Below are 60948 nucleotides of genomic sequence, written 5' to 3' on the forward strand. Positions count from 1 at the left end.
AAATTTCCATTAAATGTATGAAAAACAAAGATACTTTTTCTCATCCAAGTGCCTGAACCCTTTCTAAGTCAAGTCAGGGAAAGACAGACAGAAACGTGGATCGTAGAGGGAAGCAAGAAAAACAGCCAAGGCATGATCTTTTCTCTCTGTGAGCATAGCTCAATCACTCAACAAATTTTTACTAAATTCAAACCTTGAGCCAGATAATGTGTTAGTAGTTGATGCATTTAGTGTATGAAAGAATGAATGTAAAGCTCTCAAGGTACTTGCCACAGAATTTGATGGGAATAATAATAATATTCATTTTGCCTTAACCATTTAAAAGACACTTAGTTCATTCAAGAACCCATAAAGCTTCTAGGAGCCACTCCCAGTGGCTCACGCCTGTAATCCTACCACTCTGGGCCTCTGAGGTGGGAGGATCGAGAGAGCTCAGGAGTTTGGGACCAGCCAGCTAGAGCAAGAGCAAGACCCCCATCTCTACAAAAAATAGAAAAATTAGCCAGGTGTGATGGCATATGCCTGTAGTCCCAGCTACTGGGGAGACTGAGGAAGGAAGATCACTTGAGCCCAGGACTTTGAGGTTGGTGCGAGCTATGATGATGCCACTGCACTCTAGCCCATGAGGCAATTTGATGTAAGTGCCAAATGAGGTATAGGGACAATTTTTTCCTAAGAGGGAGGAATGATGAGGGCTGGGGTGGCCAGGAAAGCTATAGGAGTAGTCCCAAGCACCCTCTCCTTAGGGGCTTGTGAAGCACTTCTTTATTTGCTAGCTCAGCCATTTATTCCACAAAGCACTCGGATACCCGGTTCCACAGCTGAAGTATGTCCTTAGGAGACTCAGTATCCTGTGTAGACCTTCTCAAACTCCCCCAGAGAGTTCTTTGCCTCAAACAGACAGATGAGAGCTGGTCGACATGACCCCTGCCATCAGCTGAGCCTCTTGGTGTCCCAAGCCACCATGTTCTGCCCAAACAAAGCAAACACATTGCTTAATCCCATGGCAGCCTGAGTTTCCAGAGAAGCAATCCTTCCTGGAAACTAGGCCATGCCCTAGGGACAGAACCCATATGTGGTGTGAGACAGAATGACACAATAGACTGAACCAAGTTCTTGTCTGGGTCACGTGGCCCAGGAAGCAGAAAAAGAGGGGGAATAGACAAAAGGACCAAGGACCCTGCTCAACCCTGCTGGGCTCCAACAGGAATTGCAAACACTAAAGATGAATGAGCTGCTCCCACCCATGTGTCACGGTTGCCAGCTACACTTAAGGGAGAAAGAACAAAATTACACTTGACCCAGTTAAGGAAATAATAACAGAAAATGGATCAGAGCCCCAAGAGGCTATAAGACTTACCTACATATAAGCAACAGCATTGGAAATCAAGGTGGGGTGTCAGTCTTAAGCCCACTTAAAACCCACCAGAGGCAATAAATCAGCAACCCTGGCCTTGCATTCTACCCCAATAATCCCCACATCTTTTCCTTAGGTGCTTTACAGAGCCATGGGTCTTGTAAAATAGGAATCTGGAGACAGGCTGGGACAATAACAGAAGCATGCCATTGGTGCCAGGCTTAGCTGGTGGTCCTAGAGGCAGATCTGACTCAGATACTAAGACCAATAATGGCAGTTTACACAAAAAGGTATGGGGAAAGCTATTCCAAGGAGAAAGCCAGAAAACCCAAGTCCCAAAGTTGAACCAGATATACATGGTCAAGATATCAGGGGCCTAAGCAGCTCCAAGCACAGTAATCAGGATCAGAGGGAGATGTCACTATGGCAACTTAGGAATATGCCCATTACAGCCCTGATGGCTTGGGCCTGGTGCAAATGTCAGGTGGTGTTCCCTGGCCCATCCTCATATGTGGAGGCTCTCAGACCACAGGCACCTTAAAAGTATGAACAGAATCTCTTATCTGGCCTCAATAATTATATTTTCTGAACCAAAACTTATGACACACTTTAATAAATACCTGTGTCTTCATGGACCATAAAACAGTATAATTGTAAGCATTTGTGTCCTAGAAAGTCCAAGACATGCAATCAACAAGGACCATTGCGATCAGACCACCAGATAGAGGTAGGGGTTGTATCAGTCCCAATTCTTAGATCACAAGCAACAAAAACTGAAGTTAGCAACTTAAGCAGAAATAGAATTCATCCATTTGTTTTTTAAGAGCAGTTGGCATATCAGGTAGCTCATGGAATCTCTAGGAGGGCTCTGGCTTGAAGGGCATGCAGCCAGAAACAATACTCAAAGTCATGCCCATAAAGACACCACAGTCACCTCCCCCATACAGACACTGGAGCTCCATTTGTGGGAACCACTGCTGTTCCTGCTTGTGGGATCTGGATATCACTGCCATCATTGCCCTGCCAGAGTGGGTTCTGCATGGCCCTTGACTTTCCATGTCACTCACTTTCAATTTTGAGTCAAATTGGCAGAACCAAGTTATATGTGAGTGCCCAAGCAGCAAATGAGACTGAGAGACGAGTGTCTGGCAATCTCAGCCTCAGTAGTAGGAGTCAGGCTCTGTCTCACACAGCGGGGAACTTCCCAAAATAAACAAAGGGCTCAGATACTGAGCATCAAGCAAATGGCATATTTTCCTTTCAAGAAATCTGTGGAAGGCAGTTCGTGAGGTGCATTCATCCTTATACCAGCTGCCATGACAGCTCTCTGGAACTGGGGAACAGAGACACCAACAGGGGTATAGATGTTCTTACATAAATTAGGACTTCCACATACAAATGCCTCTTTCCTCTTTAATCCAGAAATACTTCGTTCTGATGAAAGCTAACAATGCTTTGAATCTGGTTTCCAACATGCAGTATCCATCTGTGTTTGTTTCCCAGGGCTGCCGAAACAAAGCACCCACAAATTGGGTGGCTTAAAACAATTTTTAAAATGTAGTTATTCTCTCATAGTTCTGGAGGCCAGAAGGCCAAAATCAAGGTGTTGGCAGAGCTATGCTTCTTCTAAAGGCTCTAGGAAGAATGTACAGGAGCTGGAATCTTCTTCCAACTTCTGGTGACTCCTGGGGTTCCTTGTGCAAGTGTAACTCCAATCTCTGCCTGCCTCCGTCTTCACGTGGCTGCCTTCTCTGTCTCTCTGTCTGTGTCCTCTCCTCCAGACATTAGATTTAAGACCCACCCTAATTCATTATGATCTCTTATTTTTTATAATTTTTCTTTTTCCTTTTTTTTTTTTTTTTTTTTTGAGACAGAGTCTCGCTTTGTTGCCCAGGCTAGAGTGAGTGCCATGGCGTCAGCCTAGCTCACAGCAACCTCAAACTCCTGGCTCAAGCAATCCTCCTGCCTCAGCCTCCCAAGTAGCTGGGACTACGGGCATTCGCCACCATGCCCGGCTAATTTTTTGTATATATATTAGTTGGCCAATTAATTTCTTTCTATTGATAGTAGAGACGGGGTCTCGCTCTTGCTCAGGCTGGTTTTGAACTCCTGACCTTGAGCAATCCGCCCGCCTCGGCCTCCCAGAGAGCTAGGATTACAGGTATGAGCCACCGCGCCCGGCTCTTTTTCTTTTTTTTTTAAACAATATCTTACTCCATTGCCCTGGCTAGAGTGCAGTGACAGCATCATAGCTCACTGCAACTTCAAACATCTGGGCTCAAGCTATCCTCCTGCCTCAACCTCCTGAGTAGCTGGGAATACAGGCATGTGCCACCATGCCCAGATAATTTTTCTATTTTTTGCAGAGACAGGGCCTTGGTCTTTCTCAGGCTAATCTTGAATTCCTGAGCTCAAGTGATCCTCCCGTCTCAGCCTTCCAAAGTGCTAGGATTACAGGCATGAGCCACACTGTGCTCAGCTCCTTTTTTAAAATTTTGAAATTTTTATTATTACAGATATATAATCATATATATTTATTTTATGCTCTCATCTTGACCCTTAATTCATTATATCTGCAAAGACCTTGTTATCAAATAAGATCACATTCTAAGCTTCTTGGTGGATATGGGTTTTGGGAGGACACTATTCAACCTGCTACACCATATAACAAGGACTTCCCTAAGGCAGACTAAAAGAGCTTCATCTAGGATGTCAGACAGATGTTTCCAGGGCCATGAGAATGGAATATCAGCCAAGTATTATACTAAACCTCAGGCACCAGTGACCCAGGTCCTGCTCTCTGGTGGATTACACAGGAGAATGGCAAAAATGGTCCAAGGTAGGCATCGCATATTCACCAAACTAAGTGACAGAGAAAAAGAAGAGAGGACATCTTTCTGGGTTGGTATAAATAGATGAAAACTCACATAAATCTTTGAGTCTACATCTTTTGTTTTTTATTAATTATGAAATATTTCAAACCTACAATAAAGCACAGAAAGTAATATAACAAAGACCCATGTATTTACCACCCAGATTTACCATGAACAGCATGTTTAATGCTAGCATTCTGTCATATTTTCTTTAGGTAATTTATTTTTTTACAAAATTGAGTGGGTCTATGGAATGTCAGCAAGTTTTTAAGAAAATAAAACATTGAAATGACATTTTAAGTCCCCTTTTAGCTCTTCCCATTTCTCTCCAGGGGTAAACCTCTGAGGCACATATGTTTTTATACTTTTATTACATATTGACATACCCATAAACTAGAGAGTTGAGTCTTTAAATTTTACACGGTGATATCATAGGTTATGCATCACTCTGATTTTTTTCATGGAAACATTATGTGTTCAAGATTTATCTTTATGAAAAATTTATCTTGAACGTTATACGTTACGAATCCATATTGATTCCTGTAGTTCCATTTTATTCATTCTAGCCTTTGTAAATTTATTCCTCTATTTTCCTTTTGAAAGACATTTAGATTGTTTTCATTATTTTATTGTTAGAAATATAATCAAGGCTGGGCGCTGTGGCTCACGCCTGTAATCCTAGCTCTTGGGAGGCCGAGGCGGGCGGATTGCTCAAGGTCAGGAGTTCAAAACCAGCCTGAGCAAGAGTGAGACCCCGTCTCTACTATAAACAGAAAGAAATTAATTGGCCAACTGATATATATATATATAAAAATTAGCCGGGCATGGTGGCACATGCCTGTAGTCCCAGCTACTCGGGAGGCTGAGGCAGAAGGATCACTCGAGCCCAGGAGTTTGAGGTTGCTGTGAGCTAGGCTGACGCCACGGCACTCACTCTAGCCTGGACAACAAAGTGAGACTCTGTCTCAAAAAAAAAAAAAAAAAAAAAAAGAAATATAATCAGTAAACATCGTTTTACTTGTTTCTTTGAGCTTGCATTTGAGAGTCTCTCTAGGGTATATATATCAGGGCTTCTCCGCAGAGGCACTTTTTGCCACGACGTGGGGCTGAATAATTCTTTGCTGGGCAGGGGTAGGCAAGTGGAGGGGAATAGACATCCTATGGGCTGTAAGATGTTTAGCAGCATCCCAGCCTTTATCCATTAGATGCCTGTAGCGCCCACCCCAGTGAAGACAATCAAAAATGTCTTCAGAGTTCCCAAATGTTATCTAGAGCAGTGGTCCCTGACCTTTGTGGCACCAGGGACTGGTTTCATGAAAGACAATTTTCCACAGACAGGATTTGGGGGAGCGGTGGGAGGAGGGGTGGTGGAGCAGTGTAGCCCAGGGTTGGGGATCATAGCTCTAGAGAGCAAAATCACCACCAGTTAGGAGCTACTGGCATATATGCCTAGGAGAGAACTGATGAGTCACGAAGTGTTTGTCATGACCAGTTTATTAGATACTGCCAAACTGCTCTCCAAAGTTGTGGCACAAATGTACACTCACACCATCAGTACATGAGGGTCCCCATTTCCCCACATCCTTCCAATGCCAAATACTGCTTCAGACTTTAGAAATTTTGTCACATTGATGGGTGCAATTTGGTACTGATTTTAATTTTAATTAGCATGTCCCACCTTTGGTTTTCAAAGATAATAGCAATTACACTGATCTAGTTCTTCTCAGAAGTCAACCTGGCCTGGGGGGCAAATGCAGAGATTAGAAGGGTTACAGTAGCACTCTTCTTCCCCTTGTGGAAGGGGGAAGAGAGATGGCCTTTCTTACTAAGCACAGGAAGGCAGAGGCAACAGCACCCCTGATGTCCACCCAGGGTCCACCCCAGAGCAGCTGCTGCAGCTACAATGGCTGTGTTGGCATTTGTAAGCAGCAAGAGGGGGCAGGTGCAGGTGAGAAACATCAGGAACAGGTGCTACATGACTGTAGGTGAAGGGCAGCACCGAGGGTAAGTAGGAGAGGAGGCCCTTCTGAATGCACTGGCTTCTTCCCAAGCCCAGGACTCACATTAGGCCATGACTCCTGGGTGCTGAAGACAGCAGCAAGGATGGATCGTAAGACCCTGTGCTCTGCTAAGGACAAAAGGAAGAGGAAAGAGGCCAGCAGTTGTTCTGCACAGGGTGGGGCACATCACCAATTTATCCTTTCATTATAGGATAAAACTGGATAGGCGGGAAACCATCATTATAAACCCACAGTCAGTACTACACATCAGTGTTTCATGTGTTAGTTGAACTACCTGGTAATATTGTAAATTCTTTAATGGCAGGGATGGCATCATATGATTCCTCCAAATACTCCACCACAGTTAACACAGAGCTGGATTCATAAGTTTTTAACAACACCTGTGGGATCATATTCTTTTAGGCTCAATGAAAAGAGTGGTGTGAAATGAATTTAATAACCTATTACCCTTCCCCCACCCCCATACACCTTTTTTCAGAAAGTGTAAAGTGCTTTCAATTCCATGACCTCTTTTCTTTTCCGAAAATGTCTATACAGTAAGGAGACAGGTATGATTCACCCTATTTTACCAATAGGTTAATTGAAACCCCGAAGATTCACTTGACTTGTCCCCACAGGCACAGACTCTGAAACCCAGGGCTACTGGCTCCCCGTTGAACTACCTCCTTCTGCCATGGGATTCTTGCCCTCCCCCCATCTCCACTGTCAGGCACCACCGAAATGTCCCAGACACATCGTCACTTTTGTTCTTAACAATGTAAAACATCAACAAAAGCCCCCTTTTTACCTCAACCCAGCCCAGCAGGTGACAGAACTGGACAGCGGCCAAGTGAGCACTGACTGGCCAGTCTCCACATTCACTGAAGAAAGTCTATACCTCAGCATGTGGTATGTTTCCAGACAGGCAGAATACAGTAGGGGTGAGTGTTCAGGTGACAAGAAAGGACTTCAGGAGAGGGGTTTTGGGACAAATTTGCAAACACATCTTGGTGTTAAATGTGGGTGTATGGAGAGATCAGGCAGAGCACTCCAGGAGTCCATGACAAAACCAGAACGTTAAATCCTATTAAAATAGGGGAAGTTCCAGCCTGAGCAAGAGTTAGATCCTGTCTCTACTAAAAATAGAAAGAAATTAGCTGGACAACTAAAAATATATAGAAAAAATCATCCTGGCATGGTGGCGCACGCCTGTAGTCCCAGCTACTGCTCGGGAGGCTGAGGCAGGAGGATCGCTTGAGCCCGGGAGTGTGAGGTTGCTGTGAGCTAGGCTGACGCCATGGCACTCTAGCCTGGGAAACAGTGAGACTGTCTCAAATAAAATAAAAATAGGGGAAGTTATTGTAAATCCCAAGGTGCTGCTGCTCTAAAATTTTTGAGAGAAGGGAAATTGAAGAAAAGCCCTTGAGGAAAAGAGGAATCCTGTCCTGTCAAGAAATTTCTCCCTCTTTTTAGTTTTTTTTTTTTTCATGAGCTCAAAGCAGGACCCATCGTAGGGTCGGGGCTTTGAGACTATACTAAGTTTTATTCTGAGTCTTATATTACTTTATTAATAGGAATTTCAAATGTCCTTAGGATCTAGTGTTATCCTTAGCACCTAAACCAAGAATGGAGATCTCAGGTAAAATACTCATTTTCTCTCGTTTCATGAGAGAAAATACTCATTCCTCTGTTATTAATACCTAAAATAGTATCATCATTTATTAGGCAATTATGTGCCAGGCGTTTTGTCACAATAATGCTAGGAGTCGGGGCCATTATTATCTTTAGTACTTTTCATAGGAGGAAACTGAGGCTCAGAGAGGTCAAGAAACAGCTCAGAGTAACGCAGTAGGTGGCAGAGGCTGGAGTCAAATGCCGGTCACTGGTCTCTCAAGTCTAAATGTTGATGCTAAATTATTTGAGTCTACAGGTAGGGCTGTGGGGCGGGGGTTGAGGTGGGAGGACAAAGTTATTCAGGATACTTTATTTTGCAAAGTTACCTCAGAAAATGCACTCTCCCTTAGAAGGCATAAGGCTGGTGCCAACAGCTGCGGTAGATAGCTAATTTGGTTCTAGAAGCTGGCTGGCGCCGGGAGACCGGAGCTCAGGTAACTGCGGCCGCGGGAGGGCGCGCACCTGCACAGACACGCAAGAAGAAAACGAACAGGGCCGAGGAACAAACTTGGGGAAATACTTGACCAACCCTGAGGGCCTTTGGAGAGCGGATTGGACAGGGTTAGAGGTTCTGAAACCCAGAACCTCTAGATTGCTTAGGAATCTCTGGACGAGGCCCTGAGAAGTGAGGACGTGTCCACGGCGGCTTTGGGGACCTGAGACACCCGGGCAGCAGGTGGCAGGAGGGTACCCAGGCACAGCAGCAGCCCCGCCTCGGCCGCTCCCACTGCCGCGCCCTCTGTCTGAAAGGCCGCATTCTCCACAGCCACCCCGTGAGGGAGTGCCTCGGAAACCACCTAGTGCCCCCGCCCCCACTGCTCGCTTTCTCTTTTAATACTTCCCTGCCAAACCTGCAGGGTTTTGATTGGCCCGCTCTGCCCCCAGACCAGCCAATCAGCAATCTCTCTCTCTATCTATCTCTGTTCTCTCTAAACCAGCAGCGTCAAGCAGGGTTTTGATTGGTCCACTCCGCTCCCGGGACAGCCAATCAGCAGCTTGTTGCCAAGGTAGGGCTTCCCCAAAGGAGGCTGAGGCTGGGGAGCGGGGCGCTGTTGCCGAGCGAGGAGAGCAGACTTGGGAGCGCGCTTGGGAGCGCCTTATGGTCTCAGTCAGATGCTCCGTGGGGACTGAGGGACATAGGTGGGTGGCCGAGGGCTCCTCCCTCGCCCCATATCCAGACACCTGCCTGCCCTCGTATCCCCAGCAGGCCGTCTCTCCCTCTTCTCCACCTCACGCGTTTGAGGCAGAAAAACACCCGCCTCACACGTTTGAGGCGGACCCGACTCTGAAGTGAAGACAGCGCTGGCAGTGTGTGCCCCAAAAGTGAACAACTGACCTTGCGGGCTTGGAGGGGCTAAAAAGAGAGAGCAAAGGGCCCCAGGAAGCAGGAGGCTTAAACTGCAAACCTTCTAACCATTTACGTTGGCAATTCCATCTGTAAAACTGGCTAACGATAATGCCCAAACTGCACAAAGCAAGGGTCTGGACGAGAGCGTCTGGGGCTGTTGGCTCTTCTCGGTGAAGGAGAAAGAGGGGTGAAGGTGGGAAAAGGGGCTACCTGAACAGGGCTAGTGTTCTAGAAACAGTAAATATATATATATATTTCCAACCATAGTTTAATTACAGAGAAAGGGTGGAGGCAAATCTACACCCTCGAAAAATTCTCCTTTGGCCTCACACCCAATTCCCAAATCCCAATTCTCTCAGTTTTCATTTTGGAGCCTGTATAAACGCCTCCTGACCTTGTAACGGCAATAATAATATTTAATAACATTTACTGTGTGCTTCCTAAGAGCCTGGCACTCTTCTGAGCGCCTCACATTTATTAATCAATCCTCCTGTCAGTACCTTAGTGGGAACTAGTTTTATTCTATTCTCATTTTAAGGATGAGAAAACAGGCATTGAGAAGTTAAGTAAGGTGCCTGTTGTTACAGCGCTGGTGAACGGCAGACCTGGATTTGCGTTTTACCTCCCAGTGTGTTTCTGCCCGGGGACCCCTTCTGACCTCGCCCCACAAGATGTAGCCCTTCCTGCTACTCTGTCAAAGGAAAAAGCTAGAATCTTTGCCTTTTGAAGCAGTGTATGCCCCCCAAGAACAGGATCTTTAGTCATCTGCCTTCTCAAGACTCCCAAGGGACTCTCTGTATGGTGTCACCACATAAAATGAAACCAGATAAAATGGTGAATTTTATCACACACACAAAAATAATAATAATAGGAGAAAAACAGAGCCAGAGAAAATTCTCCTGCCTATCTGTCCGGTCCTAGCCACCTGAACCAGTCTGGAACATCCCTCAGTGCCAGAAAAGAGGTGAAATAGTAATACACCAAACTTCACAGTTTTATTTTGTGTTTCCAAAATGGATTGCACTTCGGGCAGACACCAACTTGGAAGCTGGGGAGTGGTGAGCAGGGGTTCGGGAAGGAGAGGCTGAGAACCGGGCCCCAGCTGGTGCAGGGAAAGGCTATCTGCAGGGCACTGTGAGGGCCAGGGGGACCCGCCCCGTTTCACTTCCCGTTCCCGTCCTCCGACTCTCAGAGCCCTTGCTTCCTCTGCTCAGCCCCTCCCTACCCCCTCACTCCCATCCTCACCCTCCCTGCAGCTCCCGGGGCACACCATCTGCCTGTCCTCCCCCTTCCCCAGGGACTCCGCTCCTCGTATTGAGACCTTTAAATAATTAAATGCCCCAAAGCCTCCCCCACACAGATCCCCAGCCCCTGGCCTGGGGTGTTATTCAAAGACCAGGAGCTGGGCTGGAGAGTTGCCAACCCCACCGCCTCTATTCAGCTCCTTTCTTTTCCTGCTCAGCTGCCAGGCGGAGGCTAATGGGGCCTTTTCTCCCGCTTTGGCCCCTCTGCCTGCCAGGCCTAGTCTGCAGGAAAAAAACAAAACAAAACAAACAAACAGAAAGAGAAGAGCTGTGAGACACTGGTGGGGGTGGGGAGGGAGCAGGACTCTAGAATGTCAGCTCTTCCAGGCTGGGGGTGGGGAGAGAGGAGGACACCAGATCCACCTTGCACTGGGAAAGGGATGAGGACGGAGGGTGGGGAGGACTGAGAAGCTTTGCCTGCTCCTCAGCCCAGCACGGAAGCTGGGCCACTCCCTCTAACCCTGAGGAGTCATGTGTCCGAGGGGGAGGAGAGGGGTTGTGAAATGGGGAAGGGAGGGGTCAATCACCTGAGAGGTTGGGGCTTGGGCCGCAGCCATCCGCATGCAAATTGACCTAGTGAGTCACTGAAAGTTTGCTGTAGACACAAAGAAGCGGCTTCTGTCACCGGGAGCCTCCCTCCACTGCCCTACAGCAGCCCTCCCCCCTCCAGCCAACCAAACAAAAAGCCCAAGCCCAGCAATGCGTGAAGGAGTGAATGGGTGAGACCCTCCCTGGTGACGTCCCACCAGACAGATGGCAACAGTTGCCCCACACCAGTTGCAAGCCTCCTTTCATCCTTCTCCCAGTCATAAAGGAGAAAGGCCTCCATCCCTCCAGAGCCCATCAGCTCCTCAGAGGCAGCGCAAAGATGGGATGGGGGAGGGGTGGGCTGCCAGGCATCAGGGAGGTGAGAGGGGAACTGATGCTGCGTGTTTGGCTGGAAAACAAAAAGTTTGTTGAAAGTGCTGGCGCAGGGGCCAGCCTGCCCATCTGTCCTCCTTTGGGGAAGCTCTGCCCCCACGCTGCTCCTCGGCTCCTGGCCAGCTCTATACAGAGCCAGGGCCCCTGGGAAGAGAGACCTCAGCTTGGGGCAGCAACACTAAGCCACAGTAGTTTGGGGCTTTGTGCTGTGAGGCTTTCATTAAGCAAAATCCCTTGACCTAGTGTTGTTTTGCCTCTTCAGAAATAGGGTCAAATGGAAAATCCAAGGCTTCTGGGACAGGCGGAGAGTAGTGGGATCTGGGTGCTCTGTGATTAAATAATAAAGTTTGCATTGTTCCAGAATGAGATTCTGTCAAAATCATCCACACGTGCTCCCAAACTTTAAGAAGCTAGGTGTCAGAAGACCCATCTTCAAATTCCAGCTCACTATCTGCTTGTCCTGTAATTCTGGGCAAGTCATCTGGGTTGTCTGAGTTCTAGTTTCCTCTCTGTAAACTGGGAGTCAAAACACCCAGCATCCCTGGGTCCTAGCATGGTGGAGAGTAAGCTGACGCTCCATCAATGCTCTGTAAACAAGAGAGGCTACAGAAATATAAGGCTTTACTTTCAACTTCCTCATGCCCATAACTCCCAGGAGGTGGATTGGGCATGGCAATTTAAACATTTTTCAAAGTACTTCACATCTATTATTTCATGAGGCAACCTGAGACTAGAAAGATCTAAGGCAGTGTAAAGATTTTTTTTAAAGAGTAGGGTGGAGGCTGAGCTAAGGTGTATTGCCTTCCCTGTCAGCCTCCTGAACTTCAGATTTTTGTCTCCCTTCTCCTTCTGCCTTCCAACATCAGTCCAGCCTGACTTGGGAGGATTATAGGGGAACTCTGGGTTAAAGTACTAAAAGACCTCGATAAATTCAAAATAGAAGGGAACCTTTTTCTATGCCTCAAAACAGTCAAAGTTGTGTCAAAGTTATGACTCTGAGGCCATAGGCATGCATTCTTGTGGGCTGAATTCACCTGTTGGTCTTTCTGCAGAAGGGCTGAGCTGGTGGTGCTGGGGTCAGTGTGGGGAGGGGGTCGGGAGCATGGGGGAGCAGAATGGCTGCTGAGGGAACACAGGGAATGGCAGGAAGTCCTCCTCCAAACTGGCTTCAGGCCCTGCTCTTCTGCCCACCCACCTGACTCCCTGTTGTTTGCATTGGACAAGGGGCCAAGAGGCCAGTGCTCAGAGGTAGCTTGGGTTCCTTCTCTTGGACATAAGATATAATAACAAAGATGTGTTAGCTGCAAAGGTATTTCTCAAAACATGTCTCTTTCCCAATCCTTGCTCAAGCTAACCTCATCCATCTCTGATCATTTCCATTTGAGCACTTACTTATATATATCATTCTGTGTAATTCCTTTACTTTGCATTTAATCTCATTTAATCCCATGTTTTAGGCATTTTCCTATATAATTAGCCTGTCATCTCTTGAACTGGCAACACCCTGAGGACCAATCCCTATTCTCTTTCCTTTGCCCTCCCCTTACCCTATGCCTCTCACAAGGACTCATCTCTGCAGGTAAGAGGGCTCTTACTGTAGGACACCCATTGCCTGCCTGCCAGACAGAAGGCTGAAAACTCAAAACCATAAAAATGCCTTTCAAGCTGCCACTTGCAGTTGGCCCTGTGCTAGACCCCAGATATAGCCCATGGACTTCAAGGCTAGCATTGATCCACATCAATCTCTCACATTCAAAAAGCACTATAATCTTAACAAGTGCTTTTGCATCCTGTTCCACCTCTTCTGGTATCTTTGAATCACATCCTAGGACACAATCAGTGCTCCATTTATTTTTTTCACTGGGAAGTGCCACAGGAGAAGCCTATTGGTCAAGCAGTAATTATGACGGGGAGATTATTTTCCTTTTGTGAAAACAAGAGAAGCCACTGGGGCCCAAGCCTCCACCCTGAGCAGGCCCGCAAGAAAGGAAGTGGGTCACAATGAATACAAGGAGTTCCTGTGTTTTGCACCAGGTCTGGGAAATCAACAGCTGAAATTCCTGATTCGGGTGAAGCAATTCCTCTGGCTGGTCAGTCTGTATAGGACTGGGATTTCTGCAACCGGAAGGAGGCAAAGGGCAAAGGAAAGAGAGACACTCCCCTGAGGAGTCTAGACTACCTGGTCTCCTCAGTCCTTTTTGTTTCAGTGTCATGCCCGGGTACTGTGTTAGATTCAGAGGCTGTGTGGATATTGAGCAACATCAGAGGTCTCTAAGACCTCATATTCAAGCTGAAATATGACATCAAAAGAAAAAAGGCACACATGCATACACCACCATATACATGAGGGAGGAAGCAACTACGCCATGCTGTAAGAGCCAAGCTACTTCTTGCTATTAGAACCAGTCACTTTTTAAAAAATCACTTAAGACTAGGACAAAGGGCAAAAATTTCACAGAGAGTAGGCGATCTGAGCTTGAGCATAAAGATGTGTAAGATTGGCCGGGCGTGGTGGCTCACGCCTGTAATCCTAGCACTTTGGGAGGCCAAGGCGGGCGGATTGCTCAAGGTCAGGAGTTCGAAACCAGCCTGAGCGAGACCCCGTCTCTACCAAAAATAGAAATAAATTAATTGACCAACTAAAAATATATATACAAAAAATGAGCCGGGCATGGTGGCGCATGCCTGTAGTCCCAGCTACTCGGGAGGCTGAGGCAGTAGGACCGCTGAGCCCTGGAGATTGAGGTTGCTGTGAGCCAGGCTGATGCCACGGCACTCACTCTAGCCTGGGCAACAAAGTGAGACTCTGTCTCAAAAAAAAAAAAAATGTGTAAGATTGGGATTCCAGACAGCTTATATTCTGTAGACTATCTGCAAAGTGAACCATAGCTTGACATAAAATTTCCTGGAATCCAGAGGACCAGAAGACCAAGGGTGACCAGGAAGAAATAGAAGATACCCTGGGTATAGTTTTGTCTTAATTTTTTTTCTTTCTCTCTATTTATTCAGCCAGTTCTGGATCTGTGCCTGACTGCCACTTACTAGCAGTGTGCCCATAGGTAATTTGCTTAACCTTCCCTGAGACTGTTTCTTCATCTGTAATCTAAGGGTAATATTTAATAATATCAACCCTATAGAGTTACTCTGAAGATTTAATGAGATGTACATGGTAAGTGCTCACTAATGCTATTTATTATTGCGTTATTCAATAGCACATCACAAACATAAAACAGAAAAGGATTAAAACAGTAACATTCCTATTCATTCATTTATAATATTATTGAGAACCTACTATGTGCAAAGTCATGTGCAAGCACTGCAGATACAATAGAGCACCAGAGCAGACAGGTTCTGGTTCCAGGGAGCCAACAGCCTAGCAGGGAGAGAGAAATGAAATAATCACACATATGAGTGCATCATTTCAACTGAAATGGAGAAACTGAGACCAAAAATACTGCCCTGCCTCCCTGGAAAGAGCAGCCAGGGAGAAACCCGTGACAATGTTTGTCTCTGCACCAAGCTGGCTGGGGCTGGGGAGTCTTGGTGGAGATGGGGAACGCATAGTTGTTTCAAGGAAGGAAATGGGGGAAATGGAAGCTTTGCCAAGATCTCCCCATCACTCTTAGCCTTTGCCTCAGGAGTCAATGGCATCCATTTCATGGCAGGTGGACAGTGCAGGGTGACCCAGCACCACCTGGGCTTCTCATGTAGGAGTAAAGTCCAGGGTGGCGAAGCCTTTGCCCTGAGGTCCTTGGGGTAACCCACACTTTGGACTCTCTCTGATCCCACCCTTTTTCCTCTGGGAAGAATTGGGGTTGGGACATCCTGCTTATGAAATGACCCCCTTCCAACCTGACCCAGCTGAAGCCCCTGCCCTGCTCTGTAGCCTTCTTCCTCCCTAGGTATAGTTTTGCCTTCATTTTTTTCCCCATTACTGTTTACATGCTCTCAGAAAGGCAGGTGTCAGGAGGCAGCTGCTGCTTGTGGTCGATTCTCCCCAGATACAGGAGCTCCAGCCTCCCCCACACCCGCTGCCATTGGCTAACAGGAAGCCAAAACAGACTCCCACTCCCCGCCCTCAGCCGCCCCAGCCTGCAAATAAAGAGAGTACAGGAAACACCTGGAGAGCAGGCAGCTGGCAAAGGACGGCTCTGCCCAGAGAAGAAAGGGTTTGTGGGGAGGAGTTAGGCTTGTGAGAAGCTGGGGGAGGGGGTCAGGCGCTTAATTGTGCTTCTCTTGGCACCCACCAGCTGCTGAGAACTGACAGCTGAGTTGATCAAATGCACCATCCCCTCCACCCCCACACTCAGTAAAAGGATCATCCTTTTACTCTAGCACCAGCTTTCCTAGGGCCAGGACAAGACCAGTCATACAGGAAAGACTCCTCAGAAGGCTTCTGCCTCCTCAGCCTCAGCCAGAGATTCTGAACCTCTTTGGACCGTAAAACTTTAAACTCGTGGTCCAGGCATGAGGACAGAATCCTTAAGCAATGCATCAGCCCACGTAATGTGAAAGTTCATTCCAAAGATAAGTCTCCATTAATTTCCGAACTTATTTATCTAGCTCTCCACCCATATCTGTCTATTCACTGCTTATTATCTCAAGTCGTTGTGGTTGAATGTGGAATAGATTTAACCAAGGCAATCAAATGAAGTCCTACCATTGGCATCCCCTCAAGAACACACCCACTAGTGTATAGACCATGTGCTGGGAACTGTGTATGTAGGCGGGCTCAGCTTACAGGACTCCTTCACCCCTTCTTAGGAAGCCCCCAAAGAGGGCACTTTCTCTGTTAGGTCCAGAGTGGGAGGATGGGGGCGCAGTGAGGAGGGGCACTTGCCCCACAGCTACCTAGAGGCATGGCACAGTTTGTTCGACCTGTATCTTTTCATTCAACAGTGTACTTAGGCCTGCTCCATGCCTGTGCAGTGGACAGGCACATGGGGGTTAAAAAAAGAAATAGAAAACAATGGTTCCTGCTATAGAGGCACAAGTGGCAACAGTTCGAGAAGGGACGTGGGCTTGCAGAGCCTCAAGACATCAACCCAAAGCAATACATGAAGACATGCTGACTGCTTTTGTTATAAAAATATGAACAGTAATAAACCATGCGTGTGCATGATTAAGGGGCTCTGAAGTAAGAAATATGTCATGAAAGTGTGAGCAGTTTTAAACCACAGGTATAAATGTTGAAAAGCCTTGAAATAAGAATGTGTATAAGGGACAAAGGAAGGCATTCTGAAGAGGCAGCAGAGGAAGGAAAAGGCATAGACACTGGAGACAGGAGCATCTAGGTTTTAAACCTGTTTCCACCCCTTTCCCCTTCCAGTTACTGGGGCTGTGCTTTCTGCATCTGTGACTGTGAGCTCATAGTATCTCCGCGTGCTTGTGAAGAGTACATGAGAAACACTGGGTATAAGGCATGAGGCAGAGAATCTGGTAATAGTGGGTGCTCAACACATAGTAGCTGCTCAGATCCTAAAAGAAAATGGTTTTGTGTCAAGTACATTGATAGAGTAGAGAAACTTTTGGGCAGAACAGCAAGGAAAGGCAAGCAGGAGAGAATTTGAAAAGGTGAGGGTTTCTGGCATGACTTGGCTGTTGCACAAGCAGTTTGGGGTTGGTAAGATAGGGAGAGCCTTGGATTCCCGTCATAGGGATTCAGAATGGCAAAGAAAAGCAACAGAAAGGGAATAATGGCATGATGAAAATGGAGTTTGTGGCTGTCCCCGGAGGCTGGCCTGGTCTTGGTGGTGGGATAGGGAGGGCAAGGAGGAGGCTGTTGTGGTATTTTGAGTGTGTTGGGGCAAGACCTGGACTTTGTGCTGGCAGGAAATGGAACAGTAGAATGAAAGAATTATTTCCGTTCCATTTGAAAACGGAATTGTAATAGCTAAGTTAGCACAAGTGACTCATTTTACAGATGAGAAAACTGAGGCTCAGAGCGGGGAAGGGACCAGTCCAAGATGTCAAAGATATCTATTACTAGTCATCGTCAGCCATGAAGCTAGGCCCCTATTTCCCATCCCCTAGGCCCAGTGCTGTTTCCATTACCGCGCAGCTGGCCTCCAAAGTAGACAGCGGGAAGGGGGATTTCTCTGGACTGGAGCAGTGTTCAGTGGCTGTGGGATCTATTCTCCCATTCTGGCTGCCTAGGTCAGAGCCCTTTCCTGGCCACATGTAGCCCAGCTTTCTTCTCTCCAGCTGATTACCTTCTGGGTAAACCCATTTAGGGAGTTAATTGATAACTAAAGCTCTCTTACATTATCATTCAAAGTGTGTCCACCCCCCTCTAAGTGACATTTACATTTCTTTGGCAGGTGCTTAAAGACTTAAGAACCTGCTAGATTCAAAGGACTGAGTTTTCTCAAGGTGTGACCACAGATTTCCAGTGACTCCCAGCTGTTTTGAGCTGGAACTCCTTAGCCAACCCTGAATGGGCTTGATTTTTTTCCTTCTACCCTGAAATCTAAATCTCTTTCATGTGCTTGCCTCCAGACTTGGCAACTTTGACATTCATACTTTCAACCAGTGGTCACTTACACCTACCAAGCACCAGACCCTGCCAGGGCAAGGTCTCTGGCGTGCCTTCTATCTGTAAATACAGGATTGTAAGAACTGAGTATCATTGTGGAACTCAAGTGGAGTCCACATGTTCCAGGCTGTGAAGGGGAGTTGCCCCTGAAAAATTGCCCGGAAAAGGTGGTCTGAATCTTGAAGACAAGAATTAAGCAGGCAAAAGGAGGTGTGACATTCCTTGAGCAAAGGCCCAGAGGCTGCTCTGCCAAGCACAGGTTAATGGGCACTAGCTGAGGGTGGGAAGAGCTACTTTTTGTTTAATTCTTGGGGGGAAGCAGAGGCCCCTGTGTGCCTTCAATCCTATAAGAAACATACCAGAATGCCCCTTCCTAGAGATTGTGGCCTGGGGACAGCCTGCCACTGATATCCCTACTGCAGAGCCTCACTCCTAGTATGGGAGTGGGGTTGGAAATTCCTACATCCCATTCCCAGGTGGCCCCAGTGCATCATAGGTCACAAATTGGGGGCACACGCAGATATATACTTTAAAAAACAGCATTTAGCACTTTTTTAAAAAAAAACTACTTTCCATCATTAGAGTTTAGGGAGATGTCAAATAAGAGTCTACATTTCAGACTGCTCTTGAAAAATCTCAATGTCTGGTACCACTGGTCTCCCATGATGACAGTAGACTAGAGTTAAGGAGGGGGGCCTTTTCAGATAAGGACTTGATCTCACTCCCCAAGTTTGCTGCAGCCTCTGTCCAATTAGCCTCACTCATTTACTGCCTAGTCCCGCCCTCGCTACCCTGGTGCCCATTGGACTTTAAATAGCCCTTCCCTGATGTTGCTAGTAAATAAAACAGTCCTCGCTCCAACCCACCAGCTATTACCTCCTCTTATCTGATGTGCTCCAGGCAGCCTGTGCGGTTTACTGGACAAGGGTTGAATCAAGGCCCCTTCTTGTTTACAGGAATGGGGTGGGGAGTGGCAGAGCCACTGGGAACAAAATGAGCTAGAGCTAGCAGCCCAGAGAATGAGGCTCCCATCAGGGGAAAGATCGGCTGAATATCCAGGACACACTCGTTTGTATATCCAGGACACACTCGTTTGTATATAATCGTTATCCATGGCCCTGGAAGCCTCTTAGATTGAGCTCAAAACTTTTTTCTTGCCAGCTTTGCAAAGAAGTGGAGAGAAAGCCACACAGCTTGGGCTTGTCCTTCTCAGTGTCCCCATTTATTTCTCTTCTGGGAAGGGAAAACACGTGGATGTGAGTCCACAGATGGGTACAAGGGAGGTAAGCAAAGTTGCTGTTGGGAACTCCTTTCCCTACTCAGTGTGTGTGTAAATGAGCACGTAGCCCAGGTTAGTGTTAATCTACAGGCAGACCAGTGGAGCCAGTGGGTCAAAACTGCCCCGTGGCCTGCTAAGGAGGTCAGATGCCTAACAATGATACTGTACACTTCCACAGGAATGACAGACATCAGACGTGAGCTCGTTCATTCAGCAACCATTCATTCAGCAGGCACTTAGAGAGTGCCTAGTATGGGCTGCATATGACTCTATGAAGGGCTTTTGGACTGCAGATTTTTAAACAAAGGATTGTGATCATCTTTGTTGGGGAGAGGCCACAGGCTGCTTTGGTGGTGTTGACTGCAGCCATTCTTGAGGGTACTAGTAGGTACTATTACTTTAATAATGGTTTTCTGCCACCAGTATGCCAGCGTGTACTTCATCTCAGGACCAATTCAGAGTCCTTGGAGAGGTTAACATCTGCTTGGAACAACAATTCTCATTTTACTCAGTATGTGCTAGACTATTCTAAGTAGTTTATGGATCTCATCTAATCTTCATAACATTTTGAAATAGGTTCTATTCTTTATCACATTTTGCAAATGAAGAAATTGAGGTCTGGTTGAAGTAACTAGCCCCAGGTTGCACAGCTGGTAAGTAGGTGGTAGAGCTGAGATTAGAACTCCCAGGTGGCCTGACTCCACACAGCCTGAGCTCCTAACCTCTTTGCCTACTGCCTCACTGTGCTTGGAAACTGAAATCTTATCAGGCAAGAGTCTGACCCAAGCAAGAGATTATTACTTACTCTACTTTCCAGTCCAAATTACCTTTCAGTTCAACTAATTGAAAATAATGAAATAATGCTGCTAATTTGCCCTCCAATGATTGCCAGGATAATGGGGATGATTTATAATTAAAAGCTGAAGAAAGGAACAGCAGTCATTTAATCCAGCCCCCTAATTTTGAAGCTGGGAAAAGCTGTGGGGCTTGTCCAAACTCACACAGCTAGTTAGGAAGGAGAACTAGGACCACAACCCATGCATTCTCCCTCCCAGGGCATAATTCTTTGTTGGAACAAGGATGTAGGTACTGGCCTGGAAGCCAGGACACTTGAGTCTTCACTATCTTTCCTTACCACAGACTGCTATAGGAGCAGATGTCAGACCCACAGAAGTGGATTTCTTCTTCCTGGGGCTTGTTTGTTGCAGCATCAAGGACTGCCCCACCCAAAACTCCTTATCAGGAGCCAGGATGGGCTCTTAATCTGCAGCTCACAGGGCCTGGTCAACACACTCTGGGGAGTTGCATTATCATCCAAAAACAGCTGACCAAGCACAGGTCTCCCAGGCTGGCAGTGTTTACCAAGTGGGGGAGCTAGAAGCAGAATGGACCAACCAATGCCTCCTGCCTCACCCATAGGAAAGCCACCAACTGCTAGTCTTTGAGCAATTCAAGGCCAGGCCTCTTATACTCCCAGCTGGCCAAAGAGTTCTCTCCACTTCTACTGAAAGTGGTCAGATCTAAAATAAGTAACACATTGCTTGATCACAGAATGCTCTCATGTAAATAGAGGGATTATTATTCACCTCCAAGATGTATCTGTCATCCTGTGGTTTCCTTGGCTTGTCCCCTCAGCTTCCAGACAACCTTCCCTGAATTTCAATCTTGCCACTTAACAATGAAATATCCTTCATAGTGGGGCCTTTTAGGAAAGAAGATAGATGCTTACTTTATACCAAATACCCAAAAGAGAACAGCACATCAGGATGGGCAAAAGTTCCTGAACCTCAGCCCTGTCCTTACATCTAAAAAAGTAGGTCCTTTTAAACAAGTTCCTGGGACATTTGTATTAGAAACTACAAATGAAAATGGGACTATTCCTTTAAATAACAGCCCCTTGACACAAGTGGATCTCAATAACCAAATTCCATTTATGATACGGATGACCTGACCCCATCCCTGGCTCTCCTGATCTCCTCAAGCAGTATGAGCACACCACACACCACCTTCCTGGGCTACTTCTGACTTAGCACACCTAGAACAAACTTCACTTTTGTTGATAAAAGTCATGGAGGTATGAAATGTGTATGTGTGTGTGAGCACATGTGTACGTGCCCCTGTGTATGAGTCAACTTGCTTAAAATTTAGTGTAAAGACAGCCCACCTATGGTCAAGAAAAAAATTAGTCTAGGTCAAAAATGTACTTGTGACCTCAGGGGGCACAGCTGAGCCTGTGTCAAAACTTCATGGAAAGAGCCTCAAAGTCAGGGATAATGTAGACAGTTCTTATTTTACATATAGCCAAAAGGAATTATGAATTCGTAGCAAACTTCCAACTCTCACACCAGTTTTTGCTGTCAGAAGTAACCACTCTTTAGCTACCTTGTGGCAATGGTATTCAGCTCTAGTACATAGATCCTGAGGCCCAACTGATCTTGTCTAAGAGGACAAGTATGGCAAGTAGCAAACTGCAGCCCCAGAGATGACAAGAGAGCCTTTAGTAGGAATTGCAAACAATCCTGCCCCAGCCTGAGAGGGTTCATTATCCCTTGCTTACCCACCTCGGTCTCTGAGAGACAGGCTGTCTTAATTACTTTTCATATTTTCAGTGTGTGGCACTTACTGACAACATGCTTGCTAAATAAATGAATGACTGAGTCAGTGAGTGCATGCGTGAAAACTAAGGACCACCAAGAACAGGATGTGTAAGATGGAGACCTGGCTAGACTAAGGAATGTTGACTAAAAGAATGCTGTTATTTCTAGCACTTTCACAGGGAACTGTTAGAATATGTGTTAAAGGAGGAAAGTAAGGGGCTACTTCCTAGGGAAGAGGGGGGTGCCTAGAAATGGCCCAGCCACACAACTAGATTTTTCTTTTGTGCCACCCACATGCTATAGGTTGAGTATAACTGAAGAGAAATACTATGAAATGCAAAGACAGGATTTGGATCTGAGAGGGAAATGCAAATTAGCAATGTGGAAATTTTATCTTCTCTACACCACAGGAGTTCATCTGCTACATTTTTATTGAAGTAACAAAAAAAAAAGGTGTACATTTGTCCATAAGCTGTACATTCTTCCATATAAAAACACTACTATACAATTAGTAACCTTTGCCTTTTCTGTCAGAGTAGCTTACAAACATACTACTATTATTTATTTTTACTTAATAAGAGAGACAGGCCTGCTCAACAGTCCGGCTCTGGGGGGCTGGTTGTTTTTAAAGTGAACATCCAAAAGAAGAGAAGAGAGAAAAGATTAAGCATGAGACCATGAGGCTGCTTCTAAAAAGGCAGGGGCCTGTTGCAGACAAGATGCAAGAACACAACCTGCAGTAATTCACAGCTTTGTTTCAACCCACAGGCCAGAGCATTAGCTCTTAGGTCTGTGGGCCCAAAGTTAGCTTTAAAACAGTGAGGACGGGGAGCAGGGTCTGGGAAGGCAGCATGAAATCTGGGAAGTTGGAAAGGAGGCAGGACCAGGGGGAATAGGTAGGGAGAGTGTTTGGTAAATAGCACCTTTGAATCAAAATTGAGTTGTTAAGAAATCCCAGAGAGGGGACTGGCTGTGGGGAGGAGAACTTGGGTGCAGAGGAAGAGGAAGGGAAGACTCCTCACTAAGGGTCAACAGCAGGAGGGAAGCCAGGTGGACCAGATGCTCTAGCTCTGTCCTTCTTAAGGTGATTCAGTTTGGGAAACTCGAGGCCTTCTGAGGACCCCTACCAATGTCACTGAGAAACTGAAGGAAGGGGTTTTCTTCCCAGTATAGTTTTCCATTTTTCTCCAACCCACAACAGTAAATATTGCACAAGTCTACAGACAAATTTGGATTGTACTGAGAGAGACAGCAACCTCTCCCACTGGTGCTCAGAGCACTAAGGAGAAAAAACAATGCCTAAGGTTTGGCTTTTAGTGTTAGCCCTGCAAGAATACCAAGTAGTCTTGCAGAACTTGGGGGACTCTCCCATTCAGCCAAGGAATACCTGCAAGGCTGACTAGCCAGCCATAATCCCAAGGAGAGCAGGAGAGACGGTTCCCTAAGCCCACCAGGGTACCAGGAGGTTCTGAGAGCCAGGTCTCCAGACCCTCTTGGAATCCAGGGGGCATATTGCACAGTGACTGAGAACTGCCTAGAAAATAGCTCCATGACCCAATCAGATGGGAAGAGGAGAGGAGAGGGTTAGAGAGGAGTGTTGTGCTTTTGAAAAGAAGGCAGTAATAAAGGACCTGGAGTTCCCTGTAGCTTTTGAGCCACCTCTCAAAGGGATAATGGCAGCAGCATCAAAACTTTCATGTGGTTCCAAAAAGAAGAGTTTTGGCCAAAAAACATCCCCAGTGGATACTCTTTGGGTCCCAAAATTCCATTGCAAATCACCCCCAAATTATACACACAAAGCAGCACATAGCAAAGCAAAGGTTTTGTGCAGAGTTCCCTTCGGTTCTAACCCCAATAATCTCCAACCCCTGCCTTACATTTCCCCCCTACCAAAAACCAAAAATACCAAAAAGCTTTAGATTCCTGGCTGGGAAGCAATGTCTACAGGCCCCTGAGGGTAGAATTAGAAACAAGTCATGATTTCAAGAAAAGCTGCCTAGGGCAGAAGGAATTGGAGAGGCCTTTTCACTCTCTGCCCAGGATCTCATTAGAAAAATAAAAGACAAGATTAGGCAACAGAGTATTATTTAAGTCCAGGCTTGAATGCCCCTGAGTAAGAGAGAAACCAGGGATGCCAGTGTCCTGGTGGGGAGAGAGAGGGGTTTGGACTCAGCCTCTCTTCTCCCCCCAGGGCAGATCTGACCTCTCTCATTCACAGTTGCTAACCTAGCTTGCTCCCTCTCACATCTTCTTGGGCTGCTGGCCAAGCTTCTCCCATCTCACCTTAGCTAGGCCCACCCCTGCTCTGCTCCCCAGCCCACAGGCAGACACTGGCTCACAGACTCAAGCGCACAACAGTTCTCTCCAAAGGCACCTGGGGAGGCCACTTCCAAGCAGCTCCCTTTAAGGATTTTTTTCTTAAAAAAATCTTTTGGTTTTTTTTTTTCTCCTCTTTTCTTAAAAAACATAATATATATAATATAAATAGCTCTTCATTTAAAAATAGTTCCCCAGGTTGAGGTATGTGGTGGGCTGTTGTCACGGCAGGATGAGTACAGTAGAGTGCCAGGGTGGGGCGGCAGGAGACCTAACTGGAGACCGCCATCACGTAGTTCTTTGAGGGGCTGCTCCTGCCCAGCAGCATTTGGTTCTTGCAGGTGAGGAGCCCATAGGAGGCGGCCACTGGGGCCTCTTCGTACAAGACACAGATGGAGCCATCCTCCCCGATGCGGTAGGACACCTCGTAGGGGTCCACCCACAGGGTCAGCTCGCTGGGCAGCAGCTGGTGCAGCTGGGGCTGGCTGAGTCCAATCTGGCTGGCCACCTTGCTGATGATGGGGTCCATTTTGTGGTTAATGCGGATGCAGCGGTAACCAGAGCCCTTGGATGGCTTCTCGGGAAACCAGTGGTGTTTGTAGTGCTCTGTGGAGACAGGATAAGGCGGAGATGCCAGGGTTAGAGCAGCTGGGCCAGGGATACTACCACAAGGCGCAGAAGAGGGTGCATGGTTAGGAGTAGGGGAAGGGGCCCAATGATTTTAAATAAGGGAGGTGGAGTCTCCTGAGTTTCAGGGCCCTCTTGCCACTTAGCAGAGAAAATTTTTGGGGAGCTTGGCGAGACTTGCCCCCCCCCCCTTCCAGGAGAGGTATGTGTGTATATTGTGAGGAGATCCCAGAGCTCTGGGGTACACTCTAGTGGCCAGCGTACTGCTTTTGGCACACCCCCAGTTTAAGGAGGGAAGGGTGTGACTGGGGCTGGCATGACCAGGCAAGGCCTCTGGAGACCTGTGAGCTGACGATTCAAGGCCATGAATGCTGCCAACATTGCTGGGCCCACAGCAAGTCACTGGCCTTCCGCCCTGTGCCCAGTGGCCCCTGCTGCCCCTTTCGGAAGAGTCAGAGACCCTTAGCAGCAGCTCAGGGAGTAAAAACTTGGTTGTTTTGATGAAACATCTGTCTTCCGCAGAAGGCGGGATCTGTGTGGGCACGTTCGGAGATGGCTATCACTCTCCAGGGCTGCCGGCAACCAGCGCTAGGGCTCTCCCCAGCCAGAGGTGCTTATCGCCCCCACCCCGCCCCCAGCACACATCAGGCAGAGTAGTTACTGGCTAGCAGGCCGTCTTCCGCACCACAATAGGTGGCAGATGGCTAAAGGGGGCCAAAGAGAACACAAAGAGCGCCCAGATTCCAACTTCCAGCAAGTTAACAACCGGCAGACTGCCCCAGGCACAGCGCAGCCCAGACGGAAGAACCACGCTGGGGACTCCAAGTTGCGGAGAGGGCTCCGTCAGATGCGCCGCCTTCTCCCATAAGGGTCTCTGGGCCAGCAGGGCTCTGTCGCTCACAACAGAGGGTCTCGAGATCTCAAGGGTACAGCGAGGGAGACCAGACCGCACTCAGACCAGCAGGCACCCCCTCTTCCGGGACACTGCCGACTCGGGATGGCACTCCAGGACCAGGGTCTGCGCCCCCGGGGAACGTGGAGGGGCGCGCCCAACAAGAACATCCACAAACCGAGACCAGAGCGCAGGAGAGGGGAGACGTGAAGAGGGGGACCGCGAGCCGCCCCGAGGAACGGAGGAGGCAATCGAGTCCCGGAGCTACGCGCTCGGGCGACTCTGCCCCCAAAGTAGAGGAAGGACGGCCCTGGCAAAGAGGGGGCCGAGCCCCAGTGGCGCCAGGCCCCAGGCGCCAGGCGCGCGCTCACCTGTTAGTGCCTCCTGGAGCGCCCCGCTGAAAACCTTAAGTCTCTGCTCGCTCACGCAGCCCCGAGTTCTCAGCAGGCTGGAGAGGAAGCCCACGGCGGCGGCGATCTCTGGGAGCATGTCGGTCCCCTTCCCGTGGCTCATGTCGTGCGCGGTCAGCAAGCGGTGGCGCTGGGGCGCGGGGAGAGGTCTGCGGTGGGACGTGCGGGTCCGCGAGCCTCCGCCGGCCTGGCCGCTGCTCGGGCTCTGCCGGGACTTCCCTGGGGCCCGCCTTTCATAGTGTCCCCGGCGGCGGCGCCCATTGGCCGCGGCCGGCGGATGGGGGCTGTCCCGGCCCGCCCCTCGTGCGGGCACTCGCCTCCCCCTCCCGCCCCGCAGTTCCCCGGCCGCGGCCGCCCCCGCCTCCTCGGCGCTGAGGTCACTGCACGCTGACGTCAGTGCTGGGAACCTGCGCGGGGCTCCCCGGCCGGGGGCGGACCGAGAGCGCGCGGCGGAGGGACCGGGAGTCGGTCCCGCGTGTTCCTCGCCCGGCGTGCCCCTCGCTTCTCCGCCCATCCTTAAGGTTCGGGTTAGAGGCCGCCGCCTCCGAGAAGCCTTCGCGGATACCACCTCTCCCAAGCCTTCCCCTTTTCTGACTCCCACTGCGTTTTTCAGCCGCACACTGTCAGAACCACTAGCCGGGACGCTTCGTCACCATTTTACTCCTTTGCCAGGTTTCTTAACTAGTCAGAATGAATTTCTCTTGGCTCTTTGGAAATGGGGACTAAGTCTTCTGTTTATTTCCATAATGTTAATAGGAATTCCACCTCCCTCAACAAGCTGCGCTCTTCCTCTACAGCAATGCCTTTTCTCTTGCTTAGACACATACAAGTCTCACCTAGTTGGCGGGGTTGGGGGGAGTGTTGGTAAGACTTTTCTGTCCCCTCAAGTTACTTTTCTAGTTCTCACTTTCCTTTAAGTGCCAAATTTTTTGAAGCAGTGGTCGGCTCTCAACTGCACATATTTTCCCACTCACCCCTCCTCCTTTCCTCCTTCCCCCAGCCCTCTTCCTTCCTCGCTGTGTGTGGACTGAAGCTTTTGTAAGTATGGCTCATCAGGGGGGAAATCCAGCCTCGGTCTCCCCCTGCTACACTCAGGGGCTGGCACCATCGCAGGCGCTTGGTCGATGTCACCAGCACCCCACAGCCCAGCACAGGGCCTGGCACACATTGATGCCCTGTATTTGTTAAACGATTCAAACCCAGTGGCCTCCGTAAATTCCTATTTTCCTTGAACTCTGGGCCCTCTGACCACCTTCTGGAAGCAGTCTCCCTGTCCTTGTCCTCGATACTGTGTCCCAGGCTTCTCTGCCCGCTTTCCTAGTTGTGCCAGCCCTGGATCCCTTCCTGTGTCACCCCCGCCCTCCTCCCACACACCCCTCATTCTCCACACTGCGTCCCCTCAGTCCTCTTCCTTTTTCTTTCCACTTCCTTTCTTCAGAGAGATCCTGTTCATGTAGTCCGTTTTGACGTTTACTTTTTTACAATGGATTTTCTTATCTGCATAGTCTGTCCTCATGTCCTTCCATCCTGCTCCTCTTCCCACCTGCTCTGTCCCTTCCCTCGGATGTCCAGCCACCACCTCAATGTCAGCCTAAGCCCATGTCTTCTCCAAAGCTGGCTCCCTTCCTGATCTCCATTTTCTGTCAAGAGACACCATCATTTCCTCAGTCATTCCACCCAGAAAACTCTTTAGCCTCTCCTAGTAATTTGCTCCTCAGACCCAGTTCCCCAAACCCGTTGCTTCTTCATATCTGGATAATTGCAGTGGACTCTGTCCAATTCCATGCCCAAACCATCTACCTTTCCCATTGTTAGTAGAGTTGCCTTCCTAAAGGACTGTATTCACTTGCTCTTCTCTTGCTCAGATCATTCTGAAACATCTCCTTCCCTCTTTGTCCATTAGATTAAGTTTGGATTTTTTTTTTTTTTTTTGCCTAATAGTTAAGACCTTCATAATTTAGCCCCACCTACTTTTTTAGGTTTCTGACTCTGTGCTCCAGGGTCACTCTCCTCAGTGTCCTCTAAGTATCACAGTAGCTCTGCAGCCCATACGTCTCAACATTTTGCCTATGATCTCTATCTGTGCTCTGTAACATAGTCCCCGTTTCATGCATGTCCATGGCTCATGGTCTTATCTCCTGGGTAGCTCACCACCTCCTTCACACTTCTCTCAACCCCCTGCAGTCCCAAAGGCACAGCTTAAGCTTGGTATTCCACCTTAGGGACCTACACCAACCATTCTCTCAATGTTGAATTAATGTCATCCATACCATTCATTGGGCATTCATAATCTATTGTGTGGTGTTGTTATGATCTTTTTAGAGGTTGACATTTCAACAACAGTTTGTGAGTTACTTGAAAACTGGCTACTATGTTCATATGTCCCACATTTCCAGGACAATTCAGATTTCAAATATTCTGCTCTACTGTTTCATATAACTACTCAAAATGCCATGGAATTCTGATATTTTGGCATTAAACACATCTCTTCTATGGCCACTTCACCAGTTCCGCCCCAGAAGCTGGATCAGGCCAGATGAGACTATTATCTCTGCTCATTTAGGAGAAAAAATTTTTGTTACAGGAAACAGGGTTGACACTGGAAACAAGATAATCCAGAGATGCATCAAACCAAAGAGACCAGGTGTCGGCAAGGCCGGAAATGACCAAGATCAGCCACCAAGGAAGTCAGTGAAATAGGTCAAGGAATAGAGAGCTATAAAGGGGCCATTCAGCACCTAAATCTGAAAACACTTACCATGTCTTTGTTAGTGTGTCTTTGACAGGGGTGTGGTGTTCTGGGCCTTACATCTCCTGTAACCAGAATTGATGAAAAAAGTCTTTTGACAGACCATCACCTGTTTGTTTGCCTTAGAAATCTGTCCTTATGTAGTTTTTATGTCATCCACCAGACCACACAGTGAGTTCCCAGTAGAGCCAGGATTGGGAACAAATTTGCAGACTTCAAATATGGTGCCTTTTTCATGAGACCGCGGAGCCCTTGTGCCACTGTTGCCACGGCCCACATCCCAACAAGCTGCCATTACAGATGATGACAATGCACTGGATGGGACAGGAGCAAGGAGGCTGTAACCCCTTGTCTCCATTGCTCAAGGTGTGTCAGCCTCACCTGGTTGGGCCCGAGGGGACTTGGCTTAGTTGCCTCTCAAATTTCTGACCACAAGTAGACACCTGAAGTTGAGCAAAAACTGGTGATTAGTTTGTGAACTTTGTTTAGCACGGAGATGATCCATAGAACCAGAAGGCAGTTTCCTACTTTCTCATCCCCATTTCTTTCTACACACAAGTCTAGGGAGAGGAAGCTTAATTTATCCCACATTCAAAGTTCTCGCATCAATATATAGTGTCATTGTACCCAGCCCAGGATTTAGGTTCTCAAATCAATTTCTTATAAAGCCAAATACATTATAGTAGTCTCAGTTATTTTGATATTTCCTGAAACTGCCCTTAAATTGCTAGAACCAGGATCCTTAGAAACTCAAAGTCAAGATTTCACTCCTTCTTTTTTCCTTTCCACATTGCCCTTTGCACTTTGCCCCTCCCTGCCCCTCCACACTTTCCTTGGTATAACCAAGGTGTAGTTTGAACATCAGGATAAGGTGAGAGGGTCCATCTCTCCCTCTCCACCTCTTCTTTCTGCTCCTCTTCCTCCCCTTCCTGACATTCCTCTTTCTCCTCACTTTTCCCTTTCTCCTTCCACCCTCACCCTGAGGGCCTTGAGTTGAGTTTTGAACTTTAAATGCTGTTGCACTCTGCTGACCTGGGACTCCTCCCGCTGCAGAGGGGGCATGGTGGTGCAGGAAGTGAGGGTGAACTTCAGCTTATGTCTCATGTGAGCCAGAAAATTGTGTGCTGTGTAACCCAGACTCACTGGTTCTTCTGGTGCTGGTTGCCCATCTCACCCACTTGCATGGCCCACCCATGTGACCCACTCAAGAGTGGCCCGCAGCATTCCAAACTGCTGTCCTCAGACCAGACGCCCACCCAGAACTGGGTCTCTCTCCTCAGGCCTCTGCGCTGTCCCTGTCTGTGGGGTTAGCCGCAGGCTTTGCTCTCCACTTTCCATCCAGGAGCAACCAGGTCATTGTATGTGATTTCTATCTTTCCCAGTGCCCTGCTGGGCCTGAGGGGACTGGGCTTGGTTGCCTCTCAAATTTCTGACCACAAGTAGAAACCTGAGGTTGAGTGAAGCTGATTTGCAGGCAGAGGCTGGGTGGAGATATTCTAGGAGGATGCCATCAGTTCACTCATATGCTACACGGTGTGGATTTTCTGTGTGTGTGTGTGTGTGCAGGGAAGGCAGTATGCATAGCTGAGTGAGCATATGTACTTAAATGTGTGTGTGTTCTCTGATGCTCGTGGATAGGAGGGAATACACATATGTGTTAGCAGATGTCAGTAGGCACTTCTAATGGTATCTGTTAAAGAAGATCATTTTGTGAAATGTGGGAGTTTTAGTCAGATGTACATTTTGGCGGGGCATGTCTGAGTGTGGCTGGTGCAGACGCTAATTTGATCTTTCCTCTTTACAGACCTCATTGGTGAAAACTTTGCTGTGCTGCCCAGAGTTGATAAGAAACATCACCCAGGGAGGGAGGACCATCATGCCTCTTCCTCATTTCCTAATCAGGGTGGAAATACTGCTAAATATATTCATAACTCTTTGCAGGCATCATTGGGTAATGTCCAGGACAACTTTTAGGGTTCCCTGTTATCTTCTCACAAAGTTGTGCCTTTCAAGGTCAGCTCTAGACCAGCCAGTCTGGAAGTTATTTTTTAGAATCAGAAAGAAAAATCAAGAACAGAAAAAAACAACATTGTCTATAAAACCTGCTAAAAAGGACTGCAGGAAAGTGAGGATGTTAGCTATTTTAAAAAGTTTCTGTTTTTACCCCCTTCCCCCCACCCCAAAGTGAACTGACAGCAGGGACAGAAATAGACAGTACAAAGATGATTAGGGTTGAGGGTAAGAGGAAGACTACCCATTGAGACTAAAGGAAGTCTTGGTAAAATATAAATAAGCAAAGGGCTTTCTAATCTGTAGGTCACAACAATTTTTAAGTCCCCGAGGACCCTTTTTCAGAAACTATTGAGGGCTGGAGGAGAGTCTGAAAGCTAAAAAGTAACCCATTTCACCATTTGCTCTGAAGATAGAAGAAGCAAAAGAAGATTCAGTTATACAAAAAGCATTTAAATTAGGCAACAAAACTTCCTGATATAAAAGTGTGCATCAAGGATGTGTTAAACAGGATGCCTGCTCCAGCCAGGACTCAGATACTCCAAGAGACAAGGCATCTTCATAGTAGGGGACGAAAATAGCCAGAGAGGGTGGCAGGGTGTAGCTGCAGGCTCAAGATGGCATCTAACCTGAAAAGTATCAGGACCACAGTGGCTACCCACATGATTTTCAGGTGATGAGCAGAAATAGCTATGACAGGTGCAGGCTTTACTTGTTGCCACCAACATGGGAGCCCACCAGACACTCAGTGGCCAAAAACTCAGGACCTCTCTGTGCCCTGGGCTCACCCACAGGTAAGCTCCCAAATAGAGGAGGACCGTGGTTCCCAACAGTGCAGCCTCTGGGTTTCTTCTCAATTTGCTGAACCCTCTCTCCTGAATCCCATCCGTGTAACTCAAAAGTCACAATTTGGAAGCCTGCAAGGCAGAGCTGACCATAGATATATATTGTTTGGCCTGCATAGTATTTAAGCATTTTAAAAATTAGTTGTCAACATTTAACTTTTAGGAAATGTTAAAATAAAAAAATATCTGGAATTATGATTTCTCTTTAAAAACCAGAATATCTGTTAACACTGGTCCCACACTCCTGTTTGGCAACGACTGGTCCCTAAGACAGGGAGTAAGTATGTCCTCCAGTTCACCACATTCTCCACCATTCTCTATCGCATCCCTGCTGAGGCCAAGTGGTAATTGCCATTTATTATGGATGTGTGCTGGGTTTTTTTTTTTTTATTACACTCAATCCTCACTTGCCTTGATCCTGGAGGTATTTGAATTTGCACCTCCTGATAAAGAATAAATCTCAAACCTTCATCTCTAATCCCACATTTATTACTGAGCTCTCAACTCCCCCCCCCAATTGAGAACTGGACATCTTTGAAATATTTTCCTGGTATTTCAGTCTCAACATGTAACAAATCAAGATACTTTTCTCCCTTCTTCTTGGTTCTGATTTCTTTTTCTTCCAATAGCATTGCCCTTCTTTTTCTGCTTTAAATGCTGCTTTAATGGCTTCCCACTACCCATGACACTAATTAAAAATCTCTTCTCTGACCCTCAAGTCCCTACATACCCCAGGGATTCTTGGGACAGTAATTCCAGTCTCCTGGGGAGTTTGATGAAAATTCACATCAAGCGGATGCTCCCTGAGATTCCGATTCAGTAGTTCGAGGTGGTATATGCATTTGTATCCAGGTATATGCATTTGTAACGAGAACCTACGCCATTCTGATGAAGTGGCCACTCAGCACACCCTGTCTTAGAGCCACTCTTAGAGCACCAAGCCCACAGTTACCCAATGTATCTGCCAGACACCGTGAGCTGCTCTATCCTGTCTTATCCCCGCAATGATCCCCCTTCCACCCTCCCTTGCTGCAGCACCTGACGTACAACTGATGTCTGAACTGAGTGTCCGGGCGGGGGGCAGGCCCATGCAACAGGTGGGGCATGCAAGGCCTTTACTTCCAGCCAGATTTCTGAAGGCAGTTCCCTGCCACCTCAGAAAGACCTTTAATAACCAGAGGCCTATTTTAGAAGAGCAAAAAGTAGACCCTCTAAACATGAGATTTCTTTGATTTTAAGATATGAGACTCATTTAGACATACTTGTTTTTAAATTGACCAACCTGGATTCTAATCCTGAATCTTCTACCTCATTTCTTTCTTTCTTTCTTTTTGTTTATAGAGATGGGGTCCTGCTATGTTGCCCAGGCTGGCCTCAAATTCCTGGTCACAAGCAATCCTCCCATCTCAGGCTCCCAAAGGGCCAGGATTATATAGGTATGAGCCACCGCACCCAGCCCCATCTAGTTTCTTTATAAAAGGGCAAATCTTTAATCTCTCTTAGCCTCAATTTCCTCATTTTTAAAATGTGGACAATAAGTTTTTGGGTAGATTAGAGGTAGGATATGCAAAGCACCTAGCACAGTCTAAATATTAGAGATGTTTGACAAGTCATAGCTCTTACAATTGTCAACTGTCAGAAGTTGGGTTTTCAGAAATCATCTGTGCAAAAATTTTAATTTTTCAGATGAAGAGAAGGAGGCCATGAGATGTGAAAAGATGCTCAAAATCACACAGCTACTTAGTGGCAGGGCTAGGACTAGAAGCTGGATCTCCCACCCAGTCTCGTGCCCTTCCCATTATGCCACACTCCAATCTTGCAACATTGGCTTCATTCATTTATTTGCTTACTCAAAGAATATTTATGGGTACTCCTGGGAGCCAGACTCTGGAGGAGCTGGTATCAGTATTCAGAGCATCCACCTGGGGGCTCAGTGCTAGAGGTTGGAGATGGCCCCTTGGGGATGTGGAGCCAGGGGACTGAGGGCCTAGTGGCAGAATGAATTCAGCTGCTCACATAGATACTAGTGTTTTCTCAGGTAGTGGTGGCAGGAATTTGGGGTAGAGAGAAGGACTGTGAGCCTCGCAGGGGCAAGATCTTCAGTGAGAAGGAGTGGCCAGGTGCCCTGCAATAATAGTACAACAGGGCACAATGAACTTCAGAGAAAGGGTGAGGAGCCATCGTGGGAGACTTGGACCCTGCCACCCAGGCCTGAGGGCTGTGGGATGTGACAGAAAAACAGGCTTCCCTTGAGAGGTCCCTCAGGGCACAGCCAGTTTCAGTGAATGCCAGGAGGTAGAGAAAATGCTTGGAGGGGGTGAGGATATAGGGGGCTTTTCTGGGCCCAAAGTGGGGGTCAATGAAAGGGATGGGAAGGGGAGGTGAGTGTAGACCAGCAGAGAGCAGTCCACAGCTGTGTGGGCATAAGAACGTTTGCCCTTTGGGTAGGGACCACAAAGAAGGAGCGAGGATTTAGTCCTTCCTGGGTGTTACAGACAACAACTGAGCCCAGGGTTCTAGGAAAGAGGCTCCGCAACTGAGACGCGAGACCCAGAGCGTTGGACAGGGAAAAGAAAGAAAATCTCTAGGGTGCTGCTGCTTTTTGCTCTCAGGGGTCAGCTGCTGCCTTAGAGACTGAAGGGTTACCTCCAGGCTGGGGAGGGAAAAGGCCTGCTTCATGCTCCCCATACTCATGGCTTCATCCCCGCACATCACTCTGCACCGTGCTGGCTCACACAGGCCCCCTCTCCTGCCACGGGAGGCAAGGGCTGGAAAGTGCTATTGACTTGTCAAGCTTGTAACTAAGGCTGCCTCTATGCCAGGCCCCATCTAGGGAAGGAATCTGTTCCCCCAAAGGCAGCTGCTACCCTGAGGGCTGCTTCTCAGCTGCTCTGCCCTACTAGCCCACTAGTGTCTCTGGGCAGAGGAATGTTCTGGTCTTCTTTCCCCTCCTTTGCCAGCCTGGCCCTGTGGCAGGAGAAGGACAAAGGAAGGAGGGACAGCTGAGGGTACAGGAGAGACAGAGTCAACAAGGGATGCGGTGGAAGCTGGGGGAGGGGAGAGAGATGTGGACAGATGGCCAGACCAGTGCTTGGCTGGAAAGGTCCCCAGTGATGTGTTTTTGCTTCTGTGATTCCCTGGGTGTATCATAGGAGCAAAAGGAGGGAAACTATCTGCTAAAAGTCTGTTATCCTGGGGCCCCCCAAGAAAGTGACCTCCCACACCTTCACCCTCTGGGCCTTCTCCATTAGTGCCAGAAGGTGTGACCGAAAGTGCCGGAAACTCAACAGGGGAACACATGGACTTGGGGATGGAAGCAGCTCTGAAGCTGAATTTATTGCCTCTTTCCCAAATTTAGAGGACAGACACGTTGTAAATCCTCCTCATCCTCACTCCCAGGGGCCCAGGCTAACCCCCCTTCATCTCCAGACAGAAAACAAGAGAAGAGGCCCCGAGACTGTTGGAGCTTCCCCAGATGTTGTTTTGGCAGGGCCATAATGGGGCTGGGCCTCCTGGGGCTGAGTGTCTGGGGCAAGCAGGAAGTGGCATCACAGCTGTGATAGCCCAGACCTCCCGGGGGGCAGGGGCTGTCGTGTGGAGGAAGACAGATTCAGAAAGGGGGACTCGAGGGAGAGTCTGAAGAGGTACTACAGCTTCCCACCTCTGGCCTCCAGGCTCTGGGTCCAAGGTATTTCTGTACTGCACTGTGGGCTCAGGTCCAGGGAGGTCAAGCTGTTAATCCCTGAGGTTCAGAGGAAGGAGCCTAGAGAAGAGAAGAGACGGCCGGACTGGGAGTCACTTTCCTGAGCCTCAGTTTGCCTACATATAACAAGACCGTACTGGGCCAGGAGATCCACCCTGCCTCTTCTTTCATCTGTCATCTGTGGTCTATGCTGGCAACTTCTGGGGCCCTAGTAGAACACGTGATCACCTGCCAGCAAAAGAGGAATCCTGGGATTATGTGACAGCTATCCTGGAGGCCCACTTCCTGAGCTGCTCCTATCTCCAACTAGGGGCCTAGTCCTGTCAATCGCCCTTTTGAAATATCTTCTACTTGGCATCACTAAAGACGCCGGCCATTAGATCCTTTTTGAACCATTTCAACAGTTCCCTAAGTGGTCTCCTTGCCTGAAGTGCATCCCTTCATGCCCTTTCCTCAGTCCATACTCTGCTGTCAGAGCTCCTTCTAAACCACAGATTTATCTTCGGTCATTCCTGCTTAACAATCTTGGAAGGCTCCCTACAAGTGAAAGTTTAATTCTTAGTTTGGCCTTCAAGGCCTTTATTACCTGGCCCAACCTCTAAGCTCGGTTAACCCCATTCTCAGTGCTTTCCAAACATACTTTGCACTTTGATACCATCGATGCCTTTGCTCATGTTATTTGCTCTGCCTGGAATTCTCTCTGTCCACTTCCTTGCCCATCAGAAAGCCTGCTCTTTCTTTAAGACCTGGCTTCTATGTTGCCTCCTGTGGGAAGCCTTTCTAGATTTACCACCACCCTGAGCTCCCCTTTGGAATTAATCACTTCTTCCTCTGCATACTCAAAAACCTTTTTTATATCCTGGTGTTACGGATCATTGTGTGGACTTGTGTGATTGTGATTTCTTGAAGGCAGACACTGGATTATACATTAATACTTTGGTGCTAGCACATACTTTGACCCCCAGCACGCAGTAGATACTCAGTGAACCTTTACTGAATTTGGTTGAATTAATTGTCTCCATGCAAATGATACAGAAGGAAAACACATTATTCTTGCCATATTACTAAAGGAAAAAGTAAGGCACAGGTAGGATGATGGACACGTCAGAAAATTCTTTAAGAAGGGATTGGGGTGGTGGGGTGGGAGTTGGATAAGGAAGGGTGAGAAAAGGATTCTAAATCCTGCTTTCTCCATCCCTTCCACTAAAAATAAGGTTGAGGGAGAATGGAGAGGAGTCTCTCTTTAGATTAAGAATGGGTGGGCTGACTATTACATCAGTCTTGTTCTGATAATGATTGACCTGATGGCACATAATTAAGCTTTTGAACTGACTCACAACTTATTTGTTCTAGTGTGGTGGTTAGAGCACATGCGTTGGATCCCAGGTCCAAATTCTAGCTGTGCTCCTTTAAGCAAGTTTTTGAAGCTTTCTGTGCTTTAATTTCTTTACCTGTGAAATGAGGCTAACAGTAATTCTTATCTCATACAGTTGCTGGGAGATCAGATGAGTTTACAGTACTTTGAATAGTGTCTAGCACATAATTAATAGTGGTCAGTACATGTTAACTATCATTACATATAATTTATACTTTGCTTACTTCCAAGAAGAATTTGAGGCAGCTTAAAATATTAAACCACATATAAAAGAGGATAATTATATGTGTATGTTTATATTATATTAAAGGTCAGAAATCAACTAGTAGTAACAGGGAAAGAGAGAAAGGTAGGTATTTACTATTTGTTTGAATTAGTTACTTCTTTGACCCCTAAATTTATCTCTGAGCTTCCAGGAAGCCAAGCCAAAAGGGGAAATATGTAGCTTTCACTGTAAAATATAAGAAAGTATTCAAGTTAGTCTGTTAAAATGTTCCCCTTCACACACACATCCACACATTTGTCAAGGAGGAATTTATGGTATGAATCCTTATGTTGGAATGGTGGAGCCAAGGAATCTGAAGTTATTCTCAGCTGGCATTTAATAGCTTCTTTAATTAGGCTCACCTTTAATGAGAGCCCGTAATGACAACAGAAGTAATCAGGATCAGGATTATGGCTGGGATAACACAATAGCAATCAACATCATCTGCACATTTCTTTCTATCCTCAGCTCAGAGTTTCTTTCCCTCCCTCTTGGCTCAGGAACTCTCTGAGGTCAGGGGCTGTGCCCTGCTGAGTCAGGTGGCCCAGGTGGTTTCAGCTGCCGTCTCCCAGCGTTAGAGTTGTGTGGAAGCCAGGCCGAACCCACAGCAAAAGGTCATGAGGTGAATGGAGAGAGGAAGTTATGAGATGTGTCTAAGAGGGTTTTGATAAGATCGAGCCTCCAAATGGGGAGCAGAATGGTTATCTTAGTGGGACTGGATAAGCTCCCAGAAAGACAACAACTCTCTGTCCCCCAGCTTATGAATTCAAAGAGGAGTCTATTGTAAGTAAGCATCCTTATGCAGAAAAACCTTGTGTAGGCCCAGGAAGACCACCACCACCACCCCCTCCAGCCTGGCCTAGAAGGACAAAGGTGGGACTCTTTGCCTAAGAACTTACCCATGCAGAGGCTTTGGACCATCTTATTGAACTCTTAGAGATGCTCAGAGGTGTGGGCCAGGGTTAGAAAGAGCTGAATTACTCTGTAGAAGGAAGCAGGAGGAATCTGTATTTTTTCTCCCAAGAGAAGAGCAAAAAAGAGGGGAAGTGGTAGAAGAGACAGCTAAGAGCTTGAGTAACATTAAAGTGGTGTGGGGAGGGGCCGGAGCCAGTGTTAGAGAGGAAGCCAAAGGAAGTTTTAAGAACAGAAATGCCCAACACTCCATTTTTAAGCTGTTTACATTTTTGCTGTATTAACAACACCCTCTGAAGACCTCACCCTTCAGTAAAGCCCATGATGTATGTACAGACCTTGTGAGGAGTTCACATATAGGAATAAGGCAGAGGGGGAAGATCCACAGCTCACAGCAGTGAGAGCACTCATGGGGTCAGCAAGACCATTCCTAAACTGAGATGACCTGAGAAAAATAGGATCTCAAAGCACTGATGAGAAGGGAAGTCTCCCCACCCTCCATTCCCACTCTCAGGGGAATTGGGAATGTTTTGAGGAAGAGCACTGGATCTCTCACTGATCTTTGAATGAAGCATTGAACCAGTCCCGGCCAGCACCTAAGGAGCAGTTGACTACTGCGGACACACAGCTTACCCATTGGGAGCATGGATAGGTGTCACCATCAGTGCCTTACCTTTAATGAGGACAACCCCCTCCAAAGGGAGGGGACCTGCCTACCCACTGTGCAACCTACCTCTTGGCAACCCCACATGGCCCTTCCTGGCAAGGGGTTCTGTGGGGCTCACTGAAGCCAGAGAGTGGGGAGGAAGAATGGAAGAATGGGAGAATGGGTGCTGTGGAGACTGAACTTATGGGGATGGCCCTATGACTCACTGCCACTTATGTATGGGTCATAAATCAATCACTTGACCTCATGGTCTGAATACCTTTTGTCCTCTTTGTCCTAGAGAGATCAAAGGAAGGAGACTTGGTCCTCACCCTCAGAGGTGAAGCATGCAGGCTCTTTGGTCTGATTTGGGAAGAAATGGCTCTTGCTCTCAGGGCACTCCGAGTTCTGGAGGGGGGAGAAGCATCCACACCAAGGACACAAATGCAAAGCTGACAAACGTGGGCAGAGCAGCATTGCGCAAACACAGTTCACAATAAACAAGGAGCTGGAATGAAGGCTCCAGCAGTCAGCTGGTGACCGGCAGGAAATAGCTTGTTGGGGCTGAGAGTTCTGAGCCTGAGCTGGATCTGGAAGGAGGGAAGTCTTATTAGCAGCAGCAGAAGACAGGCATGTCCTGCACAGCGTCCTGTGCTATGTGAGGCGTTCACCCAACAACTGCTCACCCGCTGGCGTTTGGCAATCCCAGTTCCCTCCCCGGTTTAACTAGAAGGGTAATCTCAACATGCTCTCCCCTTGCTTACCAACAGAGCCCCCAAACAAACAGCTGGCCATGGTGGGTGCACAAGAGGTAAACGCCAGATGACTCTGTTTACAAAGCTTAAGCTTTTCAGCAGGGTCAAAGGGCATTCCCAGAGCAGAGGGGTGAGGCCTGGCAGAGGCAGGTTCTGAAGGCCATGCCGGCATCTGGGCCTCTTCCTCAGCAGGGACGCCAGGTGACCACCTGTAGGCCTGAACAGCACTTCACAGCTTGCAAAGCTGTTTGACACCAACAAGCAGAACACTCTTCTGACCCTCACGAGGATCAAGGCAAGTATCCTCCACATTTTATGTAGAAGGAAACTGAGGCTGGAGAGGATTGTGAGACTAGTTTAAGGCCACACAACTGACACAAGAATGTACTCCACCCTGGCCTCCGCACCACAGCCTACTGGCCTTGGACTTTGGGGACCCAAAACGTTCAGGGACTGAGAGCATCCGTGAAAGGCCACCTGGTCATCTGCAATCTAGCCCTGAGCGCTCCACGGGAAACCCAGGGAGGGAGTATGGAGGGAGGTGACGTCGTCGGGAAGGCTGCCCACCTGGGCTCGCTCTCAGCAGAAGGGAAAGCCAGTGTCCCTTCTCCAAACGTGGCTCCCTTTGGCCCGGGCCTGGGCATTCTTTGGGAAAGGAGAGGCTGGCCAGAGACAGCTGGCAGCTGCCGGCCTCCCCGCGGCGCCCCCACCCCCGCCGGCCCCGCCGGAGTCTGCGCCCATATAAGGGAAGCGCTTCCAGGCGGCCGGGGCGGTGACGCGCCGCGGTCCACGTCAGCGGCCAGTGGGAGGTGCGGGCCCAGCAGGAAAACAAGTGACGTGGCGGGGAGGAGGGAGGCGGGAGGGAGCGGTCGCGCCCGCCCGCCGGGTCAGCCCCTGCCCTGCTACCCAAGCCCCGCCAAGGTCATGCGCTGTGTTTGCGCCTCTGTGGGAACCGTGGGCGCAGAATGGGGCGGGGATAGGGCCGCGCGTGTCACGGCTTGCCTGGGCATTTCTGTCCCCGGGTGGGCGTGGAGTTCCTGTCCTTGACGGTCTGCGCTTTGGGCGTCCCAGGGTGTTTAGAGTCTGCACATTTTGTCTCATGGTGCCAAGGATGCGTATTTTACAGACACCCTATGTGTATTTTGCTGGGGGGGGGGTGTCTAAAGACCCACATCTCTTACTGAAATTCAATCCCTTCCCTCCTGAAACAAACAAAAAGACCAAGTGGCATCTGTGCTTCCGGAGACCTCCGAAAATGCCTCATGAGAGGCGCCCCAGTAAAGGGACTGGCTTCTCGGGAGCCCAGCGACCTCCCTGCCCCTTTCCCAGCCAAGTCAAGTAAAAAGGTCCTGCCTAGGGGCTGACGGAGGAGGAGAAGCCTAAAAAGGGAGGCTTCCAGGAGGCCAACTGCCAGGCAGAGCCCAGGATGCAGAAAAGGAAGAGAAACCACAGCGAGAGATCAACACGTTGCATCCTGGAGCCTTCATAGGTGTGGGTACCCGGATGGCTGAGCCAGCTGTGCTCAGGTGTAGCCCGTTGCAGTGCTGCCCTCAGATGCCTGCCTTGTGTCGCCTGGAGGGATGTGTGTGTGTGTGTGTGTGTGTGTGTGTGTGGTGCGTGCCTGCATGCACTGGATTGGGGAACTTGCCTGGCTCAGGGGCAAGTCCCTAGGGCCTCCCAAACCATCCCTCACACCCACAGTGCTCAGCCACCCACTCTCCTCCACTGTCTAAGTGAGACCCACTTCCTCTCTTCACTTCCCCTGAGCCCAGGCTCTCCCTGTAGAGAATGGTCTAGGCGGCAACCTCACTCCTCCTCCCCAAGCTCTGGGTGCAATGATAGAGTGGGTGTTGGGAGCATGGAAAGACAGAGTGGACACCTTGGCAGGGGTCGGCAAGGACGTGGCAAATTCGCCTTGGCTATGGACAAGGGTCCCTGTCCTGAGGCTTAGACCCAGGGTGGCCGGTCAAAATAGTTTTATGCCTGGGAATTTTAAAGGCTGCACGGAAGGGGGCCTGCCTTCCTCAGGAGCCAGTGTCCTGGGACTGGGTGATGCCAACGTGTTGAATAAAAACAACGAGGTGGTGTTTGTGTCACTGTCTGGGCAGTACTGTACACTGTACGGAGAGTGGGCTTTGTCAGGTGGGGCATTGGCTCTGCCTCTCGCTGGGAGGTCTCAGGCAAGTTCCGAACCTCTCTGAACCTCGATATCCTTGTTTGAAAAACAGAAATAAAAGTTTAAATCTGATCGTATTAGTTCTTTTGAGGATTAAAAGAGATCATGTTTATTGAGCATTTTGAACATATGTTTATTCCTTCCACAAGATGTACACACCTGGCACACAGTCGACACAATTAAATAGTAACTGTCATTCCTATTAGTAGTAGTGGCAATAGCGTAGACGTCCTCTCTGACCTCACACGGAGCGAACGCCAGAGTCATCAGCTGTTCCAGGTTTGCCTTTGGGGGTGCCCTGCCCCTCAGCTTTCTTTGAGGTCCCTCTGGTACCTCGTCACCTTTGCCGCCTCCTCCTCCAGCCTGAGAGCCCAGCCTGGCCTGGAAGGAAGAGCTGTGAGCACGGAAGCACAAGACAGGCATTACACCCAGCTTTGCCCTTCCCTGAGCCTCAATTTCCTTATCACGGAAATGGGGGGAATGCTTTCTGGCTGGCTTCCCTTATTGTGACAGTGGAGTGTCAAGAGAATAAACATTTGTGAAAATACTTCAGAAACAGTCCCCACCTCCCAGTCCCCACTGGGCCAATTCTCCCTTCTCATCCTCTGCACCCAGCCCCTCTCCCTCCTGTCCCCACCCCTCCAAGTCTCTGTCTTTGGATTTTCACAGCTTTAGGCATTTTGTTCACAGCTCTCTGTCAGTGGCTTTCCCTTTCCCTCAGAATTCTGGAGGGTGTTTAATTCCTACTTCCCCATGGACGACCCCTCAGGGCAGGAAATACTTTGTATTCGTCTTGTGCCCCCATGCCAGGCCCAGGAAGGCCACATAGTAGGAGCTCAGTCCCAGCTGTTCCCTTTTGTCTATCAGAAAATCCCTGTGATGGAGGCCAGAAAGGGGTGGCCCCAACAGAATTTTGGGAAGGGGGTGGGGAAGGGAGGAGGGGAGGAGGGTAGCTGCCCTGGCATTGTGCAGACTCAAGGATTCCTGCCACTCCCACCACACACAACCCAAGATCATGCCAGTCTCTGCAGGGCGACATCGTGCTGGCTGGATTTACCCTTAGTTCCCAGGGCTGGGAGAAACCTCTGAGAGCCTCTAGCCCCCCTGTGTCAACGAAGGGACACACACCGGCCACTCTTCCTGGGAAGAAAGCAAACATTCTGCCTAAAAGGGAAGTCCTTGGGTAACAAGTTCCACTTCCTGGAGGCTAAAGCACTAGCCTAAAACCCTGCCCTCTCTCCCTCCTCCACCCCACAGACAACCCATTTCCTCTTCTGATGCTGCTCACAGAAACAAAGAACATCTGTCTTCTCATTGATTGGTTTAAAAATAAAAGACTCTTGCTTTATCCCATCCTTATCTCTGGTGACCAAAGACCGTCTGCCAGGCTCCCCTCAGACCCCCACCTGCTCCCCTGGGTACAGAGGGGAGGCCTCTGGCCTGCTGCAGGCCCATCTTCCTTCCAGTGGGGTGGGGTGCACTCTGCCTGCCACTGAGCTGTACCCGTCCATCCCGGGTGGGGAGGCCTGCTGCTGCCCGGCCACCAGCTCTCATCAGCGTGGTCCCTGCACTCACACTTTTTACCGCTGTGACTTTGCAGTGGGCCTTGGGAGGAAGCAGCCTCTGTAGAAATCAAGGTTTCACGCCCAGCGAGGGCTGATGGAACATGAAGAGATATCGTGTGGCTTCTCCAGGCAAACTGCAGCCCAGGAGGAAGAATGGGAGTCGGAAGCCCCGAGTCCACAGCCATTCAGAAACCTCTCTGAGCCTCAGTTTCTCATCTGAAAAATGACAGTGGCAGACTCAGCCTGTGGAGTGGCTGTCAGGATCACATGAAGATGCGGTTATTATGAAGATGCATTGTAAACCGTGCCACTGTGGACACACGAATTGTTATTCTGCCTGCCACCTGCACAGACCCCAGGTCACCACCAGACGCTGTCTCTGCAAGTAGCCTTCCTGGAAACCCACGTCGAGACTCACCTCCTTGGGCATCCGAGTCCACCCCGCTGTACCCTCAGGCTTATTTATTCAACGTGCCCCGCACAGAGTGTACCTGTTGCTTAAGGAGTATGGAAAATCTCTGTATGTTCTTTCCATGGTGTGTGTGCCTGTCTTATCTGCTCCACCCCTTCCTGGCATCATCAGAGCATTAGCTTGTTCCTGGTGAGACTGGTCCACAGCCAGCACCTCTTTGTTTCCTCGCGGCGAAGGGTGACAATAAGTGTACCAAACAAAGTATGTGTTTGGGAGAGGACACACAGCCAGATGGCTCCTTAGGGCAAAACCTTATTTCTACCACATAGGACTTGGTAGACAATTTGCTTTCTGGCTATAGTGGGGTTTTGTATTTTTTTCCTTCTGTGAATCAAGCTAATTTTGGATTCAGTGGGATCCAGTAATGAACTGAAAGGCAGCTGCCTGCAGCAGGGGCCCAGAGGACAGAGCAGAGCCAAGTCTTCAGGAGCCTTTTAGTGAATGATCTGGCGGGGTAGAGGGGACTGTCATAAAGGTCCCAGTTCTAGGTTCTCAGCGGGCTGTCCCACCCAGCTCCATCTCACCTGGCAGTGGCTAGGGGAGGCGTACACTCAGCAGCTCCCTGCCTGGAAGCCCTGGCATAGCCCCATGGGCTGCCTCGGGTCACTGGGGCCAGAGAGCCTCTGAGCTTGGAAACCCTGGCCAAACAAATGCCCTGCTGCCTCAGGGAGCAGAAAGTTCCGGAAGATACAGGATAGCTTTATTCCTGGCTTATCAAGCAGACCTAGAATTGGGACAGAGAAGGGGTTTTGACTCTCCCTGAAAAGGTCCCGAGAAATTTCCTTGGGGCTGATCATTGTAACAGGAGTCCCTCCTCACCCCGAAAGCTCCCCAGAGTGGTCTCCTAGTGGAGACAGATTGTGCAATGGGTGGGCAGGGGCTCGGGCTGCTGCGTCAGTCTGCCTGGGTTTACTCATCTTGAACAAGTTGCCTAATATTCTCTGTGCCTCGGTTTCCTCATCCATAAAGTGGCAATTAAAATAGCATCTATCACATAGGATTGTTTTTGAATAATGAGGTCATGTGTGTAAAACACTTAGGATTCAATACTGCTATTATAAGAAAGGACTTTACTTAAGAGGCCTTCTGGTCTGTTTCTCTACCATTATAAAATGAAGTTTTCTCCTTGATCTGGACACCTTGGATCAGGCCTATATATATATATATATATATTTTGTATGTGATATCATATTATATATCTATGCATATATATCCTGGTCTCTGAACTACAGACTGAGTGAGAGGAGAATGCCCAGCTCCTTCCTGTGGACGATGGAGACCACGTAAGCAGTCACCGATAGCAACAGGGTGATAAGACCCATTCTCGGGGACTGGGAGGTAGAAGGTCTGAGAACCTTTCAGTGTTAAGAAACCTGCCTGGCCAAGGTGTCCCTGGCTTGATCCATTCAGTCCTTGTCCTGCCAAATACTTATTATAGTGATATTAATTATCTCCCAGAACTTTCACATTTATTTAATCTTCCTAATGATTGCACAGAATCGGCTGTGAAGATACTACCAGAGAAACTGACTGGGACCTGGGTCTCCTCTTGCTGACTCCCTACTCCATCTGGCCACCCAGGGGTGAGCAGGGTCCCACCCATCTTTGCCTCTCGGCCATTCTACTGAGGAAGCCGCAAGGCGGTTCCGTGGGGGAAGAGTTCAGGTCCATAATAGCAGGGTGACTTAATGCAGGTTGAGTCAGTGTGTTATTTGGGGCAGACACCGTGCAGGGAAAGGACTGGCCATGTCAGACTTGGCTCATCCTCTTCCCTCTTTCAAACACTCCCACTTAATCCCTGACACCCCCACCCCCCGGAGTCAAGGAAGTGCGTGGCACTATTGCTAGAGCCAAAATTTGCAGAGTCAAGTGCACTTCCAGTCTGCGACAAGAAGGTCCAGGTGCCCAGGGGCGGTGGTGCTGGCCGGGAAGTCACAAGAGCCACCTGGGTTCAGAGCACCCAGGGCTAACTCTGTGGAACTGGGGGTAAGTCACAGAACCTGTCCAGGCACCTCCAGGGGAGGGGGACAGAGCCTGTCAGTCCCAGCCTAAGCTCTTCAGCATGGTGCCAGAAGTCAGGAGCCCTGAGAACTCTCTGGCTCAGCTGCCAGCTTGCTGGGCCTCAGTCCCCTTCATTGCAAAGGATGTTGGACTAACCACACCCAAGCTCACTGCGAGCGTGGGCAGCCTGGGATGATCTTCTCTGTGCCAAATTACCCCAATTTCTTCCGTCTTCCGTCATTTGCCTTCCATTTCTTGGTCTCATATATATCCTCTGAAAGGCTTTTGTCAGTTTCATTTCATCCGACATTCTCTAAGCAACTAGGAGCATTGAGCCGGTACTGGAAAATCAATGGTGCCCGAGATACTTGTTTTCAAAGTGTCTCCAGTCTAGTAGGGGAAGTCCGGCGGCGAGCAAACAGACAATGAGACCAGGGTTTCTAGAAGCCCCATGGGGGAGGAGGGCCGGGAAAAGATCCCACCAGGCCTGAGGAGACCTAAGTCTGAGAAGAACCTCACCCTCTTCCAGGAAGAGTAGGGGGACTAACGTTTTTGCTTGTTTATTTTGTTTTGTTTTTAAAGATGGGGTCTCACTATGTTGCCCAGGCTGGAGTGCAGTGGCTGGTGCAATCATGGCACACCGCAGCCTCAACTCCTAGCCTCAAGCAATCCTTCTGCCTCAGCCTCTCAAGTAGTTGAAACTACAGGCAAGAGCCACTGCACCCAGCAGGGGGTACTAAACCTTAAGCGGTCATTTCTAATGGGCCAAACCCTGTGCTAAACAGCTTATATGTACTATTTCATTTCATTCTTGTAACCACCTTTTGAGTAAGTGTTACACCCATTTTACAGATGGACAAACAAGGTTCAGGGTGTTTGAGGCCATACTATAGGGTCAAGCCAAGACTCAAATGCAAGTCTTCCTAACTCCAGCCGGAGCCCGTGCCCTTTCTGCCCGACTAACACTTCAAGTACTGCTTAGAGTCTGGGCCCTGCTGGCCTTTTCCGAATCCTACTGGCTCCTCCTCTGGCCCACAGGGGGGCTGCCGCTTTAAGAGACACGCCCCTCAGAGGGGTTGGCTTCCATTCATCTGTAATGGCCCAGCTGCTGCGGTCTCCCTGCCTCCCGCGGACTAGCCTGGGAGTTTCTCTGCAACTGAGCACTCTCCCCGCGCTGGGGCCTGTCAATGTTTAATGGCAGCAAGGATCTTATCTCGCTTACTCAACTCGTTTAGATTACTCCTGCGGCAGGACCTGGGGCAGGGGGGAGGCAGCAGATGGCAGACCCATCAGTCACCCTCTGCTCTGCCGAGGGAGGAAGGAGGGATTATTGGAGTGGAAAGGGAGAGAGGGTGAGAGAGAAACGGAGCGGGGCAGGGAGACACATTGTAATGGGACAGGAAGCCCGACTGCACATTCGCAGGGCTCTGGCCCCGTTCTCCGCCCTGCCTCCTCTCCGCCACCTCCAATGGCAGGCACTCTGGGGCTGTCGTTGGTTGGTTGGTCGGTTGGTCGGTTGGTCGGTTGGTCGCACACACTCTCAGGGCCCTCCCTGAAGACCCGAAACACAGGGGAGTGAGTGGATACATTTCCGTGGGGCTTAAACATAGGTGTCTTTGGGCCCATTCTTGTGTCCCCTGGGCATCTGAATCTCTGCTTATTTTAGGGAGAAAATACAGCATTATTTGTCCCTCCCACGAGCCATTGAAAGCAGGGACCTCAGGTGCTCCAGCGACACAGGCATGTTGCAAAGGCCACACTTCCCTTACTTCAGCACAGCCCACCATAGATAGACCTGTGAGCTGGAGGGAGCCCCACGCCCTGGGGCCTGGCTCTAGAGTACCCTGAGGGAAAGGGGCAGGTTCTCGCCACCCCCCCCCCCAGGGCCCAGGGAATGCCTGGAGCAGATAGCAAGTTCTATTTGGGGAGCAGAACATCAGGGTTCAGACGCAGCAGCACGGGAGGCCACTCGGATGTTATTTACAGATCTTGTCTAATGACCCATCCTCCAAGCAGAGAGGCGGGGCAGTAGACTTGCTGCCTTTGCCAATGTCCCCTGTTCTCTGAATTTCTCACATCCCATCTCAATTCCTCACCTTCCTACCTGCTCTCTGTCCAGGAGCACCCTGTGCTCTTGTATCCAAAGTGTCACTCACAACCTGGAGCCCAGAGTGTTCTTAGGACAGAGGGAGGGGCTTGGGAGCAGGACAGAGGGCCCAGCACCTGTGCCAGGGAGGCAGAGAGGCTCCCAACCACGGGGTTGGTGGACAGGGAATGGGGAGGGGAATGCGAGGGGCGCAGGGAGGCCCCTACCTGGTGGGAGTTAAAGTGAAAAGAGGACAGGATCCTTTCCTGACATGACTTCTGCAGGTTGGGGGAGGGGTGCAGGTAGGGGTGATTTCATAATTATTTTCGCTCCAAGTTCAGATGGAAACAAAGCTGGTTGAATGGACCAAAAACAGCCAGCACATCAGACAAATGTTGACAAGGCCAAGATCCTTGATCCCTAGGTTGGCGTTTTGAAGGTTGAACTTGTAGATACTGGGAAACCCTGAAGGGTACTTCTGAGCCCCCATGGAGCCTGATTCCAGTGGTTTCAGGATTGAAGGCATGATGGAGATGGCACTGGGTCCCTGCTCTGAAAGTGTCACTGGCCGGGGTGTCCATGCTGATGCAGTCCCTCTTCCTGATCTCCTCCTTTACCCCTCATCATACGTGCTTGGCCTCCCCATGAAATGCCCCATAGCCTTTTACCACCCCCCCCCGAAATAGCACAGGTCCTGATACGCATGTGATGCGTGTAATAATAGTTCCTGCCTCAAAAAACCGTCATGAGAATTAAGCTAGATGCCCCATGTGGAATGCTTAGCACTTAGCACACAGTTAACACTCAGCAAGTGTCAGCTACTAATACCAGATGCAGCAGTAAGATGAGTAGGTGGGCAACTGAGCTCCAGGACCAAGGCATGTGGCCGTGTAGTTCCTGGATCCATGCCTGATCCCTGCGTGAGAGTCAGAGCTCCACGTTAATGTTCACTCTTATGCCTCCCTCCAGGCCCTAGCACACACCAAGCCCTGAACATAACTGTGTTCCATGTGCTTTTCCTTAAAGCCACAAAAAGTTATTGAGCAACCACCATGCTCTAGGGACTGCAAACAAAGGTGAAGAAGATGAGGTCTGCTGTCGGCAAACGCCCAGTCTATCGGGGAGGCCCACGCACAGCACAGCGGCCCCACTGGCCAGGTGCAAGTGCAGGCGCTCCTGAGAGCCAGAGAACGGGGAGAGCGGGCTGGAGCGGCTCAGCAAGGCTGCTGGGCTGCAGATAGGTGGGATTTGTAAGAGCACAGGGGAGGGAGCTTGAGGCAGGGGGATCATGCCGCTTGTCTTAGTCCCCGTGGCAATGCACAGCTGGACTGTGCAAGGTGGTCAGCATGGTCAGCTGGTGGAGGGCACGGAAAGACACCAGCCTCCTAAGTGGAGGACACCAGATGGCACATCGTCAGGGCAGGTGGGATTCTTGGGCCTTACTCTGTCTGGGGTCTCTGAGAGGGCACTGTGAGGGGATTACTCTCTCCCTCTCTTTCTGACCCCTCCCTCACTAGTGAGCTTTTATCAGGGAAAGCTTTGGGATATGGACTCACCCCTTGACACTATCTAAGAAGCGCCTACCATGTGCCAGGCATCGTTCTAGTCTCGGGGGCTATAATAGTGAATAAAACGGAACGAATCCATTCTTCAGGGAGCTTACCCGCTAGTGTGTGTGCAGGGAGGTCTGATAATAGCAGAACAAATAAGTGAAGTATGTACACACTGCGTCAGATAGCGCTGGGTGCTATGCAGGAAGCTCAAACAGGGGAGAGGGTGAGATTGTAGACAAGGTGGCTAGAATGTTGCAAGGCCACAATCCCTGCCTCAAGCAGGTCACCATCTGGTGGGCGGCTCTCACCTGAGTGTACCTAAGACTCTCCAGATGGGCCTGCAGAATGCAGATGCCCAGGCCCCACCCCAGAGAGTCAGATTTCACAGGCCAGGGGTCAGGCCCAGAAATGTGAGACCATGCAGACCCACTTTAAGGTGCATTGCTTTCTTGGGAAACCATATCTGAGAAGGAGAGCACTGATTTTCTCCCCCTAGGAAGACCCTGTGGAAACCCCAAGAGAACCGAACAAAGGGCAGCTGTGGGCAGTGTTGCCAGCCGTCTAGCTATGGGGTAGCTTCGCTTGCCACTCCCTCTTCCTGGGGCAGAGGCCCAATGCCCATCCTCTCCAGAGAAAAGGACAAGCTTGGAGTTCCCAGCCAAACCCTCTACAGGAGGCAGATGGGCTGGGCTGGCAGGAGGGGAAAATCCAGTCTGAGGCAGAAGCATGGTTTGGGGTTCTGCCTCCTGAGTCAGTTCTGACAGCCTGGGGGCAGTGAGGAGTGGCTGAGCCCAGCCCAAACCTTTGGATGCTGCTGTTTCAGTATTTTATAGCAATGTAAGCTCTCACCTTCACAGTCTCAGGGCACTGAGCTCTGTACAGAGCAGGAGATGGACTCTGGCAAAACTGCATAGATCAGATCTATTTATTCAGCTAAGTACTTACTGAGTGTGGTTATTCATGCCATGCACCTTTTTAGACACTTGGGAGATCGCTGTGAACAGAACAGGCAAAAATTTCTCCTCTCTCCAAGCCTACATTCTACTGGGGGAGACAGGCAGAGAGCAAGATAATACATAAAATTCACGTTTCTACCAATGACAAGGGCTAAGGTGAGAGAACAAAGCAGGGAAAGGAGTTACCAGTGAGCATGCCATTGAAAGTTTAGATGAGATGGCCAGGGAGGGCCTCGTGGAGAAGGCCACCTTTGAGGGAGGCTTGAGGATTCTGAAGGAATAGAATTCCAGGCAGGGGCAATGGCCAGTGCCAAGGCACTGGGGCAGAGTGGCATGTGGCTGGAGCTGGAGCTGGGAGAGCAAGGGAAAAAGCAAGGAGATGGTTCGCAGGTAGCAATCATGAAGGGCCTTGCAGGCCATAATCAGGACTTGTGCTTTTACTCTGAGTGAGGAGGGGAGGAGTCCAAGGAGAATTTTGGCAGAGGACTCATATGATGTGACTTGTATTTTTAAGGGATTACCTCTGGCAGCTGTGTTAAAAATAAATGAAGAGCGAATGCAGGCAGACTAGGTAGGAGGCCATTGAAATACATCAGTGGGAAATGGTGATTGCTTGGAAGGTAGAAAGTGATTGGATATTTAAAATTTGCTGGTAGACAAAATGTGAATTATGAGAAAAAAATTATATGTATATATGCCAGGCACTATATGAAACTTTACAGATTAGGAAGCGGAAACTAAGAGAGGCCGGTTAACTTAAAAAAATCACGTAGTTGGCAAGTGGTAGAGCTAGTATTTAAACCAAGTTGTCCACCAAAAGCAGCTCCACTGTACAAATCTCATCCATTCATTCAACAACCCTCCGTTGCCCATCGACTCTGCTTCAGGCTCTGATCTATATGTCGAGAGGGTACAAAAATGAGCAGGGGACAGTTCTTGACCTGGAGGAATTTATGGTTTGGAGGAGGAGACAGACGTGAATAGAAATAAGGACAGCAAGATAAGTGTGCAAAGTCCCAGGCACTCAGAGGAATTGGGTGGATGCCCAAAGGAGCAGAGGTGAGGAAAGACCCTCAGCAGGTTGGATCTTAGAGACTGAGCAGGGCTTTGCCAGAGAACGAGGGATGGAAAAGCATTCCTGGCAGAGGGGCTGTGTGTGCAAAGGTGAGGAGGTGCAGAGGCCTGGCATGGAGAATTGCAAGGATGTGCAGCGTTCTGCAGGGGAGCCAGATGAGGAGGCCTGGGAGGGGAGAGGTGAGACAGAGGATGAGCAGGTCAGTCAGGAATGGCTGGAAAGAAAGAGCTTCCCCAGGCCAGGGGCAATCGCTGCAGGCTTCCAAGGGGGAGTGGAGCGATCAGATCTCTCCTTAAGTGGAGGGTGGATACCAGGGCAGAGGACGCAGTTTTCCCTGTTTCAGTATGACGTTCCTGGGAAATCTGGTAGGGCTGAGGGAACGGGCACAGGTTTCCAGGAAACAAACAGTACTCTGCCTGTGCGTGTGTGCCTCTCTGTGAGTCTGCCTATAAATACCCTCAGACGCATCACCGGGCCGGAGTCTCCCACAGGGCCCTGACGGCATCTTGCTCACACTCCCTGAGCTGCTTCTGCCCCTCCTGGCCAGGCTCAGCCCCAGCAAGCACCAAATTTTATCCCCCCCCCCCCCCCCAGCAAGCCAGGCTGGAGAGGGGCCAGGATTATAACCTCTGTCTGACCACTCTTGCCCTGGGACACCACGCAAGTGTCCACCACGTACTGTCCAAACTGTAGCAGGAAGGATGAGCTTGGCCCAAGGAGAAAACTGATAAACCCAAGCTGAGTGTGAACTGACTCCCCAGTGGGAAGGGAAGGGCATTTGTTTGAAAGCCTGATCCACATCCAGTGATTCACACACCATCCTGCTGAGAGACAGACGGTCACCTTCGTCTCACCCAGCTCCGTGAGCCCTCACATCCTATTGGTGGAGAGACAGAGACAGGCAGAGCCCATACATGCATATGTATGTATAGGTATATATGAATGTATAGAGAGAGACAGAGACAGGCAGAGCCCATACATGCATATGTATGTATAGGTATATATGAATGTATAGAGAGAGACAGAGACAGGCAGAGCCCATACATGCATATGTATGTATAGGTATATATGAATGTATAGAGAGAGACAGAGACAGGCAGAGCACATACATGCATATGTATGTATAGGTATATATGAATATATAGAGAGAGACAGAGAAAGGCAGAGCACATACATGTATACATATGTATAGGTATAGATATGCATGACTATAGACAGAGACAAAGACAGACACAGGAAACAGGGGCAGAGACAGACAGAGGGAGGCAGAGACAGGAAGACAGTCAAAAGACAGAGAGACAAGGCCACCAAGTATGGGTTCAAACCATGACACTTTTCAAAACCCCAGCAAGGGCAGATCTGATAGAATGTTACAGGGATTAATTCGACACACATCAGAGTCTAGCCAGTTCCCCTTCCTGAGCCCCAGCTCAGAAATTTGCATCATCTCCTCCCCTGGAGAAAAGCAAAAATAAAACCAAAAGAGAAGTAAAATAAAAAATCAGAGGGACAGCAAAACGGGGAAAACCCAGACTCACCCGGGTAAGTACAGAGGGCAGGTCCCTCCCCACGGGCTTAGTAGCTCCTGTTCCCAGCCAGGGGGCAACTCAGGTTTCCAGCTGCTCTTTCTGAGTCTGAGCCCCTTCCGGACAGGTCAGGGCCTGGGTGGGGGACGGCCAGGGTGCTATTTCCAGGCACTGGCCACCTCCCTCCCTTCTGGAGCACTAGGACTTGGACTGGCTTACTGGGCAGCTAAGCCAGGGCCTCCACCGGCCAAGCTGCCCTCCTGGCCTGTCTAGCTCACCGGGGGCCGCCTGGAGAGGCAGTGAATCCTGTTCTCCATGTGACTCTAAATTGAGGGACAGGCTGTGTGACTTCCACAGTTTCCTTCCCTTTTAGAGAAGGGAACCAGGCTCCTCATCTGTGAAATGGGAATAAAATCATTTGTTCTGCTAACCACAGGACTGTCATGTCAGCTGCTAAAGAGCTTTGTGAACTGTGCGTGCACATAGCATGGGGTCATGATATCCCACCAGCTCCAGGCTGGCTCGTGCTCTTGTTGCCCCAGATAGGCTCCAAACTGGGCAGGAATGGGAGCAGGCTTTCCTGGGGCCGTGCTTTCTTGTAGAGTAAGGAGAGTGAGCCTGAATCAAGGTGTCCCCAAGAAGACCTGCTTGGGGACTGCCTGTCTCCCTCGGGGGGTTGTGCACAGAGAGAGTACAAGTGTGTGTGGGGGGGTAGAGGCTGGGAGGGGACTCAGTTCTCCTGGCCCCATCCCACAACCTCTTCACCCGCCCACCCCAAATCTCCAGCCTCCTCTGGGGCCTCTCAGGTCTCCAGGCAAGAAACCAGTCTGGGAGTGTCGTGGAAGCAGACCACTCTGGGGGTATCCCCCTCCCTCCCTCCTGTCCCCTCAGGCCCAGACCACACAGCAGGATCAGGGGCCCTGAGCCAGGACCCAGGAGGGAGGGACTCAGCAGACCGGAGTCACCGCCCTGTCTCTGAAGTTGATCTTTCCTCCCATGCGCTCTTACAATTATTTACAAAGTCTTGTCAACAACACACCCTAGTCACACAGATAAAATCACTGAAGTTGAAGCTTATAAAACCCAGTATCAGTAGCATGATTACAAGACAGTTATCACTCCCTGGGTCCCTCCACTTGTTGGGCAGGGCTTTAAACATTCTGTACTTCTCAAGTGTAATCCTCTTAGCAACCTGTGGGTGGGCGTGCCCAATTGACACAGCAGGAAACTCGGCCTTGGGCAGTGGTAAGTGACAGGGCCAGACTGTGACAGGGCCAGACTGTCCCAGGTGTCCTGGACTGGGAAACCTGTCTTCTTGGATGACGACCCCTTAAGGGAGAGCATGCATTTGAGGGAAGCAGAGATAGAGCATGCATTTGAGGGAAGCAGAGATACCGTATCTTAAATTCTACTCCAAGACGCAGAGAACATCTCCGCCAAGTTGAGTGCTGCACGTGGTCAGGATAAGAATGCCACTGAATGAAGTCGTAGCCCAGCGAATTATGTGGGCACCTGATTGTCCGGAGGGACCCTGTAACAACAGAAGGGCTGGGGGAGTAGCAAGGATCCGTGAGAGGACCCTGCGCAGACCAGGGTGAGGGGAATCTGCGTGCAGAGGGTGATGGTTGTAAGCATGCCTTTTGTAGAGACAGGGAAGGCGCCAGCCGCCTGCTAATGGCAAGAGCTACTCTTTCCCATCTGCCCTGCCCGGGTTGCTGTTGCGTGCTTCATCTCTCTCCCCTCCCAGCAACTCTCTGCGTTGCTCTATGACCATCTCCATCAAACAGATGGAGAAGCGGAGGCTTACGTGACCTGCTACAGACAGGTTGTTGGGAACTGGTGGAGGTAAGATTCCAACCCAAGTCACTCCCGGGCCACCCTCCCCCTGACGCCTCCCTGCACATCACCCATTTCCAGAGCCTGGCCCTACAGCCTGGGAAATCCTTCCAGAAGGGCTGGCTCCCTCTGCTCTGGTTCTGCCTTCGCCGGGCATCGCCAGGAAGGAATAGACGACCTGGACCAATTCCCAGCAGCAGCCATGTGGAGAGCCCACCCCGCTGCAAACCATCCCGGTGGCATTCGGTGTGCCCACTCACCTCCTGTGTGCGTTGTTGGTGTGAGCCAGGCCTCTAGACGTTAACCGACTCCCGTGACCCGAAAAATAAAGCACAGGCAAGTTCTAGACCTGACGAAACAAGCCAGGCTCTGTTCTCGGGGAGGTTCTGCCGCAGGGAGTCCAGGTGGTGGGAAGGGCAGAGGCCACCTGGGCAGCCGCCGGGTTCAGGATAGAACTTGGGATCTGGAGTCACAGGCCTGGCTGTGCATCCTGAACTAAGTTACTGAACTCCTCTGAGCTTCATTTTCTGGTCTACCGTGTAGAATAAAGGTGCGTGGCATAGCTTAGCAAAGCGTGAAGTGCCTTATGGTCTGTCCTGCCCACGGGCACCTGGAGGGCAGGTGTCCCGGTGGGTCTCACTCCTGTCACCTGACTAGACTGCTCCTCTGGTTCCTGAAGACTCAGGGTGCGTTGGCCTCCAGGGTCTCGGAGGCCTGTGGTGTGGCCCCCCTGGCCACCTCCCCCGGTCCGGAGCCTTACCCGGGGCTTGTCGCTCTGTGGTCACTGTCCGCACCCCCTGCCCTGTAAGCGCCTGGTCTGCACCCCAGCTTGGGAAGGATGATCACACGGTGGCCCTTCAGTAAAACCGCTTGTGAAAAAGGGGATTCTGGGCAGCAGGGAATCGAGAAGGGGGTGCCGGCTGGGCAGAAAGGGCTTGTCTACTGCACAGTTTGAGTTCACCTTCTCTGCACTGCATGGCACAGGCCGCCGGCCGCCAGCGCCTCTCAGACAGCCTGGCCTGTCTTGGTGGAGCCTCATCCTGCCAACTCTTCTCTCCTGCAGGCAGAGGCCCCGTGGGCCCCGCCTGGCTCAGCAGGTGAGGATCCCAGGCTGGTTGACTTGAGCAATCCTTTGCCTGTGGGTAAGATCTCACCTGGCTTTTGCTTTTGTTTTGTTTGTTTTATTTTGCCTTCATGTCCAAGAACCTAAGGGCTGTTTTGCAGCCCCTGGGCCCCTTTCCTCTGGCCAGAGAAGCAAGCAGGACTTCCTCTGTGCCAGGAGCACCGGGAGGGGCGTGTGCTGCAGGGGTCAGCGGGGTGGGGTGGGGGAGTCTACCCGGTGGGTCCTCCCCAGCGCAGGGCACACAGAGCCAGTCCTACCGGGCTGCGCACAGAGGCCGTGGTTCCTGGCCCTCCCGCAGCACCAGGCCTCCTTCTCCAAGCACGGAGACCGCCCTGCCTGGCCACTGCCTGGAGCCCAGGACACGGGCAGACAGGAGGAGCCCTGCCCACCACTGGGCACAAAGCCCAGAGGCACATGCAAGCCCTCCCCACACCGTCACACTCACCGTCACACTCACCGTCCACACACACTCCCATCCACACACACCCAGAGAAGCCAGACGGGTGAGAAAGGGTGACTGGCTCTAAATAAACACCATCAGCTATTTCAGACCTCTGGGGACCTGGTGCCTTTTCTGGGCTGCGAGACACACCTTGCCTGGAGCGAGACCTGTCCAGACCAGCCTCTCCTGGCTCCCCAAGGGCAGCTCGAGCGCCAAACCGGAGGCCTGGCGCCCCCTGCTGGTGAGATTGGGAATGCACGCCAGCTTGCTCCATCCCCAACAAGCAGGGGGAAACCTCCTCTGCACCCGGGTCTGCGGAATCACAGAAATGAACAAGGACGCGTCCTGTTCTCCCTCCCTCTCCTTTTCTTCCAGGGAACCAGAGTGACTTACTTCAGTTGATTCTCCCAAAGGCAGCATTCATCTCCCTGACATGTGGAAGGCAAGATGCGGCTCAGAGAGTTTAAGCACACGCATCTCCCAGGATCACACAGCAAGTTGGGCGCAGCACCAGAACTGGCCTCCTTCACTGCACAACCCGTGGGGAGGCAGAAGTGCCCAAACTCCACTGGGCACCCCCGGAACCCTCCCAGGGAGACGTCACCCGGGTCTCCACCTCAGCACGTTCTCCCGGGCAAGGGCTAACGCTGGCCCATTTCCACAATCTAGGCCACCTGGGGAGCACTCTGGGCTGGGGGAGTCACTGATGTCTGGCAGAGGCTCAGCGACAGACACGTAGTGGGGCAAGGTGGACACCCAGTCCTGCAGAATAAGCGCCTAGTCACGGGGTTGGGGTCCAGAAGGAGCTGCATACTCCTTGGGGAGCTCCCACTGCTGGAGGGGACAGGACACAGACGAGGCTGCCAAGCAGTCACCTTCCTGCCCTCAAGCAGGGAGCAGCAGCACTTGTTCAGGTGGAGGTCAAGCAGCCCCGTGGGGGAAGGTTGAGGCGGGCTGGTTCTCCAGCAGGGAGTGGGCACCAGGCCCAGGGTCCCTGCCTCCCTGGCGGGAGTCTCCTGTGTCCTTCCTCCTCCATGCTCAGCACCTCCAGGGCTAGGAGGGCCACTTGCTGCCTTGCTAACAGGGGAGCCTCTTCCTGTCTTCTAGAGAACACACAGGTCGAGACAGCGCCTATTTCCTGCCTTTCTTGGGCCGGGCCACCGAGGTCTCTGTTGTCCTGGACAGCCCTGGGACTCAGGGAGTGAGGTCTTGGAAAGGAAACCTCATGCTGCAAATTAACCCAATGACTGCCACTTCCAAAGACGCCTTTTGTTTTCAGAGCTGCTGTCCAGGGGCCGGGGCGGTCTGCACTCCTATCTGGTCCTGCCCCTCTGCCCGTGAGGCTGTGGCAGTGTGAGGAGTGTGCAGCGAGTGCCAAGCTAGGAGTCATGTCACCTCTCCAGGCTCAAGGTTGACTTCGTGGTAGCTACTGGAGTCAGCACCCCACAGTCCCCAAAGCTCAGTCTCCTCCCCTAGTGGAGGGCTTCCTTCCCGGGCCTCCTCCTCTCTGGTTTTCCTGCGTGGTCAAGGCCCTTTATCAATAGGTTCCATCACTGGGCAGGGGCAAATTCCTCATCCAGGGAAACCCCTACTTACTGAAACACAATGATTATAGGACAAGGATTTGGAGCCAGATAGACTGGGCTCTGAATCCCAGTCCAACCAGTTACTATCTGTGTTACCTTGGGCAATCTGCTTAACTTCTCTGAACCTCAGTTTCCAAATATGTCAGTCGAGATAATAGTTCCTCTCACATGAGGGTGTGCAGGAATGAAATGGGGTTATGCAGTGACTGCAAGCAGGAAATAGTTTTTGTGACACTCATTATTTCCTCTTCAAATGTCACTGCAGTTTACTCTGTTATTCTGAGGGCTGGCTCAGAAGTTCTGTCGAGAGTTTCAGGCTGACTCTGGGAGTTTGGGTGGGGAAGGCACGCAGACGCTGGCTGCAGGAGCTGCAGCAACATTTGAGGGTGTGGGAGCTACCACCACATGTTCCAGAATATCTACAGACAAGGAGGAGAAACGGGGGCTGGGGGAGGTGTGCACAGTGTATTCCAGGTCCTGAGCTGGATGCTTTGCACACAAGGTTTCAGTTAACACAACCTGTTCGTGCTAAGATAGTGTTGTCTCCAAGCCCAGAGAGGTCATGAGACTGGCCCAAGGCTGCACATCTAGTGTGGTGGAAGCTGCTAGTGTTTCTCCAATAACTTTTTACTATTTTATGAGAGTAAGGGTTTTAGCTGAAACGTGGCTGCCCAGAATGAAGACTACATTTCCCAGCCTCCTGTGTGGTTGGGTGTGGCCCTGTGATGCTGTTCTGGCCAAGGAGAAGTAAATGGCGGTGCCATGCAGCAGTCTGGCAACCTCCCTTAAGACAGAGGTTGTGTGTCTGCTCTCTGCCCCTTCCGCTTTGTCCCTGCCTCTGTTTTTCGGCTTTGTAGGCAGATGCTCCCTTGAGCCATGAGGACAAGGGCCACGCACTAACAACAGAACAGCTCCTGTTGTGAATTTTCTGTTGACTCTGATTTCTACCCCATCCAGGGATGCCCTGTGGGTGATAGAGCGGGAGATTTGAACCTGTGCCAGTGAGCTCTTAAACCCTCACTTTACCTACACAGTGTGAGGGTTCCGGGCTCCTCTCTGTGCTCCTGCTGGAACCCCGTCAGCTCTTAGGTGTGCGGCGTTCTTTGGCCCCCTGAGGGGATGGTGTGGAGGAGAAGCTTGTCTAATGCAGCTCCTCAAATGGATTCATTGCAAGGACGGCTCAGGGGCCTTCGCTGGATCCGGAGGCAGCTTGGTGGGGAAGGAGACGCCAGGCTCTGCCACAGCTCTGGCCACACAGCCACTCCTCTTGTGGCAGGTGAAGGCAGCACACAGGTAACCCTGGGAGTCTTTCTACATTTCCCTGGCCTGGGATCCTCAGTCTCCTCTCAGACTCTTTTGCTGGGACTTCTCTGTCCGAAGAGACTTTGCCGAGAGAATGGGCCGAAACAGGAGCATCCTCTTCCCAGAGGAAATTTTTGCAGGAGCGTTGTGAGCCCAGCAAGGTGCCAGGTGGGCAAGGCGTGGCCCCTTCGGACAGGAGGTGTATTTTCTCTTATGTAATCTCAGCGGGGAAGGCTGCCAGCCTCAGTGCCGTGTAGCACCCGGTCTGAGTTAAGAAGGCTGTAGGGCCCTGCTGGCAACTGCCAGAGCCCCCGTGTCACCAAGGAGAGGCGGCACCGGGACCGCGGCAGCCGGCTGTTTGCAGACACAGAAGACGTATTTCCTGGCCGGGCAGGACTGAGGAGGCCCCCTGCACTCTCATTCTTCTTGTTTATAAGCGGGGATCACAACCACCCCCTCTCAAGGTTATCGTGACATTGAATGAGATACTGAATGTGAAAACACTCAAAATCTGTAAAGCATCTGGAAACATGGAGGGTTAGGGTTCTGCATTGCACAGCAGAAATAGCAGTGCTGTGGTTGAAGCTGCTGGTGCCCAATCACCCCCTCCGCTGGGCCGGTGCCGTGAGGGGGCTGCTGACCGCTCACGGTTCCTCCCTCTCTGGAGATTTCCCTCGGCTGGACGGAAGCTGCCTTGCTCGGGGGGCCTGAAGCCGATGACCGTCTGACACGGGGGCAAGAAAGTCCAGCCCCCTGCCCTAAAGACAGGATTAACTTGGGGCAACCCGTGCTCCGTGGAGTCAGGGGGAGCCTCGGCCACAGCTGGGACCACAGCCTCCCCTGGCTCCTTCCCCGCCCGACTGTCCCTCCTTCCCATTCGGTGGGTTCTGCCTCAGTAGGTCACACGTGCTCAAGTCTGTCTCAGCCTCTGCTTTAGAGAGCCTGACCCACACGTTGCTGTGAGGCTTAACTGATACAGATATAGATACAGAGATTAGGCCAGTGGCTGGCGTACAGTGAGTGTATAGTAAATGTTAGAGGCGGTTATTGTCCACCAGGAGCCTCTTCATGTAACAGTAAGGAGTGGAAATCTGGGGGGCTGGTCAGTGGGCTGAATTTTATATGCTAAGGGAATGGGGTGAGCGGAGAGGGGCAGCTGAGTTTCTTTGGCCATCACTGGTTCTTGGCCTTGGGCACCGAAGGTCCTTACAGGGCTGCTGAAAAAGTTTCAGTCATTATGCATCTCCACCAGCAGAGGGCGCCGTTTTCATATTAATACAAATAAGTGTTTTCCTCTGCTAATCTTTCCCAGAGCAGCCTACTTTGGCAAGGAAGATCAGGTGCGTGACAGAGCAGGAAGTGCCTTAACATGGGCATGAGTAATAGCAGAGGACAAGACAGGGAGAAGCACTGAGTTAAGCTGATCAGGGAAGCTCCTGTTCCCAGGGAAACCCCCAGCCGGGCTAGGTGGTTAGGGCCCGGGCAAGGGCAGTGACAGCAAGGTGGCCAAGAGAGGGTATAAAGGACACCAAAGAGGGGGACAGGACTATGATTCTAGCCAGTCGGTCTAGAAGGAGAGCAATGGGCCCACTGACACGGGCAGAGGTCAGGAAGGAGACGTGGTTTTCATGGAACACTGAGTGCTCTCTCTCCAACTGGCTGGACTGCCCTGTTGTGACATGCTCTGTGATGGCCTTGCCTTGCACAGTGCCCTTCCAGTAAGCTGTAGTTCTGCAGGATCCCTGCTTTGTGTGGATTCCAGAAACCAGTGCAATACTCAGAGGTGTTGACAGTATCGAGATTCCACTGGCTTTTTCCATTTTGAATAGAGAAGCCAAGAAATGTCCCAGAGCTTG

The 60948-nt window shown here is 50.0% G+C and overlaps 1 protein-coding gene and 2 long non-coding RNA genes across 3 annotated transcripts; all 3 read right to left on the minus strand.

Moving 5' to 3' along the window:
- Nucleotides 1-22301: 22301 nt before the first annotated feature.
- Nucleotides 22302-26372, minus strand: BTG2 (BTG anti-proliferation factor 2). Its single transcript, XM_012758761.3, has 2 exons — nt 26095-26372; nt 22302-24810 (listed from the first exon to the last, which is right to left on the minus strand). The coding sequence occupies exons 1-2, from the start codon at nt 26234-26236 to the stop codon at nt 24476-24478; spliced, it is 477 nt and encodes a 158-aa protein (XP_012614215.1). The 5' UTR covers nt 26237-26372; the 3' UTR covers nt 22302-24475.
- A 3817-nt stretch (nt 26373-30189) lies between these two features.
- On the minus strand, nt 30190-39624 carry LOC105868154 (uncharacterized). Its single transcript, XR_012914482.1, has 3 exons — nt 37980-39624; nt 35399-35500; nt 30190-30329 (listed from the first exon to the last, which is right to left on the minus strand). It is a non-coding gene; the product is annotated as an uncharacterized LOC105868154 (long non-coding RNA).
- A 1709-nt stretch (nt 39625-41333) lies between these two features.
- LOC105868146 (uncharacterized) lies at nt 41334-47754 on the minus strand. Its single transcript, XR_012914483.1, has 3 exons — nt 47712-47754; nt 43145-43350; nt 41334-41963 (listed from the first exon to the last, which is right to left on the minus strand). It is a non-coding gene; the product is annotated as an uncharacterized LOC105868146 (long non-coding RNA).
- Nucleotides 47755-60948: the final 13194 nt, after the last annotated feature.

This window comes from Microcebus murinus, chromosome 23 (assembly GCF_040939455.1).
Source record: "Microcebus murinus isolate Inina chromosome 23, M.murinus_Inina_mat1.0, whole genome shotgun sequence".
NCBI lineage: Eukaryota > Metazoa > Chordata > Mammalia > Primates > Cheirogaleidae > Microcebus > Microcebus murinus.

Excerpts from the sequence above, each read along its gene's own strand:
- BTG2 (XM_012758761.3), bottom strand. The coding sequence starts at position 26,236 with ATGAGCCACGGGAAGGGGACCGACATGCTCCCAGAGATCGCCGCCGCC. Across the intron at positions 24,811-26,094 it reads GCTCCAGGAGGCACTAACAG|AGCACTACAAACACCACTGG; the intron begins GTGAGCGCGCGC and ends CTGTCTCCACAG.